Source organism: Nuphar pumila, chromosome 13 (assembly GCF_984573655.1).
Source record: "Nuphar pumila chromosome 13, dmNupPumi1.hap1.1, whole genome shotgun sequence".
NCBI classification, from domain to species: domain Eukaryota; kingdom Viridiplantae; phylum Streptophyta; class Magnoliopsida; order Nymphaeales; family Nymphaeaceae; genus Nuphar; species Nuphar pumila.
Genome location: NC_143261.1, coordinates 26505137 through 26577225, shown reverse-complemented (window position 1 = coordinate 26577225; position 72089 = coordinate 26505137). Strand labels below are relative to the sequence as shown.

Genomic DNA, 72089 nt, shown 5'->3' with positions numbered 1-72089 from the left:
GTCGGCGATCAGGATCGCCAACAGTGTTGCCCCTATTTGTAAAAGCTTGTAATTGTCCAGCAACGGAGGGTTGTCAGAACTGTTGCGATGTTCGTTGTAGGCCTGAGCTTGGTCAAGACTGATCAGGTGGGTTCAGTCTGGTCGTGCCAGACCAAGTCAAATGCAGAAAAAAATACAACAGACCGACTTGGTTTGGAAAGACCGAGTTGGGTCTGGATTACTTGATAGGCAGAGTTAATTTGGGCAGATCGAGTCAGATCTAGGTGATTGATAAGTCTCACTCGGTCTATGGATTGACCGAGTCAGGTGACACTTGACAGACCGACTCTGTCTGAACTAACTGAGTTAGATTTGTGTATTGCAATGGACCGATTTGGTCTAATAAGATTGAGTCAAGTCTAAATTAGTTTTTAGACCGACTCAAGTTCATAATTGTGGAATGACTCAGTCAAACCAAGTCAGATCTGATTAGACCAACTCAATCTAGACCGAGATAAGTATATCTAGCACGGGCGCTATGCTTATGCCAAACCATCACAAACAGGTTTCGATCAGACATATCGGATCCAAGATCTAATTAGAAATTTGGTTAAAAACCTAAGTGATCTATTTTGAAAATTAGTATGGATTTGAATCCAAAATTTAATATGAAGTTAACATGGTGTAAAGAAGTGGTGTAGAGACAACATAGACGTTGTTTTGATTGGTAAAAAAAGTAAAAAGATCATTTTACCCTCAAAATGCCTAATTATTAAACAAGACATAACATGATACATCAAAGTCGGATTCAGGTGACTTTTGGATCTTTGAATTTTACTTCTCGAGTAGGATTCATTAACAAGAGATATGATGATAAACTCTGAAAGAATGGAGCCAGAGTTTGACATTTAAGTTCAAGGGTATTTTGATAATTTTATAAAGATGAGAGTGTAAATAATGATATGAGATGCTTGTTGATTTCATATTAAAACTTTTGTGAGCATAAGGATATTTTTTAGAATTGGAATTTAAGTGTTCCAAGTAAGTAAACATTTACAATTTTCTCCTTAGTTCAATAAAATACATGTTATCTAGTTTATGCATCTTTCAATGTGATTCTGCATGCTTGAAGTATGCTAGTTTTATTTATTGTTAATAGAACATTGTTTAACATGCTTAGGGATCCATTAAGTTTAATGTTCAGTATGATGCTTAAATATGATACATATTTTTTGATTCATGGCATGAATATGAATGCATCATGACATTACTGCATGTAAAAGATTGATGTGTCATTTTGAGAATTGAGGGTAGAGTTCTAGAGTCTCGGGGTAGGATCTATCCTTAGAATGTCATACTTATGCCTTGAGAGGGGCATTATAAGTATCTTGAATTGATAAATCTATGGTGAGTTAGTATCCTTAAAGTTCTGACATGTGAACATGTATTAAAAAGTAGTTAGTAGATATACATTGTTGACTGTATAATGCACTGATTTTAAAATATGAATGTTGTATATAGGATAATCACTAAGAGCGTGACAAGAAACTCTACTAGGAGGCATGGTCTTAGGCATTGTTGAGGTGTGTACCTCGTATGTACCTTAAGAATATCTCATATATTCCTAGGTGACTCTTAGGGGTTTAAACATTGTCCACTAGACACATGTAGGATATAGCATAAACCACAAAACCTTGGGAGCAGATATAGCTCTTTGAGACACCTTGAGGGCAAATATAGCTCCTTAAGACACCTTGGGGACAAGTATAACTTTTTGAGACACCTTGGGGGCAGCTTTAGCTACCATGACTCTTTGGCTAGCTACCGATTGAGCTCTTGAGCTCCTGGCTTATAATCAGTGAGCAACTGCAACACCTGTGTCCGTAGTCTGGGCCAGTTTGGACTACGTTATTACGAGTGATTCATATGTTTGGCCAACACCGTAGACTTTGAGTTGTCGACATGGGTTGCTACGCCAAAGGAGTCTATGTTCGGAATAGTCAATTAGAGTAAAATATGTATTTGAGAATGATGTTAGAGATACAGAAAAAGAGAGTAAAAACTCATAAATAACATGTATGTATAATTAGCAAACTAAACTAAGACTAGGTGCTTAGAACTCACTACAGTTGTAATGATTGTGTCTATTTGTAAATAGAATCTTTCTGGGTTGTAGACTCACCCCCTCTTTTGATTGCAAATGTAGGTTTAGGAACTGCTGACACCCACAAGATTTAGTAGTTGACTTTGACTCTACCATGGTTGAAGTATGGTTTACTTTCACTCTTTTATTTATTCTGCTTATTTATTTAGATGGTTATGTTATTGTAAATAGATGTATGGACCTTCAATTATTAAATAAAAAAATCTACCATAGCTTTGAGGTTGTTTTGAGATTATTAGAGTAATTTTCTTTTGGGAACTAACGTCCATGAACTTGGGCTCGAGAAGCCCCAGATTGGGTCATTATATTCGTTGGTAGCGGTGATTGCGATTCTATTATCGAGAGTTCAGTATCTGTATCTGTCCATCAGGAGAAAGACTCGCCTATGGATGAAACCCTAATTCAGATCTTTTAGCAAAAGTGATGGTCATTTTGGTTCTGCGATAAAGATTTTTGTATTGATTTAGGACAACCAGAGGAAAATGATTGAGTTCAACAGGTCATTTGCGAGAGCAAAATGAAATCTAAGGGTCTGCACAAAACAAGTCTTTAAATCTCGAGGTAGTTCGTAAGAGACTAAGTCAGAGCTTCATGAAAATCTACTCTTTGCTTGTTGATGCTTTGTCTTTGTCCAGGAATCAGAATTTTGCATAATGACCAAGAGCCCTATTTCTTTTTTGTTTTTCAGTTGAAGGATTAGGTTCTTTCAAGTTGGTAGAGCTTCTCGTGGAAGGGACGTGGTTGGAGGCTCTGCCTGGAGTGTTTAGAACCCTATATGGAAAATCTGTGCAGGTTTACCGAGTGTGAGGTGGGTGGATTCGTCGTGATTTATCCACCGCTACGTTTGATCTTTAATGCCTTGAATTCAACCCCGTTTGACACGCTGAAGGTGGTGATCATCGGTCACGTGAACTCTTTTCTTATGTTTCTATCTTTAGAGTTATTTTGTTTTATTCGCATAGTTGTTGAGTTAAGTATGGATAGTTGAATTCCATATGATATTTTTATAATTAGGCTTTGTTATTATTCGGGGTAATCATAACAGAAGTGAAAAAAGATAATAAGAGAACTGAAGGATCTACATTAAGCCCTTTTCTTTTTGCTATAGTGTTAGATGAACTTACGAGATCAATTCAAGAAAATGTGTCATGGTGTATGTTGTTTGCTGATGATATTGTTTTGATTGATGAGTCTAGAGATGGGGTTAATGCTAAGTTAGAATTATGGAGACAGACTTTGAAAGCAAGAGGTTTTACGTTGAGTAAGAGTAAGACAGAATATATGGAATGTTGGTTTAGTAAGCAACGAAGTAGTGATGAGAGTGTAGTGAAGCTTGGTGAGCAAGAAATAGCGGTGGATGACTGTTTCAAATATTTGGGATCTATCATTCAAAAGAATAGAGAAATTGATGGAGATGTAAATCATAGGATTAAGGTTGGGTGGATGAAATAGAAAAGTGCAACTTGAGTGTTGTGTGATCGTAGAATGCCATTGCGGTTGAAGGAAAAGTTTTATAGGACGACAATTAGACTCGCTTTACTATATGGTACGGAATGTTGGGCTGCCAAGAGACATCATTTTCAAAAAATGAGTGTAACTGAGATGCGTATGCTTCGATGGATGTGTGGAAAGACACTAAAAGATAAGATTCAGAACAAGGAAATACGTAAGAAGGTAGGTGTTGCACCCATTGAAAATAAGATGAGTGAGAATCATTTATGATGGTTTGGGCATATTCGACGAAGGCCTAATGATGCTCCGGTTAGAAGGATGGAGAAATGGGAAAATATATTAGTTAAAAGAGGTCGGGGTAGGCCTAAGAAGACTTGGATGGAGATGATAAGAAAGGATATGAAGGCTTTGAACATTACCGAGGACATGACATTGGATAGAAATGATTGGAGGAGAAAGATTCATGTGGAGGACCCAACATGATTTTGTTTTTGGTTCATATCGCCGACCCCAATTGTTTGGGATGAAGGCGTTGTTGTTTTTGTTTGTTGTTGAAGACTCACGGTCGACTTTTTGCTTACCCTACATTTAAAGTCCTGTAATCAGAGGGTCGGGTATGCAACAAGTAGAGGCTTGTGTTTGGGACATTTTGTATGCCACTAGATTACATTAATTGGAAATATTTGAACTGGAGTGTGAACTATGCATTTTCGATACTCTTTTTGCAAATCCAACCCTGTAGAAGCATTCAACACTGTTCATTTGCTATTAATTGACTGTTGAATCATGTATTTTTGATGAAAAAATGTGATTTTTGGATGCTTGAATATTTATGAAATTTCTAAGCAATTTATTTTAAAGCCTTAAAAGACCCTTATTATGCATCTCAATTTGATAATCCAAGAGTCTGTTTCTATACAACCCATCTAGATCACATCCATACGGCAAAATTTAAGAAAAAAAACCCATGAAATTCTCGGTTCATACTCCTGCTCACATATTTTCAGTTAACATATTCGAGTGGCCCCACTTTTAACATTCAAATTTAGGAAAATAAATTTGAAAGCAATTGTAATTGTATTATGTGATGCAAGTTCCATATTAAAAGTGATAGAAGGGAAACATGCAAGAAAAACTATTACTTTTATTGAGAGTATTATCTTACACCTATTATTTATAGGTTATAACTTATCTAACACATAAAAAGAGAAAAGTCGTTATTCTACATATAACTCTTATCCAATACCACATATGTAGGTAGGTGGTTATCATCAAATGACTTGCGATAACTTTAGTGATAACCACTTAACGACTTGCAATAAAAGATAACTCATTATCAAGTTATCTGTGATAATTTTAGCGATAACCACCTAACGACTTGCGATAAATGATAACTCATTTTCGAGTTATCTAGAATAACTAATACACCACCTCAAGTTAGAGCATGTGGATCGAGCATGTCCAACTTGGTCTTCAAAAGAGATAGTTGTGCACTACCCAAGTTTTTTATTAAAATATCGTCACACTGTGAGTGGGTAGGAACAAACTGAGTACTGATGAGCCCACTTTGAATTTTTCCAGAATAAGGTGACAATCAACTTCGATGTGTTTGGTGCATTCATGGTAAACAGAGTTAGTAGCAATATGTAGAGCGGCTTGATTGTCACAAAATCGAGTCATGGGCTGAGGATGAGAGACCCCAAAGTCGGTCAATAAAGATTTGACCCAAATAAGCTCACGAGTGGCTAAGGCCATGGAATGATACTCGACCTCTGCAGAAGATCGAGACACAATGGACTGTTTCTTAAACTTTCATGTAATCAGACTCAGCCGAGCATAATACAATATCCAGAGATGGACCTGCGAGTTATTAGGCAAAAATCCCAATCTGAATCAAAATAGCCGAGAATAGTTAACAGGCTGGATGCATTCATTAAAATCCTTTAGTCCGGGGTGCCTTTGAGGTAGCGTACTATGCAGAGGGTTGCATCAATGTGAGAAGTGCATAGTTGTTTGGAGAATTGGCTTAAAAGGTGGACAACGTATGAGATGTCTGGTCGAGTGATTGTGAGATAAATTAATCAACCAATCAACCGACGAAACAAGCTCGGGTCTTCCAAAAGCAAACCATCCAAAAGCAACCAATCAACCGACGAATGTTACTCAATTGGAAAGGAGCATGGCTTCAAACCTAGATATCCCATGTCGTCAAAGATATCTAAAGTGTACTTGCATTGAAAGATAAAAACTCATTGTTTGGATCGAGCCACTTCAATGCCTAAAAAATATTTGAGAACGTTGAGATCTTTAAGGCAAAATCGCAGATAAAAATTTTGTTTAAGGGCACAGATCTGATCGAGATTATTGCCTGCAATGATGATGTCATCTATATACACCAAGATAAACAAGTGATAAGTGGTCTCTATTTTAGAGAATAAAGAATAGTCGGCCTTGGATTGAATGAAACCAATTTCCTTTAAATAAGAGGAGAACTTGGCAAACCAATTTTGTGAGGATTGTTTGAGACCATAAAGGCACTTGTGTAGACAACAAACTGGGTGCACCCCTTATCGAGAGAATCCAGGAGGAAGCTGCATGTAAACCTCATCATAGAGATCACCATGAAGGAAGGCATTGTTGACATCAATTTGAAAAAGATGCCAACGACAAATAGAAGCGATGGCAAGAAGGCAACGAATGGTGACCATCTTGACAACTAAAGCAAATGTCTCATTGTAATCGAGACCTTCGATTTGAGTGTATCCTTTTGCAACCAAGCATGCTTTATATCGTTCAATGAAACCATCAGACCGAAATTAAACTTTATAGACCCATTTGCAATCGACAAGATGCTTACCTTCAGGTAATTTCATCATCATCCAGGTGTGTTTTGCCTTAAGTGATTGGATTTCATCTGCCATGGCATCACGCCAATGCTGGTGTTTCATGGCTTGAGAAAATGTCTTTGGCTCAAAAGCTTGAGTGATGGCGGCTAAAAAGGTACTGTGAGAAGGAGAGAAATGTTGATATGTAAGGTAATGGTGATGAGGATGATGAGTGCTTAGAGCCACATCACATGAAGCGTCTGATTGAAGTACGGGGGCTGCAAAGTAACACTTGAAATCCTTGAGGTAAGAAGGTGGTTGGCGAGGATGAAAAGATCGACGAAGGGGAGGCAAGTTTTGGGTGTTATGGGTGTCGAGAGGAAGGGGTGGGTTGGATAGCGATGTGGGGGCAATTGGGATGGAGGACAAATGCTCAATGACATGAGGTTGTGGATATGATTCCTGGGATTCAAAAAATGGGTATGGGTATGACATTTTTGGCATCAATGGGAGGGGCCTTTTGATCTTGAAAAGGAAAAACATTTTCATAAAATTTAACATCTCTATTGACAAAAATCTTTTGAGATTCAAGATCATAAACTTTATAACCAACTTGACCATATGGATAACCTACAACGATGCATTGTTTGGCACATGTGTCAAATTTATGGGGTATGATTGATGTTAAAAGCATAACATAAACAACTAAATATGTGTAAATGAGCATAATTAGGTGTTTGGTTTTATAACATCTCATAAGGGGTTTTACTCATCAAGGGTTTTGAGGGAAGACAATTAATAAGGTATGTGGTAGTAAGAACACATTTCCCCCAAAACTTGAGTGATAAATTTGATTAAAATCGGAGAGCTCGAGCGATATTCAGCAAATCATGGTGCTTGTGTTCAACAACACTGTTTTGTTGGAGTGTTGTTGCGCAACTATACTGATGATTGATGTCATTTTTTTAAAGAAAAGTTTACATGTCATTTGAAAAGAATTTGATTCCATTATCAGATCTAATGCTTAAAACTTTGGTTTGAAATTGATTGTGAATTAATGTGATAAATTTTTTTATAATATTGAATGTCTCAAACTTATACTTCATGAGATATACCTATGTGCATCTACTGTAGTCAGGATGATGATATAGTTCCATGAGGAAATGATAACCTGGTTTGTTTAGCTTTATGTCAAACAAAACAAGGTTCATGAGAAATCTTGTCATTAACTTCATTAGAACTAATAGGAACTTGAAGATGTGAATTTGATAAATGTTCAAGTCAAAAATGCTAAATAGAAGGAGATGCAACATTCAAGGCATGGTTACCATCACCTTAAAGAATGTAATGGTTTCCTTGCAGCCTAGTTGTTCCTATCGTCATCTTCGAGTGTGGGTCATGAAAAACACAACGATCTTCTTTAAACACAACGTCACATTTCAAATCATAAATTAATTTACTAACAAAAATAAGATTGAATTTAAAATGAGGAACATAAAGAACATTATGTAAAGTGAGGGTCGAAGTCAATGTGATACTGCCAGTATGAGTAACAGGAGCGGATGTCCCATCAGGGATAATGATGGGTGGAAAGAAAATCAACATTGGGGAGAAAGTGTTGGATATGAATTTTGTGATATGATATGTGGCCCCTGAATCTATAATCCAACTCTGAGATGCAAATAGACAAATTGAAGGTTTGTGTATATTACTTGTAAGGTTGGCCATAGATGAAGTAATTTACTTAGATTGACAATGGTCATAATTTTATCATATTGTTCTTGGGTAAGTTTAGGAATAGGAAAAATCGAAGTTGGTTCTTGAGATTCGGTAGTGGAGGAACATACATTAGCTTGACTGATGAAGTGAGCAATAGAAGAACCTCTTGATCGGTTAGAAAAACCATGACGATAATAGCATTTTGCTTGATGTGTCCAAGATGCCCATAATGTTCTAGCCTATCTTTGATGTGTCGGCCTTGACAGGGATATTGCCTCGATCGATTGTCGCGGGGTTCATGAGATGGCATGAGGTGAAGGTCATGCTGTCGTTCTTCTTGGATGATCAATGAATATGCAATGAATATACTTGGTAAGGATGTCATGAGGAGTAACTGACTCTGTATGACACTAAAATTATCATTAAAGCCTATCAGAAATTGAATGAGCCTTTCATGTTGTTGGAGATCTTGAATGACCTTTATAGCCTCACACATCGATATATGTGGGCATTTTGTCCTACAATCTCTTTAGCTTGGTGAAGTACACGGTTATCAGAGATTGATCTTGCTTAAAATTAATTATCTTCTTTTAGATTTGATATATCCTGGAAGCGTTTGATTGAAAAAACCTTTCGCGGAGCTCTAGCCAAATCTCAGTTGCGGTTTGAGCATAAATGACACTGGCTGCTAGATCTTTGTGGATGAAATTGAGCAACCAGGATAGCACCATATTGTTACATCGCTCCCATATGACAATATTTGGTGATGATGGTTCAAGTTTTGTGATCAATCAACAGAACCTAATTTATTTTTTGTATTTAGTGTCATAACCATAACCCTACTTCATATCGAGTAGTTATCTCCAACGAGCTGTTGCGATACTAAAGATATCCCTGAATTATCCGAGTGATGAAGAAAAAAGGGATTAATCATCGATTCTTGGGTGTTCTAAGGTGAATCAGCACTGCTGCTGATGCTATCCGACACCATAAAAATGAAGACGCATGATGAAGAAAAGAAAAAAAAAAGAACGTGCGATGACCAAACTAGTTTGGCACGATGAATAACGCAAAATCAAGGTCCCTGCTCTGATACCATGATAAAAGAGGAACAGGCAGTAAAAATGATAACTTTTATTGAGAGTATTATCTTACACGTATCATTTCAAGGTTACAACTTATGTAACACAGAAAAAGGTGGAAAGTCGTTATTCTAGAGATAACTCTTAACCAAGACCACATATGTTGGCAGGTGGTTATCATCAAATGACTTGTTATAACTTTAGTGATAACCACCTAACAACTTGCGATAAACGATAACTCATTATCGAGTTATCTAGAATAACTAATAAAAAACAAATCTGTTTTTTTGTTTATCTACTCGCTCTTTCTACTCTGCTCTTATGCGTCCTGTACCTTTTTGCAGCATAACGTGTGCTCTCTGCTTAGTTCAGCTGCCTTAGCAATTTGGCTAATACACAATAATGCTCGTTATCTGTTGATCTACCAAGGCTGCCGTTGAGCCAGACTATATTGGTTTCGGGTCACGCTGAAGCCAATCAAACAATGCCTTGGGTAGGGTCGCATCATGTTGAGCTGAATTTAAGCAGGCTTCGGAGACCTACATCCTCAGCTATCCTCTGGCTTACTGGTTGGGCTGGAATGTGTTGTTTTACTGGCAATAGTGCCATTAAAAGTCTTAACAGACACTTTTAGACTTTTATTGGTGCTAAAATAGTGCCATTAAAAGTTTTTTGTACAAAAAGGATGCTGAGTGTTCATCACGCCATGCGATGGATGCTCAGCATGAGTGACCTCCTTTTGAGCACCTAACCAGTGAGCAGCTACGCATCACTCTCTATATACATGGGACAATATACAGTAGTTTCGTACCACCATAACATGGTGGTTCCAAACCCACACAGCTGGTGTTAATAATCCAGCATGGCCTTAAAACATACAGCGTTGATGCAAAAGAGTCCAACGTGATAAGCCACACGTAATAATTGAATCTTTTTGAAAACTAAGTTTGTTTCTGGGAAACAACAATGCATTAGCTTTTAGCACTAGGGATGCAAAATCGGATCCGAATTGGATCATGTGATAGCATATCCAAGGAGGTAGCATTGAAGCCGAATGTAGACTATATGTAGTAAAATTGAATCTGGTGAAAATAATTAAAATCAAGTCTACAGAGTGTAAAAAAAATGCAAGAAATTAGATTTTATCTAAATCCAAACCAAAAATAGTGATTTGAATCCAATCTGAATAAATTCAAATCTTACTTTGAATATCTGAATTTGGATCTGACATACAATTTTATCTAACCAATTTATCCTGTACTTAGCATTGGCTATCTGAATCTGAAAATGACGTCAAATTTCGATCTGACATACAATTATATCTAACCAATTTATCCTGTACTTAGAATGGTGGGTATGTGCCAAGAGGGGAGCAAACAGATTGGACATAATCAAATATTTGATCCGAATCAGACATAAAAATGGTGGGTATGTGGTAATTAAATAGGGGGAGCAAACAGATTGGACGTGAAGTGGAGTTCTCACCTTTAGGGGGCCTTTGACTCGAATGCCAATGCCCCTTGAGGACAGGCTGGGACAGCCTGTGATGTTTGCTAGATGACGGGGGCTCTGCTTGTCTGGTAGGAGCAACTAGTGCACGTCACCTTGTGTTGGGACGTTGCCCATTCAAAACTGAATGAATAGGTTTTATTGATTTTAATGCGGGTCACAAACAACTGAGGAGCTCTATAAATCATGACTGGTTTTGCCCTCTTTTATCCCTATTCGGACACATTGGAGCTATAGGAGCGCTTAACTTGAGATGGCCTAATTGGGTTCAAAGTTATAAGGTGTCTACCAACTGGTTCCAGAACTGATTGTCTAATATATGTTCACTTATGTATACATCCGAATGGTAAGCAACTTGTTTGCATCTCTAGTTGGATTGGGTCTGGATCTGGACTTTATGAGATTTGAACTCCAAACAAAAATTTTGATTGGTATTAAGGTTCTTATTTTATCTCTGGCTTCTGTTTCGAATTCTATACGCAATCATTTGCTAATTTGGGCTTTTGAGATCAATGAATAGCTAATGGGTTCGATTACAGGTTTACCACATCAGAGCAAAAGGATCTGTATTTATATGATCTGGGACCATATCCAATCCATTTGTAGTCTCCTTGTATGCCTTGCTCAGCATCTAAGCATGGTCGAAGAACCTTCATGCGTCTATTTAGGGTTGTTAATGGGTCAAATCTGCACAGCATCTGATGTTCCAGAACTGGTTTGACTCTGATGTGCTAGAACGAGTCTACGGAATCCGGTCTTAACGGACCTAACATAGGGAGAACCAGCCCCGTGTCTGAATATAAATAGTATAAACCACATTGGTTGAAGTTCCTCTGTTTCTTTAATATTTTATATTGGAAAACAGCTGATCATGATTTGAAATTTGGGTTCCGTATGAAATTTCATAAACCATGAGGGTGCATTTGAATCCATCGGATGATGATGATCTTGAGGTCTTATTAAGATCCGAAGATCTCAAATCCATGGATCTTTACACCGAACCCGCCTTGGAATATGTGGATTTCAGGCTATTTTGAGGATCTCATATTTAAGAAATGCCACATCAACGATCGGCCCCATGCCTTGATCTGCATTTGCGTGGATCTCCATAGAGATCGACGACATTCAAATGCAGTTCTACCTGACCATCGGATCATGTGAGACCAAACTCCAACACTAATCCGACCCATTTTATCATGCCCAAACTCGGGCCTTGTGGAACCAACTTCGGCTTTGAATTGGTCATACCCGTGCCATTGACAGGCCTAGGTTTTGGGGTGTCAATGAGCCGGATTTGACTTGCACCGGACCTGTACCAAAATCTATAGGGTTAGGGTTTGGTGATAAAGGAGGAGGTCCAATTGAAATTCTAGCTGTTTCGAAGGGTCTAATTAGTATATGGAGTAGGGTTTGGTTTGTGAAATTTCATATCAGACCTGGGGTCCAATTAAGACCTATGACTTTTCAAGATAAAAACTATTACTTTACCCTGTATGAACTGGTATACTTTTTAGAACCGGGGTATGCTTTTTCTTATGCCCGACCCAGGTCTGGATTCGGAACTCTCACCTCAAAACCAGATCGAGATTCAGACTCACCTGAGCTCGAACCAGATCCGACCCGTTGACACGCCTACCTAGGTGAGGAGCTGTTAATGTTTCGCACGCGCTAGAAAACGACGTCAGACCTGCTTCGCAGGCTTGAACCCTAGGTAGAGTCTACCGACGTTCCACTCGCTTGCAGATAGATCTTGGATCGAAGCCGGTTTCAAGAAGCAAGAAGGGCTCGTTTTCTTCCTCATCCCTCTCTCCTTGCTACCCTCTTGGCCGTGGAAACAATGGTGTATTTTGCTAAGCTGGAGGACTCCCCCATGTTCCGAGATCAGGTGGGTTTTGTGTTCCTTAGTTGCGTTTCTTTATGCTTTCTCTTTTCCCATTTCATTACAGGTATTGTATTGGTGGGTCTAATGATGATTCCTGCGATACCCATGTTTTCCCCCCTTCAACGAGGTTGTAGTTTCTTGTGTTTTCTGACTCCCCATTTCGTTATCGATGTTGTATTGATGACTAATGGCGATTCCTTCGATACCCATCTTTTCTCTTTACCAAACTTATGTTTTCTTGGTTTATTTAGTGGAACTTTGGATCTTCAATGAGGTCGTTCGGGTAATTTTGGGACACCAAAATTCTGGTTTTAGTGTATCTTTTATTTATTTTTTAACGGGTGACATTCAATTATGGATGTCCGTGGTGGTGGGTGGTTGTTTCGTGGTGAATGATAACGAGTTTGTGACTTTCCATATTCCTTTTTAGCCTCTCAACTTCTTTCCTCGGCGACAGCATAGCTGGTTTCATGTTTGAGTCATTCATGGCGCCTTTTTTGTTTTAATATTATTGTATTTTAGCTTGATATAGAAATCGTGATGATTAGTGATTGATTTGTGTTGAATAATGATGAATTCGTGATTACCCATTTCTCTTTTTTCTTGTTCTGACTGACCTATTTGGAAAAGTGGGTTCTGGTTACTGGAATCGATTACTTTGTGTTTAATTTTTGTTCCTTTTTGGGTCAAAATCAAGTGCTTTATTGTGTTATGGGTTCTTTAGTGTTTTTTATTTTATTTTGTTGGTTTGCTAAAATCACGTGTTATCTCGCAACTAGTTCTTACTTCTTTGGAAACATTTCCTTTTTTTGTGTTGTTGGTTGTCAGCGGTTGAAATTTTGCTCCTACTGATCAAATAAATGAAAGTTGGGCATCAAATCAATTTGATGACTGCTCTTCCTTTTCTCTGATTCGTCGTTTGGTTCGTTTGCGGTTTACACAGGCTTCTGGTGCCTTATGTTCATATCGTTAGATTGTTGGTAGTGTATGTAATATAACCTTGCATGGTTGCACTTAATAAAGTTCATGCAAGGGTAGTTTGGCACAGATGAATCTCTTTTATGTGAATTTAGAAGATGACATGGAAACCTTTCAGGTGTCGTCATCATCATCATCATCATCATTATTATGGAACTAAGGTGTTTGTAATATTTCTTGGATGATTTCTCCTAACTTTGAGGATTGGTAATAGTCAGGAACTTGTAAAGAGGCCCTCTTTTAATTGAACAAGATACCTTTGATGTATAGTATGACTTTTATCAAATTGTCCCTGTCTTAGATTCACTCAATTTTAAGAAGCTCAATCTGGATGAATATTATAATTTAGAAAAAACATGCCATGATGAAAAAAGAGAGGTATTGGGTGAGTCTAAAGGCAGTGCACCGCTAGGTAAGGATACATCGTGGTGGAACGAGGATGTCAAATTAGCTATTAAGGTTAAAAGAGAGTGTTATAGAAATCTAAGTAAAAGTCGTGATAATGAGAATTTGGAGAAGTATATAATAGCAAAGAAGGAAGCTAAAAAAGTAGTTCGGAACGCAAGGGATAAGGTATATAAGGAGGTTTATGACAAGTTGGATACCAAAGAGGGTGAGAAGGATATTTATAGGATTGCAAAAATGAGAGATAGGAAATCGAGGGATCTGGGTATGGTTAGATGTATCAAAGATGAAACGCAAAGGGTTTTAGTCAAAGATGAGGAGATTAAGGAGAGATGGAAAGATTATTTTGATAAGCTATTTAATGAAAGTCATGCTCAGGATCTTGGAGACTTTTCCATTCCTTTTCATGAGATGAATCGTGACTTCATGCGCAAGATTCAAAAGAAAGAAATTGCAGAGGCTTTGAAGAAAATGAAATCAAGAAGGGTAGTTGGCCCAGATGGTATACCTATCGAGGCTTGGAAATGCTTGGGAGAGAAAGGTTTAGAATGGTTGACAAATCTTTTTAACAAGATTTGGCGGACAAATAAGATGCCTAATGAGTGGAGGAAGAGTACTTTGGTGCCTCTATATAAGAATAAGGGTGATATACAAGATTGCACAAACTATCGTGGTATAAAACTCATGAGTCATACTATGAAACTTTGGGAGAGGGTGATTGAGTCTAGGTTGATGAAGGTTGTCATGATATCGGAGAATCAATTTGGTTTTATGCCTGGAAGATCTACTATGGAAGCTATACATCTTCTTAGACAACTTATCGAGAGAAATAGAGAGAGGAATAAAATTTTGCATATGGTTTTTATTGATTTAGAGAAGGCATACGATCGAGTACCTAGGGACGTTCTCTGGTGGACAATGATGAAGAAAGGTGTTTCTCTCAAGTACATTAAAATAATTAAAGATATGTATGAAGGAGTAGTAACCAATGTCCGCACTTGTGGAGGGGTGACAACCAATTTTCCTATAACGGTTGGGTTACATCAAGGATCTGCTTTAAGCCCTTTCCTATTTGCTATAGTGATGGATGAGCTTACGAGATCAATTCAAGAAAATGTGTCGTGGTGTATGTTGTTTGCTGATGATATTGTTTTGATTGATGAGTCTAGAGCTGAGGTTAATGCTAAGTTAGAATTATGGAGACAGACATTGGAAGCAAGAGGTTTTAAGTTGAGTAAGAGTAAGACAGAATACATGGAATGTCGGTTTAGTAACCAACGAAGTAATGATGAGAGTGTAGTGAAGCTTGGTGAGCAAGAAATACCGGTGGATGATTGTTTCAAATATTTGGGATCTATCATTCAAAAGTATGGAGAAATTGATGGTGATGTAAATCATAGGATAAAGGTTGGCTGGATGAAATGGAAGAGTGCAACTGGAGTGTTGTGCGATTGTAGAATGCCATTGCGGTTGAAGGAAAAGTTTTATAGGACGACTATTAGGCCCGCTTTACTATATGGTACGGAATGTTGGGCTGCCAAGAGACATTATATTCAAAAAATGAGTGTAGCCGAGATGCGTATGCTGAGATGGATGTGTGGAAATACAATAAAAGATAAGATTCAGAACGAGGAGATACGTAAGAAGGTAGGCGTTGCACCCATTGAAAATAAGATGAGAGAGAATCGTTTACGGTGGTTTGGACATATTTGACGAAAGCCTAATGATGCTCCAGTTAGAAGGATGGAGAAATGGGAAAATATATTAGTTAAAAGAGGTCGGGGTAGGCCTAGGAAGACATGGATGGAGGTGATAGGAAAGTATATGAATGCTTTGAACTTCACCGAGGACATGGCATTGGATAGAAATGAATGGAGGAGAAGGATTCATGTGGAAGACCCAGAATGATTTTCTTTGTTGGTTCATATCGCCGACCTCAATTGTTTTGGGATGAAGGCGTAGTTGTTGTTGTTTTGTTTGTTGTATGCCATGATGAAAAAAAAAGAAGACAAAAAAGGAGATTATATTTAAAAAATAAAAGAGGGTTTCATTATTTTATATATTTTTACATTGCTTCAACATTTCGACCATCCAATCTAACAGACTTGCATTTTTTTAGAAATCTAAGTTGATATGTTTTTAATTTAATATATTTTCGTTTAGATTCTTTGCTTCGGTTGAGGGATGTAAACTATGCTAGTGATCATCTATCCTAAACCTAAATGAGGACAAAAGATTATATGTTTTCTTGAACAAAAACAAGCAACCTTATAGATAAAGTTTGACTTATATAAATACTTTGCTAGATATAATAACATAAGATCTTATTCTTTAATGTGAACCAATCTTTATCTCTTTAAGAGAAAAAAAGTGAACCCTCCTTTAGAAAGGTGTTTTTATCTGGTTATCATTTAGTTTATAGCTGCACAATTATCCAAGTTTTCTGAAAAGAATTCATAAATCTGTGCTATCTGTAGAGAAATATGTCTGAGAAAGACCAATTAATCCTCTACATGTAGGTTTCTCTTTATAAATACAGGCAACAAACCAGCATTTAGTGTTGGCAACCCTAGCCTTCTTGATGCAGTGGAACAACCGGCGTCGCGTGCATGGTCTTGGCAAACAAGAACACGACCCACACGGTCGTGCGCTACTCAGCGATGAGAAGGACAACCACTACTTGACGCAGTGGTGAAAACTGCAACCTTCACGCACGGGCGTTGACGTGAAGCCTGCTGGTGTAGTGAGGATGCCAATGTTAATGGAATGACGTAGGCTGTATCCTCCCAATGCACAACTGTGCAACACGATAATCCAATGGCAGCGTGAAGACATGAAAGCTCAGATCAATGTATTCAAGCCACAATGCATTAAAAGATTGGTAACGTTTACAAACTGAAAGTACTAACAATGAAAAAAACAAAGACTGACAGAGATTAAACAGACTGGTTGAAAAAGAATAAAGAAATAAACAAAACAGTAATAACGCGCGGCTGAAGCAAAAGTGGCAGTCAAACTTTTCAGAACTCCAGTGCAAAGAATCTAATATAATTAAACTACTGACAGGAAGAAGACAAAGAGGAAAAAAAATGCTGAAAGGGAAAAAACAAGGTGAAACCAGCGGCTGGAAAGAAAGAAAATAAAGACAAAAAATGAAAGTGCTGTAACTACTAGCAAACACTGGCAAACAGACAGATAACATCAATGCAGCTAGCCAAAAGGTTGGTGTAGGCTGAGCATGACAGAGAAATAAAAATAAAAAAACATAAGGAAGGTAAAAGCTATTGTAGGCAGAACGTGACAGGAAGAAAAATACTGTAAAAAAAAGAGGATTGTTGAAACTTCAAGGCTGCAATTGAACGAACAAAAGAAAAGAAAAGTTGTTGCGATTTTTCAATGTTCGTTCAATTGCAACCTTGAAGTTTCAACAATCTTTTTTTTTTTTACGGTGTTTTTCTTCCTGTCACGTTCTGCCTACAATAGCTTTTACCTTCCTTATGTTTTTTTATTCTTATTTCCCTGTCATGTTTAGCCTACAACAGCCTTTTGGCTAGCTGCATTGATGTTATTTGTCTGTTTGCCAGTGGTTACAACACTTTCATTTTTTGTCTTTATTTTCTTTCATTCCAGTCGCTGGTTTCACCTTGCTTTTCCCTTTCAGCATTTTTTTCCCTCTTTGTCTTCTTTTGTCAGTAGTTTAATTATATTAGATTCTTTGCATTGGAGTTCTGAAAAGTTTGGCTGCCACTTTTGCTTCAGCCGCACGTTATTACTGTTTTGTTTATTTCTTTATTCCTTTTCAATCAGTCTGTTTAATCTCTGTCAGTCTTTGTCTTTTTCATTGTTAGTACTCTCAGTTTATAAACATTACCAGTCTTTTAATGCATTGTGGCTCGAATACATTGATCTGAGCTTTCCTGTCTTCACGCTGCCATTGGATTATCGTGTTGCACGGTTTTGCATTGGGAGGATACAACCTACGTCATTCCATTAACAAGGCTATTGGCATCCTCACTACACCAGCAAGCTTCACGTCAACGCCCGTGCGTGAAGGTTGCAGTTTCCACCACTGCGTCAAGTGGTGGTTGTCTTTCTCATCGTTGAGTAGCGCACGATCGTGTGGGTCGTGTTCTCGTTTGCCAAGACCACGCACGCGACGCCGGTTGTTCCACTGCATCAAAATGGTATCAAAGCCCAGGTTTTCTTCCGTCGTCAGCGATATGGTTCAGGAGGCGAGGAGCGATCCGACGAATGGAAACGAGCAGGAGAATGCCGGCAGCGAGAGTCCAATGCTGCGTATGTTGGGAAGGATGACCAGAATGGAGGAAAATATGTCGAGGATGAGCAGAGAAATCGTGGGCATCTCAAAACGACTGGATGGGATGGAGGCCCGACTAGTCACCCTCGAAACATAGGGAGAGGGGCGTGCAACGTCAACCCAAAAGCAGGGGGCAGATCAGGGTTGCCAACCGATTCATGTTCAGCCTGTCCAAGACGAAGTTCCAACGTCGGCACTCCCTCCCTATTCCGAGTTGCCTCTTCTGCTCCAGGCGAACCAGAGGAACCACACAGGTATGCCTCCTCCCCTGGGTGTTTCCCTTTCTCTGCAGCAAGCCCTTACGGCTGCACCACCGGCCAGACCTACTCTGCAGGACCCCAACTTCACGCTTGGTCCTGCCGAAGGTCCAGGCCCGTGGCCGCGAGTTGCTGGGACAGTCCCATATGGTGGGTCGTGCCAGCAGGGTCCCAACATCGCGCTGGGCCTGGCTGTCGATAGAGGCGCGACGACACAACTCGGGAAGGCAAAAATTTTTTAGGATCCTGCGTATGGAAGCAAGAAGACAACAACCCGTGGGAACCCTATCGTTGCGGAAACGGGTCAGCCGATGCACCCTCAGCCTGCCCTTCTCACCACCACACCTTCAGTTCTCCCTCCCTATTCTAATCCGAGTCCTCCACTCCAGCCGAATCAAGGATCCATCGCAGATCATAGTGGGAAGCTTGAGTGCTTATCTGTGCTAGCAAGGATAGGACAACAATTTACCATTTGCTTTTGTGCTGAAAGTCCTGTTTCAGTGGATGGTCTACCTCTTTGGAAGTTTTAAGATAGAGTAGAAACCCTCCCAACCAAAGATCCTAGTCTTGCATTCATTGGCCAGAAGGTTGTCCAGGTGGAAGAGCCAGAGCCTCTTGTTTATCTCATTTTAATCTCTTCTGGGCCTGCATTTGTTGGTGAAATCTTCCGTCTCTGTGTTTGTGACTGCTAAAGGACATATGGTCTGCTCTGGGGAGCTGAAGATAAACCTTGTAGACACCAAAGGGGGCATACTTGCAACCAGAGACATTGAATCTCTCTTTAGAAAATCATGATGTGCAACTTCTTAGTGTTTCAACATCAACTGAAGAAAACAGTTCCCAACCAAATGCCAAAAATATCAGAAAAATTCAAGAGTCTTTTGGGTTGTTTTCTGTGTCATTCTTGAATGTGGGTGAATCATGGTCCTACAGGTTAGACATCAAGTGGCAGAGACCAAAATTGGTGATGCTGTATGTTTCACTGGGGTACTCCCCTAATAGCTGGGAAACATACAAAAGGAGCTCGCCTTCCCTCATGATCCTGTGCATGGAGACCATAAGACAACAAATCCACGAGCGAGAGCAGGAGAACCCTTGGAGACGGGCCCAGACTCAAGAGGGTCCAGACCCGAGTTCGTGGAAACGGGACCCGGGACAGGGGACCATCCTTTGGGTCCCCGGGAGCGGGACCATCAACAACTATTTCAACCATTCAGAGAACAACAACAACATTTTGCAACTGTTGCTGAATTGGCTACAACATTACTCTCAGTTCTCCTCTACTTGAGATGGTGCAAGAAGCGGCAGGTCTACCATGATAAAGATGTGTCCGATCTATATGCATACTGTGGTGACAATAAGTCGTCAGAGCTGACTTCTTCCCAACCGGGGGAGAATGATGCAGAGCACGTCCCAGATCTAGCAGGAAACATGAGTTGTCTCGGGTCCAGGACCGGACTCAAGACCCGGATCCAGATGAGGCCTTTACAGCCCCTCTAGGGTTTTGTGCGCAGGGGGGAAGATTGATATCTGCAGCCGTCTTTTGCATTCTGTTCTTTCCTCTACAACATTTGGTTTTTTTTCACATTGTTTTCGTTTAATTTTTACATTCAGCAACTCGCCATTCTTTCTTTCCTAGTTATTGTTATTGTATTTGTTTCTGTTAAAGTTCTGATTCATTGTTTCAAAGATCTCCATTGAGATAAAAGACAAAATAAAAAAAAGGTTCCTGCTATTGTATTTTGAGGGTTAGCGTCTGTGCCTTTTTTTTTCTTCCCCGCTCATAGCACGACGTGGGTTGAGCTTTCAGTTCAGCCCACAGCACTCGAGAAACTCGACGTCCCCCTGCATCACTTCTCCTCAACCATAAAGACTTGCATATTTACCAATAAAGTGAAGAAAAGGAAGAGAACAACATTAATGGAATAATAATACGGTATGTTGTTAAACATGGCATGGTTTGCAGTGGAGCTAGAATTGATGGGGACGGGTATTAGTGTTATTTCCAAAGGCAAACTCATTCATGGTATTTAGAACTTTTTGTATTTGATAGACTAATAATTCTCTGTTTCTTACATTGCAGGGTTGATTTTGTTTTTATTATTGAATCATTTACTATTGAATCCATTGACAATATGTGTTCTAAATGTTCTTGAAGAAATTTGCTGGATATTTACTCATGACGAACATTACATTCTTGCATGCATACATAATACTTATCTTTACTTATATTTATAGATGTGCTAGTCTGATTGCTCCTCCTAATGGAATGGTCAAAATCAAAGGAAGGTTAGGTAAAATTGAAGTTCTACTGTGGTGTATTTGGGTAATTCACTCAAACTTATGTTTGAAACTGATATATATATATATATATATATATATATATATATATATATATATATATATATATATATATATGGAAACCTACAAAATGGGAACAGTGCTAAATGAGACATGCTATTGGATTTCCTGTTTTTTTTTTTTAAATTTGACTGTACAGATGTGTTCTATATGCTTGTTTTTATAGGAGTCACTTCTTGGAGCATTTGATTCAGATGCATAGACAGGTTTTTTTAAGGTTTCAAAAATCAACAGCCTACAATTTTCATAAATTTTTGAGGCTTCAAATACCATTTTTTCATCCAAAAAACATGATCCAAGTGTCGATTTCTAGTAAATCAATCATGCTGAACACATCTATGGGGTCGGAATTTTGAAAAAAAAACTGGAAATCCAATAGCATGTTTCATTTAGCACCGTGCCCATTTTGTTGGTTTCTATTTCCTCATATATATATATATATAGGTATATATATATATATATATATAGGTATATATATATATTAAAAAATTGCATTTGAGAACTATAAACAAAAACAATGATTATGTCACTTTGAATTTCTCCGTTATAAATTTTTTTTTATAACTTTGGACATGGATGTTACTTTGGAAGTCGGGATTCCACACTTACTAGGCCGGTGACCTCCGATGCTCACTTTCCAAACAGAACCCTAATGGAACTTGAGAATGATATATGCATTTTGCCTATCGGAGGTCAAGGTAGTCATATAACATTGTTATATTTGCCCTCCTCACTCAACGATTCTTTGTGGGGTACAAAGAAATCTGAGAGAGAGAGAGAGAGAGAGAGAGAGAGGATGTGTTCTCATCGTGGATTTACCAATTACCACCAGCATCGACAGCTAGGGTCGTCCATCTACCCCACGAGGACAAGCACACGTGCGTTCGTGCTGTACGGTACCTACGGACAGCCCATATTTATCATTTCATTATGAACGCTTTTCCTACCAAATTCATACTTTTCATCAACATGCATCCCTTCTGTCCGCCACCATTCACAATCTCACTTATCCACACAATTTTTTTAGGCGGATCCCACCAGCTACTATTCAACGTACCACTGGGGTTGGGTTTGAACCTGTAACGTCCCACCACAACCCACCACAAGGAGACGTACACTGACAGCTGCTGCCAACCACGCGGAGCCCCGTTGGTACTTATCCACACACACACGTGCGGCTGAGCTCGAACTAACTTGTTTAGAAAAATATTTTGAAAATGATAGAATTTGAAATATAAGAAAACTTTCCCCTTGAATCAGTGAAAAAAAATTTTCCCCTTGATTCAAGTGCAATTTTTTTTTTGAAATTGCGCCGCACCCGTGTCGCACCCGCACCCATGTGACATAGGTTTCCAACCAATTCAATGCAAAAATTGTGCAGATGAAAGGAATGGTTTTGTTTGATATTTCTATTTTTTGCACTGATTCAAGGGGAAAGTTTTTATCAAAAGAACTAACTGCAGTTTATCTTATTAACAGAATGTCACTCTCTTCCTTAAAAAACATCTCCTATTGAAAAACTTTTCAAACATATCCCAGATTATTCTAGGTTAAAGGTTATTTCGTTTTTATTGATAAAAATGACAAACTCTCTCCTTATTCTATTCTTTGTGTTTTTCTAGGATATGCAAATTATAAAAAAGGTTACAGATGTTTTGACTTTAAAACTAAAAGGTTATGTGTCAAGGAATGCATCTTTTTTGGAAAAAGAAAGTTTTTTTGAAATTGAGAAAGCTAAGGAAATAAATGAGTTTTTTTTTGTTGAATTTAATTTCAAAGATTAATGAGTGTGATATTGATGAAAACTAAGAAGTTAAAATGATATGATTGTGAAAATCTCTATAAAAAAGGATTTTGTGTATAAACACAATACTAGAAACACAAAGTGTGCACAAAGGCATAAAAGGAGAACTCTCACAAGTGCACAAAGGCACGGATACAAATGCACAAAAGCATAAAAGGAGAACTCTCACAAGTGCACAAAGGCACGGATACAAATGCACAAACGTAAAAAAATATCAACTTCAATATGTTGGGTCCCAAAAGAGGGCTTTACAAAAGTGTAAGTTACAAGGGGGTAACACCCCATATTTATAATACAAGGAGAGAGGGAATGAGGGAGTGTTGGGCTCCCAACGGCTCTAAATAGAGCTGTTGGGAGTCCAACAGCTCTCTCTACTTTATGCTTTTTGACTTTGGTCAAAAAAGCATAAAGCCAAATAAGTCCAAAAACTAAACTAAAAAAGAAAAAGAAACCTAACCTAGTTAAATAAACTAACCTAATCCTAACTAAACTTAAAAGTAAACTAAAACTATGAGATTACATATTGAATTATGTTACATTATTTAACACCCCCCCTCAAACTTAGGGTGACATAACCGAAAGTTTGCCAAGAAGGAAGTTAAATCTTGGAGAGCATAACGCTTTGGTGAAGAAGTCTGCTAGTTGGTATTCTGATGTAACATATGGAAGGTCTATAGTTCTTCTTAAGTATTCTTCACGAACATAGTGGCAGTCCATCTCAATGTGCTTCGTGCTCTCATGGAATGTGTGATTTTTGGCAATATAAATTGCACTTTTATTATCACAACATAGTTTTGTGGGCCCTTGAACTTGAATATTCATATCTTCCAGCAAGTTGCGAATCCAAACAATCTCCATGGTAGTAGATGCCATGGCTCTATATTCGGCTTCTGTGGATGAAAGCGAGACCTTATGTTGTTTCTTGCATCTCCAAGAAATTAAAGATTCCCCTAAAAAAATACAAAAACCAGTGGTGGAGTGACTGTTATTTGGGTCACCTCCCCAATCAGAGTCAGTATAAGCAATTAAATTCAATTCAGAAGAAGAAGATAGAAATACCCCATTGTTTACTGTACCCTTTATATATCTGATGATGCGGAGAATGACATTCATATGAACTGAAGTAGGTGCATGTTGAAACTGACTAGCAACATGTACAACATGAGAAATATCAGGCCTCGTAATGCTGAGATACGTTAAAGATCCAACCAGTTGTCGGTAAGGTGTGAGATCTTTTAGGAGAATCCCATCATCAATCTTCATCTTTGAACCTACTATTTCAGGAGTTTCACAGACCTTGTCATCTGTGATTCCTGATCGGTCAAGAATCTCACAAGCAAGTTTAGTTTGAGACAAAAAATAGCCTCTGTGAGAATAGGCAACCTCAATTCCCAAAAAATATGTCAGAAATCCTAAGTCTGACATTTCAAATCTTGAAGTCAGGATAGATTTAATGCTCTTGATTCCTTTGACATCATCACCTGTTATTAACATATCATCAACATATAACAGTAATATAACAATTCCTGCATCAGATTTCTTAACAAACAATGCAGTGTCAGTATAGCATGAAGTAAAACCATTTTCAGTCATTACATTGTTAAACCTATCGTGCCAAGCCTTGGGAGCTTGTTTCAAGCCATAAAGAGCTTTACGAAGACGAAGAACTTTATTTTTAGGAATTTCCATACCTAACCATACGAGCTACTGGAGCAAATGTCTCTTCATAGTCAATCCCGTATTCTTGACTATACCCTTTAACTACAAGACGAGCTTTATACCTCTCAAGAGAACCATCACTCTTTGTTTTGACTTTGAACACCCATCGGCATCCTATAGTTTTCTTTCCACTGTGAAGCGTTTGAAATTCCCAAGTGTTGGCTTTCCTAAGCGCTTTGAGTTCATTCTCCATGGCTTCTCTCCATTCAATACATCGTTTGGCATCTTCAAAATTTTTTGGTTCAAAATATGAGTGAATGACACTTAAGCAAGCCCGATATTTAGGAGAGAAAGAATCAAAAGATACGAATCTAGAGGGAGTTCTTCTAGTTCTCTCGGTTCTTCTAGGGTTTGAATCATGTGAGGGGATAGATTCGCTAGGTTCACTATATTGCTCAATAGCACTTCTAAAGGGGAGTCTATCTCTATGAGTATAGGTGATAGGGTCTCTAGTTATATTTTCTTCTTAAGAGGTAGTAGGGTTAGAGTTATTGTTGATTTCAACCACTTCATTGTCACTGTTATATGTTGATTCATCATCACTAGAGATATCATCATCTTTAGATAAAAGATCAAAGAGAAAGGAATAGTCAACAATTTCTAAATGAGATTCATTCTTTTCAAAACCACTATTATTTTCTAAAAATGTTACATTCCTTGAGACATATAACTTATCATTTTTAGTATCATAACATCGAAACCCTTTTTGGGTTTCGGAGTAGCCAAGAAAAGCACAAGGAATGGCTTTAGGTGAGAGTTTATCATTCTTATCTGTAAGGACAAAGCACTTACAACCAAAAACTCTCAATCTATTATAATCGGGTTCTTTTTCATATAGAGTTTCGAAAGGAGAGATTTTATCTAAATTTTTGGATGGAAGACGATTAATAAGATAAACTGAAGCAAGAGCCGCTTCGGCCCAAATTTTTTTTGGAATACTTTGGGAAATAAGAAGGGTTCTAGTGGTTTCAATGATATGCCTATGCTTCCTTTCGGCTAACCCATTTTGTTGTGGGGTCTTAGGACACGATCTTTGATGGACAATACCATAGTCTTCAAGATATTTCTTAAATTCATTGGAAAGATATTCGCCTCCGGAATCAGTCCTAAAAATCTTTAAATTACTATTAAATTGATTCTTAATTATCATATGATATGATTTAAAACATGAAAACACTTCGTGCTTATGTTTAAGGAAATATATCCAACAATATCGAGAAAAATCATCTACAAAAATCACATAATAGGCAAAGCCTCCCTTGGATATGACGGGTGCCGGTCCCCAAACATCCGAATGAACAATTTCAAAAGGTTTTGTGGTAAACATAGATATTTGTTCAAAAGGCATACTTCTCATTTTTCCAAGAATACAATCATTACAAGAGAAAGTATTTTTACAAAGATTTTTAATAAAATGCAAATAGAATAACTTGGTGATGTTGGGATGACCAAGTCTTTTGTGCCAAACATTTATGTCTTTATGTTGGGCCACATTACAAAAAGGGGTTTTAGGGATTTGGAGAGAATTCACATAGTACAAGTCTCCCTTCCTAGAGCCTTCCCCAATCAACTTCCCGGACCGGTGATCCTGTATTAAACACTTATTAGATGAAAATTGAATGTCACATCCAAGGTCCGAGAGTTGAGAGACGGAAAGTAAGTTCAAATTCAATTTAGGTATAAATCTAATTTTGAGAATAAAAAAATTTTGAGTTTCAAAGTTTCCAATCCCCTTAATTTCAAGAGAAGTGCCATCCGCAGTTGAAACAAAAGATGGTGATAAACTTTTAAAATATTCAGAAAGAGAAGAGATGTTTGGAGACATATGAAAAGATGCACCCGAATCTAAAAGCCAAGAAGTTTTACCTGGAGGAGAAGGAGTGGATACGGCGGCATCGGAAATAGCTCCCTTAAGAAGAGGTTGAAGAGCTTCCATAATTTGATTTAGAGAGAGAGCTCCACTTGTAGATTCCTCTTTTTGTGATTGAGATGTGGTTGCCATTGCAAGTAGTTTCTTCCATTTAGGACAAACCGGTTTGATGTTACCGGGTTCCTTGCAAAAGTGGCACACAATTTTGCTATTGTCCCTTCTTCCACCTTGACCACCATTGTATCCTTGATTTTGGTTTTTAAAGTGAGGAGGTTTATATGTCCTCAAGTTGTTGCCAGGCCTAGACACGACATTAGCTCCATCACATTCATCTTGATTTGTGGGCATTGCAAGAACACTTGGATTTTGCTTGCTAATGCCCATACGAGTTTCCTCTCCACTTAACTTGGTAATAACATCTTCAATGAAAGGAGATGTGAAAGAAGATAGAAGAGAGGACCAAATTTGTTCAAATTCGGGTCGAAGACCATTTAGGAAGTTAAAGAAGTGATCTTCCTCTAATTACTTGTATCTAAGTTCAATAGCTTCGCCACTCCACTTGGGCTCAAGCATGGCAAGCTCATCCCAAATAGAGGATAATTCAGCAAAGTACTCACGAATAGACATCTCATTTTGTTGTAGGGTCAAGGCCCTCTTTTGAAGATAGTACTTGTGAGATAAGTCTCGTGAAGTATACATCTTTTCAAGATAATGCCAAGCTTCAGAGGCTTTCTTGAATTTGATGATATTGGCATTGATCTTGGTTTCAACGGATGGGAAGATCCAAGATAGGATCTTGAAGTTTCTCATTTCCCATTCCTCATGTTTCTTTGAATATTCTTCAAGAGCTTTTTGTCTTTCTTCTCCTTCAAGAATTTTGATTTCTCCTCTTTCAACCATCGTAATTTTTGGTTCGGGTTCCATTATGGAACCTTGAACATATCCCCAAAGCCCCTTTCCTTTAATATGAGCTTCCATATTTCCGGCCCATACATGATAATTGGAACCATTGAGCTTAAAGCCAAGAGAGAAATGAGAGTCTTTTTCACCCATTAGAGAGATAAGATGAAGGAGAAAAATACGTACCACAAAGAGATTTTAACTCTTGTTGTAGTAATATTCCAAAATATTTGATGAAGAGAAGTCTTCACGCCAATCTCGAAAAAATTGAAGGCACGCTTTTCGAGGCACTTAATATTGTGAAGAATCACAAGACTTTCCTTCTCAAGCAACCTTGCTCTGATACCATGTGAAAATCTCTATAAAAAAGAATTTTGTGTATAAACACAATACTAGAAACACAAAGTGTGCACAAAGGCATAAAAGGAGAACTCTCACAAGTGCACAAAGGCACGGATACAAATGCACAAAGGCATAAAAGGAGAACTCTCACAAGTGCACAAAGGCACGGATACAAATGCACAAACGTAAAAAAATATCAACTTCAATATGTTGGGTCCCAAAAGAGGGCTTTACAAAAGTGTAAGTTACAAGGGGGTAACACCCCATATTTATAATACAAGGAGAGAGGGAATGAGGGAGTGTTGGGCTCCCAACGGCTCTAAATAGAGCTGTTGGGAGTCCAACAGCTCTCTCTACTTTATGCTTTTTGACTTTGGTCAAAAAAGCATAAAGCCAAATAAGTCCAAAAACTAAACTAAAAAAGAAAAAGAAACCTAACCTAGTTAAATAAACTAACCTAATCCTAACTAAACTTAAAAGTAAACTAAAACTATGAGATTACATATTGAATTATGTTACATTATTTAACAATGATGAGTGAAAAATCATCCCATAATGATCAAGATTGTATTCAATATTCTAGCTGTGGTAATTTAGAACATCTATGTACTTTCGAAAAATATACCAGTAATGAAAAACAGGAAGAGATACAAACAAGGTCATCTAGAGTGTCAAAAATCTCTGAAAATTTTGTGTCCTAGGAGTATTTTTCACCTAAGTATCAAACTTACGTTGCATTAATACATTCTTACGTAGAACCTTCCAACTATACTGAAGTAAAGGAACGTTTTGAGTGAGTAGAAGCTATGAGTGAAATTAAATGCCTTAGAAAAGACAAGTACCTAGACTATTCACGACATTCCATCAAGAAATAAGCCTATAGGTTGTCGATGAATGTATAAAGTTAAAACCAAGAGTGACAGACCTCTTGAAAAGTATAAATCAGATTAGATGCCAAGGGATATTCCAAGGAGTATGGAATAGACTATGTGAAAACTCTTGCTCTAGTTACTAGATTGACCACAGTTAGGACCTTAGTATCTCTTGCCTCTGTAAAAAAATATTCTATATATTAAATGGATGTTAAAAATGTGTTTCTCAATGGAAGCTTGGATGAAGAAGTTTATATGGAACCGCTCCTTGGCATAGTTATTCCTAAAGGAAAAACTCTTCATTTAGATAAGGCCTTGTATGGTCTTAAACAAGCACCAAAGGCTTGGTATGACATGTTTAGTCAAGTTATGCTTGAATTTGGTTTTTAATCGTGTCTAACTGATACCGTTTTGTTTGTTAAGATTTCTGATGCAGTTTTTATCAAGGTTGTTAAATGCGATGAGGCGAAGCGAGGCGTTGAGCCTGCGCTTCGCCTCTGAGGCGTACGCCTCTCACAACTGGTATGGAAGTGAAGCGGTGGGAGGGGAGGCAGTAAGAGAAGGATCACGCGCCCAGCTGGTACGAAAGCGAGGGATATGCCGGTCTTCCGGTGGTCGGAGAAGACTGAGCAGCAGCTGCAGCACAGCAACTCCGGTGGTCGGTGGTCACAACTGGTCGGAGGTTGATGAGGGGCGCATCACAGCAACGCCTCAGTACCTTGAGCGTGCGCCTCGCCTCTGAGGCGTACGCTTCAGGTACTGAGGCGTATGCCTCTCACAACACTGTTTTTTATTATCCTTCTCCTCTACGTGGATGATATGATTATCACTGGAAGCGATAAACAATGAGTTAAAAACATTAAAAAGTTTCTCAAAACACATTTTAAAATAACTGATGTGGGTTTTTTTAAAAAAAAAATGGTATAAAAGTTGCTTATTCTTCTAGAAGTTATTTACTGACTCAATCTAAGTTGTATCTCAGATGAGAAGAAGGTCGACACTCCCGAAGTTGTTAATGTCAAAATGAAGATTGATGATGAAAAATCACTTGAAAATCTAACACCTTAAAGACATGCGCATACAGTTCACACAACAAGCCAATTTCAATATGCTTCTACCACTGTTCATATGGGAGCTGTTTTGTGCATTATTAGATATATTAAAATATAAGCATATACATATAAGCCCTTTTAAAAATCACAAATATCTGGAATACACATATAAGCATACACATACATCTATTCTATCATTTGTCTTTCTGAAGCATATACATTAAAAACTTATCTTAAGCCTACATCTGTTTGTTGAATTGCCCTTGTCTTTGAAAAGAACTAAAGTCTCTGATTTTGTATTTGCACTTTCTTGTTCCTAATGTTTGAAATTTAAGCAGTATTCCATAATCCCTTTGTAATAATTCATATAGAACATTGAGTAACAGGAAGATATTCCAGTTTTGAATTCTTTTTCATGGGCAGGATTAATATCATGATGGTTGTGAAAGGCAAATCTAGTTTTACTGACCATGCTTATTTGTCTTGTTGAATGTGCTCGTGTGGCTTTTTATGCTATTTATTACTCCCAAAAGGGCTATTGAATTGGATTTGGCTTGTGTTGGTTTTCATTTAAAGAACAAGAGGGAACAATAACATTGAGATTTCCTCCTGACTAGCTGAACCTAAAAACTGTACTTAGTGTTTCCCTTTTTCTGGGCGACAGGTCAATTTATTGGAGCAGAGTACAGAACAATTGAAAGATCGATGCCAAAAGTTTTACAAGGGATGCAAGAAATTTAAGTAAGTTATTTCAATGACTGTTTAATCTAGTCTATTTGTCTATTGCTAATTGTGACGTGTAGCCAATTGTGAACTCTTAAGTTGTAGAACATGAATTAGTGCCCCAATGATGTAGACTTAAGTCATTTACTGGAAGGTGATAAACATGCCTCCTTATTTACATTTAGTCAGCACAGTTTTTTTGAGGATGTTATCCGATCTTGGAGGGACAAGGTTGTGATATACTTGATGATTGATAAATTGGAGAAAGTAACATGCCAATATAAAGGTATAAACAATTTAAGCAGATGAAAATTTAATAAAGTGATGCTCAATGGAATGCATAAAAGCCGTGAGACATTGTCTTAGCAACCCTTTGCTGACATATGGTTTAAGCTCTTGGTTGATCATGGGACTAATTGGTACCCTTTATATCAGATATCCTGGTAATGTGATAGGTAACCCTTGCAAAGTTACTCATTATTGAGGGCATTTTATATTGTTGTAGATCTAGTGCAGCATGTCCATCATTCATAACAAGTCTAAATTTTTTCCCATCTCCTTTTCTCTTTTTCAAGTCAGGTTAGATTTCTACCATGTATGTAGTCAGTCTCACATATGTTTTTGTATCAACTTTGTTGGAGTTGTCTTCATAACTTCTGAGATCTATCTCTAAATTTAACATCCATCCAGAACACGAACACTTGTATTCCAAAAATTTGTTTTATCAAATAGCAGTCGACCATTGGCTGCCCTTGTCAAGTGAAAGTACTTGTTACACGACTGATATCAACATATTATTTTGAAATCAATTTTGTCAGACTTTAAAGTTGAAAGAAACGGCTGTACTTAGATGGCATTGTGAAAGGTAGGTACTTAGGAGGAGGATTCTCCAGAACTGAATCCGTGCAAATCAAAAACTACAAAAACTCTTTTTTTGTTTACCATATACAGATTTGAATTGTTTTACCAGAGCTGCTCATTTATCTAAACAGAATTATTAAGGGCTTAGGGAATTCAGGCTTCCACACTTTTCTAAAGATGCGGATAACTATGAGACACAGATTGCACCCACATAGTTGTGATTAAAACCCGAGTATGCATGTAGACGCACAAACACATTGTGGACACACTTGGATTGAATGATTGTGCTTCAGTTGCTTATCATCAATGGTATCTACCATTTCACTACAGAGTTGCTCTTGGGGAAGCATGTGGTGGAGATAATGCTTTTGCTGACACTTTGGAGTCATTTAGTGGTGGGCGTGATGATCTCATTAGTGTAGCTATTGGAGGTACTTTAAGCTTTTGACAAGCATGCATTTGTGTCTTTTACTTGATTGATTCCTTTCATATGATGGCCATTTGCAGGTATGTTTTGTCTCCAAAGTGCACAGAGGAGATTTGAAAATTGGGTGTGCACGAAGTTGCCTGTTGCCTCCTTTCGTTCAATGGCTAGGTGATAGTGTCATGTCATCTTAATTAAGGGGTCCCATTGTCCTTTCATGCCTACCTCCTCCCCAAATGCACATGTAGAAAAAAGGGAAGGGGCGGGATAGAAAGGATGTAGGATTTAGTGAAACCATGATTTTGTTCCCTAAGCTAAACCTTATGCTTCAGTTGTTAAATACTAATTTTGACGGGGAAGTGAATTAAGATTTCCTAGATATCGATCATGAAAATCATGTTGGTTGGTGGTTCTCTATTGGAGTATACCTTTTGGATGGATAATACAGTTATTAGGTTCTTCGCTTTTTACAGACTCATTTCAATTGTTAGTGAGGCCAACATGAAGATGTTGTGATTGATTGCTTTATTTGGAATCCTGATTAGGTAGGAAAGCTAAAACCAATGAGGATAACGTAGAAATCTTGTAATGTGAGTGCAGTAAAATGATTTTTGCTCCCATCTATGTCACATAAGTGTGGGTGCAGTATGGGGTACAACATGGTTATGAAGAGTATGACAGGATTTTGCTCTCATTTATGTCTCTATGAGCTGCATAAGACATCATCAACCATCAACTATCTCACAAGAACAATGCAAAATATTAAATATTTTGCAATTAAGAACATGCCACAAGACTCATACTTTCATATTACATAAACAAAAATATTATGGCAATAGTTGGACTCAATTTTCAATAGGTTTCACTCATTGTTTTTTGGATTATGTGTCTGTTTAACCGTCACTTGGTATGCTTCAAGGATGCTTTCAATCCATGATCAACTATCAAGAAATTTATATTGTTTAGTAGAAGCTTTCAGTTTATGTAGGACCAATTAACTAGACCTTTTTTCCTAGTGCCACATCACGTGAATGTTTCTAATTTTTCTCCTCATCCCTTTTCTGAACATTTTTGTTTTCTTTCTTAGGTCCTGTTATGTCAAAATACATTACCACATTTCGTGAACTTGGTAGCTACAAAGAGCTGCTTCGCTCTCAGGTAATCATCTTCTCCTAGTCTTGCATTATTTCACATTTGTGTTTCATTTCATCTATTTTTCTTTCTTTCTTTGTTTTCATACTCCAAAAGAAAACATTCATTTGGCACCCAGGTAAAATAAATTTTGAATTGCCTTGTCAGAACTATGAAATGAGGATTGAAAGCTGGATGAAACTGGGTGTGAAGGAGCAAAATAAACTCATGTTCATCAATACCCTGAAACAGTGGTTAAAAAGTTCATAGGCTGCTTCAGTGACCCTAATACAAATTACCTAAAAGTAGAGTTCACAGGGCGCATTCTGTTATAAACTCTGATGAGCTATAACGTTTGCAGCATTTACCAATAGATCTGGTTGAGAAAATAGAAGTCTAAACTCCTTTGTATAGGTGATGCATCACTAGGAGGAACATGAATCAATGTTATTGAAGACATGTCATAGTCATCCACATGTTTGGGTGCTTACAATAGAACAGGTCAATTATGTTTATCACCTCAACTTTTTCACTCAGGCATGTCACAGTTTGTTGTCTTGTAATTCTTGGAGCTCCTAGCTTTCCTTTTTGAACATTGGATTTTTTTGGTTCTATACAAGCTTGACTCTGAGCCTAAGCTCAGAAGTACAAGCTTGAGATGAACCTGAGCTAAGATGATCTAAAATAGAGAAAAGAATATATTTTCACATAGAGATGAGAGTAATTACCTTAGGTCCATTTTAAGACATACATAATACATGCATGCATACATACATATATAGTGATGCAAACATGCTAAATGGATTTTTTGGGATTTTTTATTTTAAATTTTGTCCGTACAGATGTGATCTACACAGTTGATTTTATAAGGATAAGCTCTTGGAGCATTCGACTCCGACACATTGATGGGTTTTTATAAGGTTCGAAAAATCAATAGTCCAAAATCTTTGTAAATTTTCAAGGCTCCAAAAAAAAAAATATATATATATATATATATATATTTTCATCTAAAACACACGATCTGGGTATTGATTCCTAGTCAAACACATCTATGGGGTCAGAATTACAGAAAAATCACCAGAAAAGCCAAAAACCCATTTAGCATGTTTGCATCTCTCTCTCTCTCTATATATATATATATAGTCTCGTCCAGTGTTATTAAAAATGCACCTCAAGGCGCAAAAAGCACGCCTCGCCTCAAGGCGAGGGGCTTTATGCCTTGAGGCGCATGTACAAAGCGCAACAACCCCGAGGTGGGTGCCTCATATACGCCTTGAGGTGTACGCCTCGAGACGAGGCGCGTCTCAAGTCGAGGTGTATACGCCTTGATTTTTTTAGTCAAATGAGGGTCAAAGCCCTCATTTGACCAAAATTTAGGGTTTTTTACGCAGTTTTAACTAAGCTGCTAGTAAAAAGGACATTTACTACAAGGCAAGGGCAAATACAAGAGAGAAAGAAAAGAAAGAATTTATACAAGGCAAGGGCGACAACCCTAAACCTAAACAAATCGGGTCTGATCCATAAGACACCGGGTCTCAAACATAAGCCCCAAAAAAAAATTCTTCCAGGGGGCGCTGCCTCCCTAAGACCCCGCCAGGGGCAGGACCCGCGCCAAGGGGAGCCCCCTTTCTGCAAGGGCAAAAAACTCTGAATTAGGCTCCACAATTTATCAGTTGGACCTATGTTAAAATGAGTGGGTACAAACCTGAATCCAAGTAAGTAATGTAGGTATCTGATCAAGATTCATGTTTAACTGGATTTTTATAAGAAAAACTATATCCAGATTCGATAAAAATTACATAAACTAGACCCAGTCCATACCTGGCAAAATAATATTTTTAATTATTTTACATTGAAAATTTGAGAATCTTAACCGAAACTCCGGTCAAACCTAGTTTGGTATAAAATTTTATAAACCATACCTAACCCATATAATAATCGGACCTCATGGTTCCAACCTGAATAATTAATCAGAATCCCTTCTTTGCAACCAAACCCTAGCCCTATAAGATCCAATATGTGTCTATTGGGTCATACCCAATCCATTGACACCCTTAGTAGCAGGTTCACCAATTTGCAGTCTAATAGACACTTAAAGCAACCACGTTAATGAAGTCATTGAGATTAGTTGCTTCGTTTCACAGAAAATTAATATCACCGTGTCAGCTTGTTCAATGTATTCAATTTCGTAGGAGTAATAATCTCTTCTAGAATGTGACGTTAAACCCTTTTATTGGCAAAATCAAGTCATGCAATTACATGCAGTCACAACCCTATATATATGGAAATGAAAACATGCATTTTCTAATATATATATATATATATATTAACATTTGGTTGTTAATGCTAAAATACATTTTCTAATTATGACATGATATTGTTAATGCTAATATGCATTTCGTTGTTAATGTTAATTTTTTATTTAATGTGAATGCTCATGTTTTATTTCTTAGATACTTACATAGATCAAGTTGTTGCATTAATGTTATTTTTACATGTTAATCTCATATTTTTTCAGTATTTATTTGAGATTTTTTAATATTTTTATTTATTTATAATTTTAGATATTTTTTATAGTTTTTTTAAGTTAAAAAAAAACTTTGAGGCTTACGCTTTACGCCTCGAGGCTTATGCCTCGCCTTAAATTTTGGTGGAGCGCCTCGCTACGTTTCGATGCTTTTCACATCACTGGTCTCGTCCCTCTTGAGTCATATTCTTTTGTAACTTATGTCATCCCGTTCAATGTTGTTCCTAGACCCTGCTAGCCATTTGCTTGCTCAAACTGTTCTATTGGGTCATACCCAATCCATTGACACCCTTAGTAGCAGGTTCACCAATTTGCAGTCTAATAGACACTTAAAGCAACCACGTTAATGAAGTCATTGAGATTAGTTGCTTCGTACATTTTCTAATTATGACATGATATTGTTAATGCTAATATGCATTTCGTTGTTAATGTTAATTTTTTATTTAATGTGAATGCTCATGTTTTATTTCTTAGATACTTACATAGATCAAGTTGTTGCATTAATGTTATTTTTACATGTTAATCTCATATTTTTTCAGTATTTATTTGAGATTTTTTAATATTTTTATTTATTTATAATTTTAGATATTTTTTATAGTTTTTTTAAGTTAAAAAAAAACTTTGAGGCTTACGCTTTACGCCTCGAGGCTTATGCCTCGCCTTAAATTTTGGTGGAGCGCCTCGCTACGTTTCGATGCTTTTCACATCACTGGTCTCGTCCCTCTTGAGTCATATTCTTTTGTAACTTATGTCATCCCGTTCAATGTTGTTCCTAGACCCTGCTAGCCATTTGCTTGCTCAAACTGTACACATTCAAAAGAGGCGACAAAAGTTCAAAACAAGAGAGATCACCCGCATGTAACTAGTTCGTTCCCGCATGCAGAATATCATATGGAGGTCAATCATTTTCTTTTGGAATGGGTAAAGGGAAAGCACACAAGAGAGATCACTGGGCGTATTTTCGATCTATCGGGCCTTGGATTCTTATCTCATTCTGACCCTCCATCCATTGTTGTATGTTTCAATACTGTGTTACCAATTGCCCTTGGAATGACTTCCAACTTTTTGGAAACTTGTCGTTGTTCCAAGGCTGCTGTCTTTCCTCCCGTGTGTGTGTGTGTGTGTGTGTGTTAATTTTGCTGCTATTGAAGGCACAAAACTATTGAGCTTAAAATCATCGGTTCAAGCTTTACTGACTTAGTTTGACCACATAGATGTGTTCAGCATGGTTTGTTTGCTAAGAATCAAATATTGGATTACGTTATTTCAATCTTAAAATATGATTTTTGGAGTTATGAAATTTTAGTGCATTGTGACCCATTGTTTTTTGAAGCCCTTAAAAAAACTGCTTACATGTCGCAATCAAATAAGGTCCAGTCTACAAAAGAAATCTGAAAATTATTAAAAGAAGGTGATTTGTACTCAATAGTTTTGTGCCTTTAATAGCACTAGGTACAAATGGCTCTAGATCTCCATTGTGCAGGTTGAAATGATCCAACCAGACCTCATAGATGAATTCAGAATGTCCAAAATATTGGGGAACGGCTTTTGAATTGTGTTTTTTGACAAAAAAGCATGATTTTATGACCTGGAAAAGTATCACACATTGTAGGCTGTTTATTTTTGAAGCCTTAGAAAAGCCTACCTACATGTCTTAATCAGACAATCTAAGAGCCGATTCTCACTAAGAAAAACATGTAGATGGCATTTGCATGGTTAGTTTCATTGAAAACAACTAAAAAAAAAGAGGCATTTGTACCTACAAACAATTGTAGCAAAAATGGTCCCATATATATATGTATTAAAGTGGAAAATGAACTTCCGGCTTCTTATATATCAATCATGCCTAGCGACTGATTTATTTGCACATGGCTGTATGATATAAAGTTATAAACCCTATGAAGAATTCATTTTTATCTTTATGCGCATGCCCAAGCTGGGCTGAACCAAACAGCCCTTGTTGAAGCTAAAGCTTATTATGCATAACAAGTTCATTATGAGCAGAATAAGCTTTATTTTACAAGCTATAATGAGCCCATTCCCCAGCCAAACCAAGGAGTTGTGATCTGCTTGGTTCATTTGTCGGTCCTGGTAATATTTGCTAACTAGTGACGTGCATATTTGAATTGGCAAATGGAGTTTGAGCAAAGAAGTGAAAGTTGCATTTGGATTATTCGTTTAATCTCCAGTGTCTGTTCGGTGCTAAGGAAGAAAATTTTCTGATGGGCGTACAGTATGTTCATAGTCAAATAAGCATGGATGGGTCTTAGAAGGAGCAGGCAGGTTGTCAGAACCAGCTGAGATTTAAGTATTCTTGTAACCAGAGTGTAATGACTTAGGTTAGGCCCTGATTGGATCTGTTTTTATTTGTTGTTTAGAAAAATAAATTAAAGCACATTTTGTAAAGAAAATATTTGCCTTCATTTTTAATTAAATTAATGTTTGGATCACCAATTAGTTAAACCAAAATGACAAACAAAAAGAGATTAATAGTGAGTGGTGGTGACAGAGATTGTAATGGTGGTGGCAGTAGTGGTGGTGATGATGGAGGATACAATACTGATGGTGGTGAAGAAGTGGTAGTGGTGGTGAGGGTGTTGGTGAAGAAGAGTGATGGTGATGCTGGCAGCAGGTGGTGGTGGTGAGGTGGTGAGGTGGTGATAGTGGTGATTATGATGGTGGTGGTGGAAAATTGGTGGTGATGGTGGTCATAGTGGTAGAATGGAAGAAAATAAGTAGTAGTGGAAAAAAAAGTTGGGTCCCCCTTGTTTTTAAAAAAGGTGTGATATCTCATTAAATTTATAAAAACGTTAAAAAAAAGAAAAACAAAAGAACCAAACACCAAAACTTGCTACTTAAAATAAGTATAAATATCAAGGAGCTGTTTATAAACTCATTCACAGGTGGTTAGTGATGCAAAATTTTGGGTCCAGTTCTAATATCTTCAACTATTAGGGTAATTGACTATTTCACAAATAAATGATGTTCTTGAAATATGATGCTTGCCGTACAATGGGTTTCACATTGCTTTGAATGTTGTACTTACTGCTCAGGAAAAAAATGATCCACATGACTGGCATTGCATGATCAAATCTGATACCTCATCTTTAATACACAAATATAAAGTGCAATGTTGGTTAAGTAATTACTAATGGAAATCATATCTGTATTTTATGTTTTGACTGCTTGCTTTACTAATTTCTGTAGCTGTGAAGAATTAGGCTTCTTTTGGTTATTTATGCATATTAGGGTGATTTGCAGTTATATAGATGCATGTAGAATGGAAATTTCTTCTTCTGTTTTTTTTTTTATTTCACGAATATTGCTATAAAACCTTTTAGTATTATTCTAAGAGGAGGATTCAAGATGCATGTGCTGTTGTTTATAGGTGGAGTATATGTTAAATAATCGCTTATCGCAGTTCATGAACGGTGATCTTCAAGATGTGAAGGTAGTCTGACTCTATCTTCCTTTTTATATTTGATCAATTCTAAAAATGTTTAAGACATAGGCTTTAAAACCATAATATTTTCTGATATGCGTAATCATGGATGTCATTAGCCCAGTAAAGCTGTGTTTCTTAGGCTATATGACTATGCCAGTTCATTCCTTCAAAAAGGGGAAAAAATAAAGACTGCCCAGTTCAAAGAATTTTTGGATATACCTTGTCATACTCCGATTTTGGGATTAAAGTTAAACCAAGTAAGAAATACCCAAAGTGACCATAAGTCTTAGTTGGGAGCTTCAAAGGTCATGGTGAAGCAGGAAAAAAAGCACCGCGAGATGATTCCTTTGGTTAAATAGATTTTGCAATCTTCAGTCTTAAATTTGATAGATCAATGCAGTGAAATCTGTACTAAAAAGTGATGCCCACTCTATGGGCTCTGAAAGGACGATTATCAGAACTAGGTGATAAAGCAATAACATTGTACCATGAACTTTTACACATTTCCCTTTTTCTCTCATTTTTTTTTCTTAGTTTTAGGCTTTTAGCTTGAAGTTGGAGTTCATGGAGGTTTTTGTTTAGGTTAGATGCTTTGTTTTCCATGCTTCTGTTGTATTCTGATCAGAGTTTGAAATACTTAAATGGGTCACTTTTCCCTAAGCAGTAAGCAATATACTTCTTCAGGAGGATAAGTGCTGACATCAATGTGTGATCTAGTGAAGCTGGTGGCTTAACGCATCTGGGTTTACAAGTTCTATTTTGATGGGTATAATGAGTATAACTTGGGACAAGCTGTCAGCTTCAGGTTTTATGGTTTACCTCTATTTCTAGTGGATGATGGAAAATGTGGTTTGTCGTTTGCTTGTAAAAGATGTATTGAACATGGTACCAAGAAAATGTTAATCTTTGTATGATGATCCTTGGATATGAATAAAGGAATCCTTGTGTTAGGTGTTTTTGTTTATCTTTGAGCTTAGATTCTTTTTTTTGCTAATCTTATTCCTCTATGTTGGTATAAGCTAATACAATAAATATATGTGCTTCCAATTTATCCAACAAAGAAATAAGACTTCTTGAGAAGAGGAAATATGCTTAATATCATTTGATTGAATAGTTGCCTCATCTCCTTGTTGTTTGAGGAAACCCTCTATTTAAATTGGTGTTTTTTCCATGAAAAGCAAACATAACGAATCAACTGTTCGGCCAAGATAATAGTTGTCCTGAATTCAAATTGATTATGTTTCTACTCCCTGGAAGGAACACTAAATTGAAGCTCCTTCTGCATCTCCATCACTTGGATAGATAGATAATAATGATAGAGTTTTTGGTTTTTCCATGTTGTAAAATGTGAACAATGAAAAGAGATAAGTACCTTGGTCACATAAATCATGGTTAAATCTCTCTATTTATTAGGATGCCTCAGTTGCAACTTATAAATGTGTCACTCGCTCTTTAGAAAACTACTTACATACCCTAGGTGGTGGTAATTAATGCAAGAAATCACATGGTATTTTTAAATTTGTTAGGGGCAAAAGATGTGGTGAACTTATTAGCGTCCACATATGGCCATGGAAGTTAACAAGAAAGTTAATGATATATATGGGAAAATATTGGCTACCTCCAACTGTACCATCTTCTCTGGTAGAAAATATTTGTTTTTTCTCTTTATCTTTGGATACATCAAGCACTATGAATATATTCTACATTTTTTAGTTAGTCAAAATCATATTTTGAATTGTCTGATGGTGTTGTGTAAGTAGGTTTTTTAAGAGGTTCAAACAAAGCTAATGGCACACAAGGCACAAAACTTTCATGATTGAAAAAAACATGGTTTTGAATAGAAACCACTTGATCCAAAGTCTGGTTTCTAAGAAGAAAACTGTGGTGAACACATCAATGCAGTTAGATTGATCATATAAAGTTTGCATCTCAGTTTTTGCTAGAGAGTATGTTACTTTCTAGCAAAAATACAAAACATTCTATTGAAGTCTCGTGAGAGTGTCTATTTGTTGGATCATGAAAAATACTAATGTGTTTGACTGAATTTTATGACAGATGCTAAAATCACTTGTAAAGTCATTTTGTTGTTAAGTAAATATATGATGCTAGGTTTAACATGTTTTATTATTTATTTATTTAAATATTTTATCGTAATCAAGGATACAGGGGTTTCTTTTTTTTCATTGTTCTTTGCTAAAATATCCTTTTCTTCCATGGCTTACTGTAGGAATCTCGTCGCCGCTTTGACAAAGCTACAATTGCTTATGATCAGGTATTGCTCTCCTATTGTTATGATCTATAGTTCTTGTTAATAACTTGGTAGAGATCATAGCGAAAAGTTTAAAACTGCAATGAACCAATTGTCAAATTCTTGTGAGAAATTCAAATTTTTATATTTATTTTTCTTTCAGCAAAAGTAAAACATTGGATCTTCAAAAACTATACATAAATAAAAAAAATAGGATGATGAGAAAATGTACAAAACCTGCTTTTCCAATTTTTTTTGCCAATAACAGCATAAGGATTATGATAAAATATCAATGTTTTATTTTAAGTGAAAGTTCAGGAAATTTTGAAAATATTGCAATATTTTGTGGTATTTTCAACAATATCATGACATTTGTCACTATGCTCGAATATGCTTTGTGTACTTTTGTAGTTGTGGTATTTGATTTCCTAAAGGTATCCAGACCTTGCAGTGCTATTTGATGAATCAGATCCTTATGCAGTTTCATTGCTAATTATTATCTCGTAATTGGTTGTTGCATTTGCATTCCTTTTTCTTCTTTCTTTCTGCAATTCATGGCATGTTTATGTAGGTTTACAAAGCTGAAACACCAAATGTTGCTCTATATTAGTCAATTTTTATGGCTCTTTTTAATCAAAGAAAAGAAAAGTTTTAGCTTCATAAATTTTCAGCTTTTCTTCCACTCCAGTTAAACATATTTTAAATATTCTCATTTTTGTGCCTCTTTTTAATCAAAGAAAAAAAATAGGAATTTTTAGCTTCATAAAATTTCATCCTTCTTTCACTCCAGTTATAGTGTTATACTCTGAATGCTCTATATTAGTACAGGAGAGTGCACTTGGCTATGTCTCTATTCATTTCCTCCTTGGCCTTCTTGCTCTTAGTGTATATAGTGTGGTACTTTGCAATAAGATATAAAAGAAAATCTGTCATTTTGTGCGCTCTTTCAGTTTTTTTCTATATGTAAGATGTGTCTATTAAACTATTCTACTACTCATTTCCTTGTATTTTGCAGTTCATGCCTTCATGTCTCTAGAAGAATAGCATCTAAATAGTTGTATAACTATGCCTGGTGAATGAGACTTATTGACTCTTCCAGTCTATTATTTGCCATGTATTTGAACATGTATCTCCATATCAGGATTTTTCATGTTGGCTTCTCAATTTGTTGTTGTTGCCTGGTGGAAGAGTTGGTTCACAGATATAATGTGAAGAGAAGCAGGTTTGGCCGTTAGGCTTCTTAAGGTCTCGGCAATGGTTTATCCTTGGTTTGGTGGAACCAAACCTTTTTATTTTGATTTGAAAACCAGAACTAATGAATTATGCTTCTAGGTTGCGAGTTTTCTTGAATGGCTCTTTGTTAGCGAAGAAAAAAATTGAGTTTCAAGAAGCTCATTAGTTTTTAATATCTTGTATCAGTTATGGAGAAGTGCATTCTGCTGATTTATCATGTGCTTTGTTGATATGTTGTACTGTTATGTATGTCTGTTAACAAATGTCTGTTGCTGATGCATGTCAATTTTTTAGTGCAGAAAATTAATGAATCCTATTGTTCCAATGTTTCTGGAGTTTGTGACAATACCTACTTCAGCCTTGTTTATTTTCTGCTATGCTTTGACTTTTGAATTGTTTCTCAAAATAATTGTATTGGATTTGTAGATCTACTGTGGGCAATAATTTTCTTTGCCAACTTTCTGGGTAGCCACTCTTGGTATAAGAGGTTTTTAGTTTTCCTTGTGTTAATATAAGTGCTTGTCTTAGGCACGTGAGAAGTTCATGTCTTTAAAGAAGTCTACCCGACCTGATATTGTTGAAGAACTGGAAGAGGTAAAATTGTTGTTTTACATAGCGATAGTTGTTCTCGGGATAGGACTGTTTTGGCTTAATGTTATGGCCCATTTTGCATGCAGGACCTCCATAATTCGAGGTCTGCATTTGAGAGGTGTCGTTTTAATCTAGTACGTTCACATATTTAACTTCCTTTTACTTGCTGGGCATGCCTTGCTTAGTCACTTTATTTAAATTACACTTTGCTCATTATGTATCAGATAAGTGCCATTGCAAATATTGAATCAAAAAAAAAGTTTGAGTTTCTTGAATCACTTAGCGCAATGATGGATGCTCATCTACGATATTTCAAACAGGTTATACTTTTGCTTGTCATTTAATCATTCTCCCATACCTTCGGCCTTTTTGAAGGATTCCTTTATTTTTTTTTTGCCTGATATGTTGCTATTTTGCATTTATAGGGATATGAGTTGCTACACCAAATGGAACCATTCATTCACCAGGTTAAAACAGATGCTTGATTGTAACTCAAATTGCAGACAACTAGTTTTGTTCCATATAACCTTATGTATTTGTCTTTTCTATACATTTCTTGGTTTCTGGCACAAGGTTTTGACTTATGCACAGCAGTCAAAAGATATGGCCCTTGCTGAGCAAGATGAACTTGCAAAGAGGATTCAGGAGTTCAGAACCCAGACAGAGTTAGAAAACTTGCGAACAGATATAAAGCCCTCAACAAGTGGTGATGGTATTCAGGTTGTTGGTTCAAATTCTTACAAGACAATAGAGGCACTGATGCAAGCAACTGCACATGGTAAGGTAATGTCTAGAAAATCTATGTTTGTTCATCCTTCCTCTTCTTGAGTTTTGATGATTGGTTTTCATCTAGAACTTGAACAATTGAGTTTCCCAGATTGTTTCCTCATGTTCTCTGCTTGTTGCTTCTTTTCTGTTTGTCTAAGTGAAGTAGGTTGGTTTCCTCTTGATGCTTATCATAGAGAACTATTTCTTTCCAGGTTCAGATAATCAAGCAAGGTTATCTTCTGAAGCGATCTTCAAATTTGAGAGGTGATTGGAAGAGAAGATTTTTCGTACTTGACAGCCACGGGACACTAAATTATTACAGAGCACAGTCAAGTAAACCTTTGGTAACAGTCTTTGCACTGGCTGCACATAATCACATTGTGCCTTTTAATTTAAATGAAACCAAGGCTTGGCGTGGTCATATCATTACTGTCACAATAAGTGCAGTTTATAATGAAGCGCACTTCATGTTAGAAGTCTAGATTTGAATTTTCAACAATCCCAAGACAGTTCTCTCAGTACCTTCTGATGTGGTAACTAGACTGTTTTGTTGTCCTGTCTCAAGATGAGATGCTGTAAACCTTTGATAATTACTACATTACAAATTATTTTCAGGCAGTTATGCCAACAAATTGTTCTGCAGTCAAAATTTGCTGAGAACTATAGAATTCAAGAAAGATGCACAAGATTAACATGGAATCTTGGGCTTAGATATTGTAGACAGGAGAGAGATCAGGGGGTTCTCTCTCTCTCACGTGTATATGTGCGTGTGTGTGTGTGCATGGCGTATTGAAATAGGTAGACAGGCAGACTGACTTATATATACATATATATATGAGAAGGTGGATTGTCCTACCCCATTTCTCGTTAGGTCTCATTAGGACCTTCCGGAAATTGTACTTTCAAGTATTTTTTGCTCCATCCGAACCGTTAGATGTATTTATCATTGCTGATTTACTAAGAAATGAGTTTTTTTTCAAACTGATTTGATGTAAAAATGTAAATATTTTATTATCAAATTTTAGTATAATATCAACCATTGATTTTCTTACCTCTTTAAAATACACATTGGAGCATAAAAATTCTTAATCATATTGAGTAAACAATGATAACCACATCTAGCGGTACATATCGACCAAAAAAACTTGAAAGTGCAATTTTCAAAAGGTCCTAACAGGACCTAACTAAAAAAAGGTAGGACCATCCCCCTTCTCTCTCTCTCTCTCTCTCTATATATATATATATATATATATATATATATATATATATATATATATATATATATATAAAGTGGTAGCTGCCTACCACTTTTCTAGCCTACCATGAGCGAATGGTGTTTCTGGATTGTTTTTTGCAAATCTGACCTGCAAATGTGTTCAACATGGTTGATTTGCTAGGAAGGGACACTTGGATGTTTTTCGACAAAAGAACATGATTTTTTAAGCCTTGAATATTTATGAAAATCTTACACCATTAAATTTTAAACCTTATAAAACCTACTTGTGTGTCAGAATCGGGTGATTCAAGATTCGATTCTTATAAAATCAAGCATGTAGAAAAACATTTTTATGGTCAGAACAATGTTGTGAAAGCCGTTGAGGCGTAGTGAGGCGCTCCGCCAAAAACCAAAGTGAGGCGTAAAGTGTAAGTCTCAATTTTTTTTAAACTTTAGAAAAACTTTAAAAAAAGGCTAACATAAAAAAAAAGACTAACATAAAAAAAAAAGAATGCAAAAAAAAAACTAGAACCAAAAGACGGAGAGAGATTACCTGTCGAGAGAGGGAGAGAACATTCTTCATCTTCTTACTCCTTGTGTTAGCAGAAATTTATAAAAAATGTGTCTAACATTAAAAAAAATGACTAACATAAAAAAAATGCAAAAAAAAAGAACCAAAAGAGAGAGAGAGAGAGAGAGAGAGAGAGAGAGAGAGAGAGAGAGAGAGAGAGAGAGAGAGAGAGAGAACCTTCTTCTTCTTCCTTTCGGCAGAGAGAGAGGGAGAGATAGAGATAGAGAGGAAGAGCAAGAGAGAAAGAGGGAAAGAGGGGAGAGGCCCAATCAATTTGACTGAGGCATGCCTCATGCTGAGGCACACCTGGCCATGATGTGTGCGCCTCATAGCCCCCGAGGTGTGCATTGTCATGAGGCATGCGCCTTGGGGTTTTACGCAATAATCATGTGCCTCATGGTGCAAAGTGCCTAGCCATAAGGTGAGGCATGCCTTTTGCATCTTGAGGCGTGGTTTTTAATAACATTGAGTCAGATCTAAGAAAAACGTGAAAAATTCCCTTCAAAAGCTGATGGGCTGGCGGTAGGTCAAAAAAGTGGTAGGCAGACCTACTCTCTCTCACTTCCCATATATACATATGGAAAGTGAGAGAGAGAGGGCCAACCTTAAATGTTAAAAACTTAAAATTAATGAACTTGAAGGTACCTTATATATTACATTATTACATGTACATGCCTATGTACTTGCCTTATATTTTTTAATATAGAGTTTCTTTATTTATGTATATTAGTTTAGAAATTCTTTTTGAAATCTATTTGCATATATGGAATGTGCAATACCAATAACTTTTCACTTGTATAGATGTACATATAAGATCGTATCAATTTTTGCATAGAATTTTTACCATGAAAACAAGTCTAATATTGAACTTGTCTGTCATGAATTGTATTTTGCATTGTCCCATCCAATTTGGGGTGTGAATTGGCTTTTGATGCACTGGGGCATGAGTGGGGTGCAGGCGGTTGATTACAAGATCAGTGCATGCTAGATGCATGGTACCAGATTTCAGATGCCACAAGTTTTGTATTGAAAGTAAATAGTGAACAACACAAATTATGACTACAATATGCTACATTATTTTACTTGATGATGATGTAACAAGTAGGACCTGGAATATGCCCATAAGTGAGGTCCAGGAGTCTCCAGTTGCTGGAGGAGGTTGTATTGGATGTGCAAGGAATCAAACATGTTTTAATGCTGCTATTGTCAAAGTACAGGAAGCCTGCTTGCCACCAAAAAATCTTTCTGAAAGGAGATGATGGCATGTAGGTGCAAGCCAAAATGTTCTATTATCAACACAATGTGCTTCAAGAAAGCTATCAAATGATGCCTAGTCATAGTGTGGTCCATAGAGGATATGGAATAACAATAATCTGTTAGGAGATCAACATTAATCATTTTTTGCTTGGTCATCTTTATCATCATTATTTTTTTAACAAGAAAATAGTGTTCTTTAGGGCAACCCTTTTGAAGTTTATGGATGGTTTAACACTTGGCTGTCTACCACTATGGTTTGACATTGCAAAATTGTGGGTACAGCTCTATGTTGCAACCTTTGCTACATTTCAAGTGCTTTTAAGAGCAAGAACTATGAAACCCTAAATCAAGTGCTATATGATGCATTTTGGAGAAATTCTGAGTAATTTAATGCATTCATGGACAAATATGCCATGCATGGAAATTAGACCGTGTTCTGAAAATGGCCAGACCAAAGAACAACCTTCTAGCTCTTTGGTTTGAAACCTCCATGTGGCTAGGGAAGTTAAACAGAAGCTCAGTTGCAAAAGTAGGATGTTTAGGATGCTAATGCCATGTGAGATCATTGTGTCTGATCAAAGCCTCAACGGTTAGGTATTGCAAGTGGATGTCAGAATGGAATAGTGCAGCTGGAGAATGTTGCAAACTGGTGCCAGTATTGGACAAGAAAAGACTATGAAATGCCAAGGGGTCTTTTGGCAATGAATCAGTCAAAATGCCTTATATGTTGATCCATGCCATTCTAAAAAGTGCTCCTAGCTTACATGATTGGTGAAATCTAAAGTATCATAATTGTATTAGAAGTTCACAAATAAAGTTTAATGGTGTGGATGTTGCATATAAATACACATTTAGGCTGGTAGAAGGCTGTTCAATGTTTTTTTGGGTTCTTTATGTCATGTTTCAGGAATTTTTTATAAAAGGCAGGCACTCAGTGTTTGGATGCTTTATTATTCCCTGTTTTCTCTTAAGCAAGGTTTATGGTGGATAATTTTAGTTATTACCTTACTATACTGATTCTTAGAAGTTTGCAAATAAAGTTTAGCAGTGTGGATGTTGCATATATATACACAGTTAGGCTGATAGAGGGTTCATCAGAATTTCTAATTCTTTAGGTCGTGTTCAGTCACTTGGTATAAAAGGCAGGCACTTTATGTTTGGATGCTTTATTGTTCTATGTTTTTTCGTTAAACAAAGTCTCTGCTGGATAATTTTGAGTCATTACTTTCATTTTTATTTTTTCAGGGACATCTATCTCAACAATCAACTGGTACATTTGACAGTAGCATGTTTGGTAGATTCGAATCCTCTCGCTCCAAGGCATTGAAATGAAACAAGATGTGCACAATCACAATGCCTACAAAGGGCTACACAAGTGCACAATATGGTTTCTAATGGGCCGATTACATTCTCATAAAAGAGAGACAAAAGCACAAACTTCACAAGAACACAATGTAAAAATAAATGATTTTATAATCACAGCAAATATGCTTGGAAAAGCATACATACAATGCATTAAGGAGCTCTGAGTATAGAGCTTTACATAGAAGAAATAAAGGAGGAAAAGGGAGGCCATCCAGCTAGCTGTTGGACTGCCTCCAACGGTCATATTTATGACCATTTGGAGCAGCCCAATAGCTAGTTGGACTATCCCAACAGTCAAGTTGACTTTAGTCAACAAAAAACTGAAAATAAAAAGACTGAAAAATAAAAGATAAAAGGACTATACGGTCCTTGTTGGATTGTATTTATTACATGATATAAATGACCAAATTCCCCCTTATATATATGCATTGTATTTTAACATTCTCCCTCAAACTTATGGTGAGATCACCGAAAGTTTGTTAAGACGAAAAAAAATCGTGGTAGAGGAAAAGCTTTGGTGAAGTCCGCAATCTAAAATTCAGACTGAACATATGGCAAAGTAATCATTCCCTTCAAGTATTCTTCTCAAACATAGTGACAATCCATGTTAATATACTTTGTTCGTTCATGAAATGTGTGATTACTGGCTATATATGACACTTTTGTTATTACATCATAACTTTGAGGGTTCTGAAACATCAACACGTATATATCAAAATAAGGATCTCATTAATACGACCTCGGTTGTTGTTGTAATCATCTCCCTATATTCTGCTTTGGTGAAAGATTTTATGTTGTTTTTTGCATCTCCGAGAAATGAGGGAATCACCTACAAACACAAAAACCTGTAGTTAAGTGTCAGTTATTGGGATCTCTTCTCCAATCAGAATCAATATAAACAGTAAGATTTAAAGATGATAAAGAGGATAAGAATAACCCTTTAGATATAGTCTTCTTGATGTATCAAACTATTTTTAACACGACACTCATGTGCACTGACGTAGGCGCATGCTGAAACTGACTTGCAGTATGTATTGCATGTGCAATATCTGGTTTAGTAATAGACAAGTACATTAGTGATCCAATAAGACGCCTATAAGGAGTTGAATCATCTAATAAAACTTCATTTTTAGCTCTCATTTTAGCATTAATCAATTCAGGAGTGTTAATATATTATGTTTGTGATTCCTAAACGCACAACGATATCAACTGCAAACTTTATTTGAGACAAAATGTATCCTCTTGGCGAATATGCTACTTCAATACCTAAAAAGTCTAAAAAACCAAGGTTAGTCATATCAAAATATTTCTTAAGCATAATTTTAATTTCCTCAATTTTCTTCTGATCATTTTCAGTAATCTTATAAAAAGAGCAGTGTCAGTATAACATAGTTCTACGGAACCGATCGTACCATGTTTTAGGGGCTTGTTTAAGCTCATACGAAGCCTTCTGAAGACGAAGAACCATACCGTTTTCAATAATCAGACCAGGGGGATGATCCATGCAACTTTTTTTATTTAAATTTTCATTTAAGAAAGCATTTTTAACATCTGTCTGATAAATAGGCCAATTTCTAATATATGTCATTGCAATTAAAGTCCTAACTGTGGTCGTACGAGTTATTGGAGCAAATGTTTCTTCATAATCTATATAATTTTTCTGAGAATACCCTTTTACAACTAACATTGCTTTGCATCTTTATAGGGAATCATCACACTTTGTTTTGATCTTAAATACCCATCTACATCCTATTGTCTTCTTTTCCTTAGGAAGATGTTGAACTTCCCAAGTATGGGTCTTATGTAATGCATCAAATTCTATTTTCATTGCTTCTACCCATTCTTTTATGTATTTGGTTTCTTTATAGTTAGATGACTCATGATGTGAGTGAATCGCTAAAAGACATGCCCTACAGTTTGGGGAAAAAGATTCATATGAGATTAAACCTACTTGGGAGCTGTAGGTATTCATTCTGATCTTCTAACACTAGGTTCCTCTATATTTAGTGGTTGACTATATTTTTCAAAGCACATGGATGCTTCCCATTATCACATATAAAGTACTATATAAGGTTATAAGTCGATTCTCTTTCTTCACTTTGTTCATTATTTGGCTCAATATTATCACTAACTTCATTATCATCATTTTCATTGTTGGACTTAGGGAATCAGTTGAACTACAAAGTATACTCAGATTCTTCCTTAGGTTTTTCAAGATCAAATATATATTTTTTTCAAGAAGTGTTGCATTTCTAGATATCTAAAGTTTAGCATTTTTTGAATCATCGATAGTCTTTTTGGTTCTCGGCATATCCAAGAAAAACACATTTAATAGCTTTAGGAGAGAGTTTGTTGTATTTTTCAAGTATTTGCATCTAAAAAACCCTTAATCTTTTCAAATTGGAGATTTATTTTCTACAATTTGAGAAGACATTTTATTGATCAAATAAACAACGGTGAGAGCGGCTTTGGCCCAAAACTTCTTTGAAACTTCCTTTGATGTAAGTAAAGTCTTAGTAGTTTCAATTATATGATGATGTTTTCTTTCGAAAATTTCATTTTGTTGAGGGGTCTTAGGACAAGATTTTTTATTTAAAATATATTAGGTTTTTAGATTAGATTGAAATTCATTTGAAAGAATCTCCCCTGAGTCAGAGCTGAAAATTTTAATATTTGTTTTAAATTAATTTTTAACAAGATTATGAACATTTTTAAAATATGAAAAAAAATTGGATTTGAACCTAAGTTGATCCAAGTATGTTTACTAAGATCATCTATGTATGTAATATAGTATGAACAACCACCGTTTGACATGACAGGAGCGAGACCCATACATCCGAATACACCAATTCAAAATTTTTATTAGTCAAACAAGTTCTAAATTTAGAAGGCAACATTTACATTTTTCCATGTATACAATCTTCACGTACAAATTCCTTTTCGTTACAATTTTTTTCAAAAAGCAGAACGAGGGATAGTTTGGATATACTTGGATGTCCTAATCGTTTACACCAAAGATCCAAATCAATTTCTTGGATATGATTAAAAAATAGTCTTTAGGTAGACATAAAAAGTCCATATAGTGAAGGTCTCCTTTTCTTTTCTATGGCCTTGCCCGATCAACTTCCCTAACTAGGATTCCCTGACTGGAGATCCTGCATCCAACAAGCCATGAGAATAATACTTTGCACCCATAATCGAAAACAAGTTTAAATCAAGTTTTGGAATAACCATAACATTTGGAACAAAGAACTTGTTTGAATCACTTATACTTTTATTAAGATTTTTTATACTTTTAACTTTTAAAGAAGTACTATCAGAGTTTGACACATGAAAAATACGAATTAGTGCAATCGGATAGTAAAGACTCATTATGTGTCATATAAAAAGAGGTCGTCGAATCCAAAATCTAAAAAAACTTACAAGAAAAGAGGAAAAAACCGCGACACCGAATGTAGGAGTGACTTTTAGTATTTATGAAACGACATCTGCATCACGAGAGCATTTCAAGTCTAGTGGAGACTCCATTGTAATTTTTTCTCAAAGTGAGGAGGTTTATAGGTTTTGACATAGTTTTCAGGTCTTGATACGGCAAAAACCTCATCACTAGACTTGTGCATTTCAAGTCTAGTTTCTTCTTGACATATTTGAGCAAGGGCCTCACTTATAGGAGTAGAAGTTTTGTGAAGTAAAATGGTCTGAACTTGCTCAAATTCCAGTATAACACCGTATAGGAAAGAGAAAAAATTCATGAACCATAAGAGTATTTGAGTATTGTTTGCCTTTCAATCCTTCATTTTTTCTTGATATTCTTGCAAAACTTTCTCTTTTTCTTCTTCGGAAAAAACTTTGATTTGATCTCCTTTTCTTGTTAGCTTTAGTTGGGGTTCATTAGTGGTTTTACTAACAAAACTCCAAAGGTTTTTCCCTTTATATAATTTTTTCATGGTGGTAGCCCACATCAAGTAGTTGCTTTCGATGAGCTTGTAGTTGATGACGAAGGTGGATTCTTTTTCATCCATGCTAACAATCACGGTGAAGGGATTGGCTTGAATTTGAAGAGCGAGGCTTGAAGATGACCACCACCTCAAAGAGACCACACTTAAGATGATTTTTAACACTATACCATGAAATGAAACAAGATGTGCACAATCACAATGCCAACAAAGGGCTACACAAGTGTACAAACACAATATGGTCTTTAATGGACCGATTACAATCTCATAAAAGATATGCAAAAGCATAAACTTCACAAGAACACAATATAAAAATAAATGACTTTATAATCACAGCAAATATGCTTGGAAAAACATACATACAATGCATTAATGAGCTCTATTTTTAGAGCTTTACATAGAGGAAATAAAGGAGGAAAGGGGATGCAAAGGGAGACAGTCCAGCTAGCTGTTGGACTCTACCAACAGTCAAGTTGACTTTAGTCAATAAAAAACTAAAAGACTGAAAAATAAAAGATAAAAGGACTATACAGTCCCTGTTGGACTGTATTTATTATGACATAAAATGACCAAAATACCCATGATATATATATATATATATATATATATATATATATATATATATATATATATATTGTATTTTAAAAAGCATCTCCAACTGATGAGAACCTTGGCTGTCATGCAGTGGATCTTCGCACTTCAACCATAAAGATAGATGCAGAGCAGACAGATTTACGATTTTGCTTCAGATTAATTTCTCCATTAAAAACATATACTTTGCAGGTATTCAAATTTCTTATTTGCATATATAGTTTTTCTTATCTTTTATAAAATTAGTCTCCAGTCATCCTTTTAGTGTACTTAGACATTAGCTCTATGGTGCCTTACATGGAAAATCAAGTCAAGAAAGTTGGTGAACCAATGGCATGGACTGATGTACAAATGGATGTTGTGGTTTGCAGGCGGAAAATGCAGCAGAGAGAATGGATTGGGTTGATAAGATCACTGGAGTTATAGCATCTCTTCTAAATGCTCCATTACCAGTGGAGGTTGGCTCCTAAACAACTCTTTCTCCATCTTTATTTGAATAGGTTCTTATTATATGAAACTTCATTAGTTTTTTTGTGTGTATATAACTGCCTACTAACAGAAGTTCAGATGAATTACTAGCAGCATGGTCCTGGAAAGCTGGGTATGAAGACTAACAGCTCTGTTGATATGCATGGTTCTGATTCTTCAATGCTAGACAGTCACCTTCACAGTGCAGGCTCAGAGGATGGCATCACACTTCAAGATCACAATGGGGTAGCCAAGATTCTTAGAAAAAATCCTGGAAATAATGTGTGTGCAGAGTGCAGCACTCCTGAACCAGATTGGGCATCATTGAATCTTGGGGTTCTTCTGTGCATTGAATGTTCTGGTGTTCACCGGAATCTTGGGGTTCATATTTCAAAGGTATGATTCATTTCCAATTTCTTCACTTTGTTTAGCATTTTCTCCTTTCACGCTAGACATCTTTGTCTGACTGATAGTTTATAGTTAACACAAAAAAGGGGAAAACTTTTTGAGCACGTGTAAATTCTCTCTCTCTCTCTCTCCATGCACAAATACGCATGTGCATTTGCACACACACAGACACATGTATATCATATGCATCAAGATTGGTCAGAGAATTATTTCTGTAAATCTCAGGAAATTAATGAAAATATAAGAATTGGTGCAGAAGGGAAAGCAATAGTTCTTAGTACTTCTGCAAAAATGTTAATATAAGGTAGAACAGTTTTAAAATATAAAAAGACCAGGCATATAGAAAATAAGATTTTTTTTTTCAGAATATCGTTAGAATGTTACAATAATATCACTAGATACTTTGAATAAGATTGTGATATCTTTACAATGCTGTTATTTTAAAATTCTGTTGGCATCACCTTCACAGTGCAGGCTCAGAGGATGAAATGTTTCCTGGCCACCTGTGAAGTTCAATATGAAAATGACTGGCTTTTGTTAAATCAAGAAGTGTGAGCATTTAACACTAACTGTTCTCAATATTTGAAGAACCTTTTCAAAAGGTAAAACTAAAAGTGGTCCTATGCACTCTAAGTACATGAAACCTGATATTGTATAATTGAGCATTATCTATGTTACAGGGATTCGGCTAGCAGTGTGCCGCACCCGCGTCGACGCGACTCGACGCGGGTGCGGCATCCGGTGCGTTGACCGCACCTAGGGTCATTTCGGTCCATTTTTTGGATTTAAAAAAAACAAAAAATTTTGCCCTATGAAATGGGCTGCAGACCCCTAAAAGAGGAAACCATAAACCCTAAGAACGACAGGAAAAAGAAAAAAGATAGCGACAATGGAAAAGAAAAAGGAAGGAAAGAGAACTAGGGTTAATCTAGAGATCTGATCGATCGAACGAGCGAGGGATCCACCTCAAAGCTGGCCGCAGTCGGCGACGACGACGGGCTTGGAGGTTCCGGCCGGAGGAGGACCCGACCTTCTCGATGGCGCGGACGACCTCCATTCCCTCGACGATCTGACCGAACACGACATGTTTTCCGTCGAGCCACTCTGTCTTCGTGGTGCAGATGAAGAACTACGATCCGTTGGTGCCGGGGCCGGCGTTGGCCATGGAGAGGATGCCCGGGCCGGTGTGCTTCTTGATGAAGTTCTCATCAGCGAACTTCGTGCCGTAGATTGACTCACCGCCGGTGCCGTTTTCGGCGGTGAAGTCACCGCCCTTGCACATGAAGTTGGGGATCACGCGGTGGAAGGTGGATCCCTTGTAGTGGAGGGGCTTATCAGAGCGGCCAATGCCCTTCTTGCTGGTGCAGAGCGCGCGGAAGTTCTCGACCGTCCGCGGGGTCACGTCGGTGAAGAGCTCCATCATGATCCGGCCGGCGGGGGCTCCGTCGATGCTCATGTCGAAGAACACGCGGGGGTTTCCGGCCATCTTTGTTGAGACGTGTTTCAGCTTTCCGGCGACGCTGCGATCTCATGGATACGGCTCAGACGGAACCACACCATGGTTTATGTAGGGGTGTGCTGGTGTTATTATGTTGCTTTTGTTCATTCTTGGCTGCCGATTTTGTCCACGTGGCATAATCTGGAATTGCTTAGGGTTTTCGTACCTAGGGTTTTGGGTAACCCTGGTCAGTGCCTTAGCGGGTTGGCTTAACTAGGGTTTTAGAGTTGACCTGAGTACGACACTCTTAAACACTGGTTAGGTTCGTGGGAAGAAGGAATATTCGATAAAAGCGATAAAGATTCCTTACCAAGTTACTTTTTCTCCTTTGTTTTTACATCAATTAAAAACTTTTTTTTAATTGCATTTTTATAATTTCGATTTTTCCCTTTCATCTCTCCTTATACACAAAGGATGTGGTTTCCTCTTCCCATGATAAGTCTTTTTTTTCTTCTAAAAACCAATCTCTTTACTACCAAAGAAGGGATTCTCTTTAATAATTGTTCACGTTAGTGCATCAGACGGCAATGTTCAACTAATCGGTGGTAAGGAGTTTTTTTATTTTATTTATAACCCCAAGAAACGACACTCGGCATGAAGACCTGATTGCACTGGCTCAACCTGTCATACTTACGGTCATGGTGTCCTGTTGGCAGCATAAAACTTTGAGGCTAGGACCCCCTTATATATATTTACATTTTTGCCCCTGCTGCACTCCCCGCACCCAAGGTTTTTGAAAGTGCCGCACCCCCGCAACCGCACCCGCACCCATGTGACATAGAGCATTATCCTTTTTTTTCCTGAAATGATTGGTGTAAACTCTGAGAAAGAAAGAAGATGCGGAGGATGAAGGCGGAGAAGTTGCAGCAAAGTCCAAAACCCTTAAAGGGCTTAGGGTGTGTGGTACCCTTGGATATTGGATCTCTCCTCAGATATGAGATCCAAGTGTTAGAACTTGAGTTTGCACCAAACCTGATCTTCAACAGAGAAAAGGGAGAGAAGAAAAAGGTAGAAGAAGAAGAATATGCAGAGTCGTTGGGGCTGCACAGGTTCACAATTTTTCTTAATATTTTTGTGACCTGATCTAATAAATTTATGTATTTGGTTACAAGGTGATTCAGTTATGGACATATGATTGTCCTATAACAAAATACAATATTACAGTCGTGCCCTAGTAAGCACGTCAATACGCAATCCCAGTTTGGGTCTGGATCAGACCCAAACTGGTCCAGCACTACACGACACTTAATACCCTCCTCAAGTTGTGCATGGTCTTGAACCATGGACAACTTGTTCTTCAAGAACCAAAATCTGTTTTTCGTCAAACCCTTTGTAAATAAATCTACCACCTGGTCTTTCGTAGGAATGAAATGAGGCTCAATCTCTTTGTCTTCAATCTTCTGTCGAATGAAATACTAATCTATCTCAATATGTTTTGTCTTAGTGTGGAAAATAAGATTAAAAGATATTTTAATGGCACTTTGATTATCACACAATAAGATAGATTTCGAGATTTGTTCCTCCAATTCATTCAACAAATGTCTTGTCCAAGTAGCTTTAGCAGTTGCAGCAGTCATTGATCGATATTTAGCCTCAGTACTTGATCTAGCTACTACCTTTTGTTTTCTACTACTCCAGGATACTGGGTTTTCCCCAAGAAAGATGCAATATTCGGAAATCGACCTCCTTTTATCAAGATCTTCTGCCCAGTCCGCATCACTGTAGACCGTGACATCATGCATGCCTCCTCTTTTCCAACTTTTCTTATATACCAACCCATCTCCAACGGTACCTTTTAAATACCTCAACACTCACTTGACTGCATCCATGTGCCCTGTTCGCGGCTCTTGCATGAATTGCGACACTTGATTGACAAAATAAACAATGTCAGGGCGAGTAAAGGTAAGATATTGAAACATACCGACTACACTTCGATATCTTGTAGGATCTGGGTACAAATCTCCATCTTGTGAACTGAGCTTTTGATGTAAGACACTCGGTGTAGACAAAGGCTTGCAATCTTGCATACCAATTTTCTTAAATAAATCTAGTGTGTATTTATGTTGTGTCAATGTCAGGTAACCATCCTTCCTGTGTACCTCGACGCCAAGGAAATAACGCAAATCTCCCAAATCTTTCATCTTAAACCTTTGACTTAATAGTCTTTTTGTTTCTTCAATGTGATTCATCGAGTTCTCTGTAACAATAATATCATCAACGTATATTAACAACATGGTGGTTATGCCCTTACCCTTGAATATAAACAATGAGTGGTCTAAGAGAGATCTACAAAACCCATGTTTCTGTATTTCGAAGGAGAAACTTTCAAACTACGAGCGTGAGGCTTGCTTCAAACCATATATGGCTCTTTTTAGTCTGCATACATGTGTGCTTGGGTCTGCCTCAGCATATCCTGGAGGTTGTTCCATGTAAACTTCTTCCTTAAGTCTCCATGAAGAAATGCATTTTTGACATCTAACTGACTTAATGTCCATTCATGTTTGACAGCTAAAGACAACATAATTTTTATGGTCCCCATTTTGACCACGGGACTAAAAGTCTCATCATATTCCTGTGTAAACCCCTTGGCAACAAGCCTTGCTTTGTATCGTTCTATAGTACCATCGGGTTTGTACTTAATTTTATAAACCCACTTGGAATCAACAACATTTTTGTTATGAGGTCTGGCAACAATTTTCCATGTTTGACATTCATGAAGCGCTTCCACTTCTTCATTCATGGCCTCAATCCATTTGTTTGATTTCACAGCATGATGAAACCCTACGGGTTCATCATGCTTATCAACCTGAGACAGAAAGAGTTGAAGATCCGTAGAAAAATTATTGTAACTGACCCACCTGTCAATAGAATGTCTGATTCTATTCGAACTCCTCAGGTTTCCAACAGGCACATAAGTATCTAATCCAATTTGAGGAACAGGAGGAGCACCTTTTTCTCTTCGCACATACACATACCCTTTAAATTTGTCAATAGGACGAGATTGTGGGTTTGCTCCTTCTTCAGCGTATGAAGCTCCACCGACCTGATCACCGGATTGAGGTAAGCATACTTGGCCTGAATCAATGTCATTTTGGTCAGCCGAATGTGTTTCTTAAGTACACTGAGGTGAGCAATCCCCATAAGCACCTGCAAATAATTCTGCACTCATCCACGGATGATAACCCTCTTCTCTGGGGATCCTTTGACAGGTATTAAACGATACATCTTCAAGATTATTCTCATCAAACACAACATTCCTGGAAATCTTAACACGCTTAGTGATAGGGTCATAACACCGATAACCTTTATAATCATCGGCATATCCTACGAATCTACACTTGGAAGCCTTTGGTTGGAATTTATTCCTGAGAGAATCATCAATATGAACATAGCAAATACATCCAAACACACGCATAACATCATAATCAGGTTGAATGCCGAAAAAAGAAAATAATGGTGAACTATTTTGCAAAAATGTCATAGGCAGACGATTTATAATATAGACTGTTGAATGGAATGCTTCTGTCCACAGACTAATGGGAAGATTACTATCATGCATCATGCTCATGGCCGTTTTAACAATATGCCTATGCTTTCTCTCAGCAATCCCATTTTGTTGTGGCGTATGTGGACAAGACACTACGCTTTATTCCATTACTCTGGAGAAATCAGTAAAATCCTTCGATGTATACTCACCACCTCCATCACAATGAAAATGCATAATATTGGTAGAGAAATAGTTTCGAATAAAGGCGTGAAAGTTGCGAAGTATGAAAAAAGTTTCAGACTTATGCTTCATAAAGAATATTCAAGTATAACGAGAATAGTTGTCAATAAAGATGGGATAATATCTGCTGCCAGAAGAAGAACATATAGGCGCAGGACTCCAAACATGTGAATAAACAATTTCAAAGGATCTTGAAGCTCTTTTATTTATACAATCAAAAGGAAGTACATGACTCTTACGTATCTAATAACTGGAGCACTTTTTATTACTGTCCTCAAGAGTTAAACATGATTTAGGAATTAATTTGCTTGATACAAGTTTCTCAAGAAAAGAATAACTGCAATGACCAAGACGATCATGCCAAAGACTTGGCTTATTACATTTAGAAAGACTAAAAACAGATTCAGGACCTGGCTTAGATAACTCAGACTGAAAGGACTTAGACTTCAATAAGGGCTTCAAGACAGAACTGGTACGCGCAAATGAATTTTCCTTGAAGATGTACATATTTTCTTTTCGCTCCCCTTCAGCGAATGTCTCCCTCATTTGAAGATCCTTGACATACACAGAAGAGGGAGTGAATTCAACATAAGAATGTGTATCATCAACAAGTTTGCACACACAAATAATGTTCTTTTTTATGTTAGGAGCATGAATAACATTTGACAAATTGAGAGATGATTTTGACAAAGGAATGATTGCATCACCAATGTGAGAAATGTGATGGTGAGATCCATCTCCAGTAACAATACTATTTTTATCAAAGTAAGGAACCGAGCTCGAGAGCTTACCGACATCCCCGTAACATGGGTCGCTGCTCTTGAATCAACATACCATAATCCTTGATCATTCTGTTTCAAGTGCAACCCGGACAATGCTGCCAACAAAAGTTGTTTCACCTCCCCCATCAGACTTGGTAACCTTATCTTCCTTCTTGCTCTCAGTGTTTTGCAATTTGCCTTTATTTTGAGGATTAAACCAGCAATTTGCCTTAATATGCCATTTTTTATTATACAGGTAACATGTTGGGACAACTCTTTGATTTTGGTTCTTCGCATTGGAGTTGAACGGTATATTGGGTATGGGAAGCAAACCTGGACCTGCAAATCTACCACAACCTCTTCCTCCTCTGAAGCTATTTCCTCCACGACCACGACCGAAGGAGAACCCAATAGCTAAAATATCTTGGGAATCAGATTGAGCACCAGAATCTTCAGCAATGCCTTTCAACGACATTTCGTATTGTAGAAGTTTTGCTCAGAGGTCCTCAAATGTGGGAAGCATGGGCAAGCACAACAATGATGTTACCAATACATGATAATCTGGGCCCAAACCATTCAATGTCTGTTGCACTTTATCCTTGTCCAGCACTTCGCATCCAATAATGACTAGTTGATCTGTAATAGTCTTCATCTTATTCAAATAATCCATGATAGATAGACCGCCTTTCTTGAGAAGCTGGAATTCACGCTTGAGAAACAAAACTCTTGCTTTAGATATCTAAGAGTATGCCTGTGTCAACCTGTTCCACAATTCCATCGTTGTGCAGTCGTCGGGGATAGCAACTTGTACTTCTTGAGACATGGTAGATGTGATGTAGGCAATTAATGCCTGATTTTTTCTCATCCAAGAGACATAATCCGAGTTGCGAACAAGCTTGGTAGATGCAACCCCTTGTGCGTCTGTTTCCTCCTTTGCAATGAACTCTGGTGGTGCTGAAATTGATCCATCCAGATGACCAAAGAGATCTTGGCTCCTGATAAAAGGAACTAGATTTGTCTCTTCCAAGTTAGGAAATCAGAATTATTTAATTTTTCAGAAACAAGTTGGCTAAGGAAGTTTGATGACAAATCAGACTGGGTTGAAGAAGAATCCATGATTATGAGACACGTGAATATAAGGTAGAAAATACTTTTAGAGGAGATCAATGGAATGACTAATCAAACTTCAAGATAATGTGACTGTTTAAGTTCAGTCTAGAAGAGAACTGATTATAACAAAATTCGGATCTGCTGCTTCTTTTTTTTTTTTTTACAGATATCAGATCACGTAAATATTCAAGATATCAATTCGATATTCATGAATCAAGCTACCTGATCATGCCGTGTTTGATTAGCATTAATAGGCTATTTTTTTTTTGCCGTGTTCAATTAGCATGAATCAAGATCACGATGAATCGTGTTTTCAGATTAATCAGCGATTAGTTTTGAAATGAGGGAATAGGACAACATATTCTAAGAAAAGGACATCACAAGTTTTGTTTGGAACATAGTATCGATTCAAGAAGATGGGTCACGATGAGGATTTAAAAGGAAAACAGAATTCACGAGTTTCAAGATGGGTCACGATTAGGGTTTCAAAATGAAAATGCAATAGATAGCAGGCCTTTAAAGGGAAAACACGTGTTTCAGATGAAAACACTAAAGCAGTTTTAAGAAGGGATGGGGACGAGAAAAAGAGATCATCCTTTTTGGAAGAAAACACGATAGCATAGATTGCGGAAGAGAGGAAAAATAAAAAACAGAGAGAAGAATATCTTCCTGACCGAAATCAGATATTCTCTATGGTCATACCTTTTGGAAGCAATACCGAGCCCTAGATCCAACCTTGCTTTGATACCATGTTAGAACTTGAGTTTGCACCAAACCCGATCTTCGACGGAGGAAAGAGAGAGAAGAAAAAAGTAGAAGAAGAATAATACGCAGAGTCGTTGGGGATGCACAGATTCACGATTTTTCGTAATGTTTTCGTGACCTGATTATTGATATTTATGTATTAGGTTACAAGGTAATTCAGTTCTGGACATGATTGTCCTACAACAAAATACAATATTACAGCCGTGCCCCAGTAAGCATGTCAATACGCAATTCCAGTTTGGGTCTAGATCAGACCCAAACTGGTCCAGCACTACACGACACTTAATACCAAGGACCTCAAGTCTGACCCTCCTCAGATCTGAGGCCCATGGTTTTCAAACACATCCTTGGGGTTGGACGTCCCACTATGATTATTGATATTTATTAATCCACCTGCAGATTAGATGAGTTCCCCTGATTAGTTATGTAACTGCAGGGGACTGATATGTGCAATGCACAAATATCTGTTCAAACAATGCCACACACATCCTTCCTGACAGGACCACATCTCATGTCATGGTCCATGGCCTTGATGGTTCCATGCTCAATAGGATCCAGCCCAACATTCCAACAATTGGTTATTCTTGGTTGCCACTGTTGTCATGATCATCATCATTAGCTAGTGGTACTGCAGTATAGTATAATGGCAGGGATCAAAATGTTTTGGTCTTCACTTTCATTGTCCTGACCATGCTTGACATAATGTGCTTGTAATAAAACACAATAAATGTGTGTACAATATAAGTGCAACACAGTAATAAGGATGTGTACAAAGACAAGGCCACTAAGGCTGAACACAAAAGGTCTAAGGGCTAAAACAAGAGCACATAGGCATAAACAAGCACAGCTACTAGAGGGGCTAGAAGGCATAAAAAATATAATTTTTATTAAAGAGAAATGCTTAGGAAAAGCACACACAAAATATGGGAGAGACCCCATATATATATATATATATATATATATATATATATATATATATATATATATATATATATATATATATATATATAGAGAGAGAGAGAGAGAGAGAGAGAGAGAGAGAGAGAGAGAGAGAGAAGGCTAGACTCAACTAGCCGTTATCCCAATGGCTAGAAATCCAAAGACCAAAATGCCCCTAGAGGGCATTACCTATTACATAAAATAAAAAATAAAGAAAAGTAAAAAATACATATAATGATATAAATCATAAAATACAACCTATGAACATACAAGGAAACAAAAAATAAGTAAATAAATACATTTAACAGTGCTATGTGTTTCATCCAGAAATGCCAGATATTTGAGCTAACAATTTTTGGTGTCAGATGTTATTTGAGTCTTGCTTGTGGGAACCTAGATCTCATAGAGAACACACTTGTTGGGCTGTCATTTATGTCATTTTATCTTGAATTCGTTATTGTTTTAAGTACATATTGTTTTTACTACAAATGCATGGACAGGTCTTTGCCTTCTCCACCTTGATGATTATAATCTTTTGCATTTATTGTGCATGTCACATTATCTAGCGTCCCATGTCTATTGCAGGTCAGATCTCTAACACTGGATGTGAAAGTTTGGGAACCCGTTGTCATTGATTTGTTCCATCACCTGGGTAACACATTTTGTAACTCTGTGTGGGAGGATCTTCTTCAGATTGATGATGAGAGGTATGTCCAACCAAGCTAAGATGTGATAAATGTCAAAGATAGACGTACCTTTTCCACTGAGACATCATGTCATGTTTTGTAACACATCCATTTTAATGGAATGGCTTCTTGCAGGAAAGATGAATCAGACATAAATCTGCCACTTGTCAGCAAACCTGATCCCAAGGACCCTTTCCTCAGTAAGGAGAAGTATATCCAATCCAAGGTACATATACAATTTTTTCTTTAGGTTAACTCACAGGAGGCTACTTGAGCATTTATAGTAGTGGGTAAAGATGAAAAGAAGAATTCCTAATAATGGCTTTGTAATTCTTACATAATCTGAGCTATTAAAGCATTTCACAAAATATAAGAAATTCACATACAGATATATAGTCTCTGATGAGGCAGTGAAGAGAAATATAAAAAATAAGATTCTTTTACAAATTTTTTTTTGAGATAGGTCATTAAAAAATGAAAATTATGGTATTTTCTGGGGAAAATTCCATTTAGGTGCCAACCTTTTGCTCTTAATTCCAAATATGTGTTATATATATATATATATATATATATATATATATATATATATGTTAATGTAAACTGAAATACCCCTCATTTCACACATGTAATAGGTATCAGCCTTGTAGAGGCTGTTTTATCTTTCTTTTTTTAGCTTTTTATACTTAATTGTAATATAGCTGTTGGGGCAGCCCAACTAGTCGTTGGGCTGCTCCCAACGGTCATAAATATGACCGTTCGTGGCTAGCCCAATGGCTAGTTAGGCTCCCCCTATTCTCTCCCCTTTGTATTATAAATAAGGGTTTCCCCCTTTGTATTTGTCAATGCTTTCTTAAGCATTTGTTAATCCAATTCTATATTTTTTACCTTTTGTGTTGGCTTTTTGTGGATATTATGTGCATATGTTGTGCTATTGAGTTTATTCTCGTTTTGTGATTGTATTATCCCTTGGTGGATTAGTGTTTGTGCACTTCTTCTCTATTCTTGTTGAACCTTATTAGGTTCTTTATTGTATTTTCCAAGGTTGTAAGTATCGTAACTCGTATCGGTCTGGTCCAAAATAAGATATGTTTCATATTGTATCTTATCTTATTGTATCATAAAAATCATAAATTTTTAAAAACATACAAAATTTTAAAAAAAATCAGAAAAACAGCAAAAAATTTAAAAAATCACAACACACAAAGCAATGATGAAATGCACAAAATGCAACCATAAAATCATATATGAAACATTTATATCTCTAATCTCTATGATTTGCATAAGACATCATCAAACTGTTAGAAATGGTATCCCACCTTCAACACAAGAGAAAGAGAAGCACAGAGGGAGAGATATATCGATGGCTGCAGAAAACCCACTTAATTTGGGTTTGCTGTATTCTCTATTAGATATACACACGTACACTTTTATTAGGGTACAAAAACACCCTTTACACAAAGTATGGAATTTACAACATGCCATTAATGAGCATGTGTTTAAATACAACTAAAACAGATTGGGTTTGGATCCTGAGATCCAGACCCAGTCGTGATAATCTTTTCACCCTCTCTTAAGTTGTACATGGTTTTGAACCATGAACAACTTGCCTTTTAACATCCAAAATCTGTCCTTGATAAGTCCTTTTTGTAAACAAGTCAGCAACTTGATCAACAGTTCGAACGTATTCTGGTTCAATTTCCTTCTTTTCGACCTTCTGTCTTACAAAATGCTGATCAATTTTAATATGTTTGGCACGACTGTGGTAGATGGGATTGAATGACATGTTGATAATACTTTAATTGTCACACAAGAGAATGCTTTTAGAAATCAATTCTCCTACTTCTGCCAATAGGTGTCTGATCCATGTCACTTCGGCTGTAGCAGTTGCCATTGATCTGTATTCAGTTTCTGTGCTCGACCTGGCAATGGCCTTTTGTTTTCTACTGCTCTAGGAGACAAGATTTAGGTCAATGAAAACACAATATCCTGAGACTGATCTACGCTCATCTGGATCTCCTGCCCAATCTACATCTGTGTAAGTAAGAAGTTCATGCATGTGATGGTCATACATATTCTTTCTGTACATAAGACCATCGCCAATAGTTCTTTTCAAATATCGAAGAATGCGTTTAACAGCTTCCATATGTCCAATATGTGGTTCATGCATGAACTGAGATACCTGATTGACCGAATAGACAATGTCAGGTCGAGTGAAGGTAAGATACTGAAACATTTCGACTACCCTACGGTATCCTGTAGGGTCCTCGTACAAATCTCCATCTTGGGAACTTAGTTTTTGATGAAGTACACTGGGTGTGCTTAGAGGCTTGCAATCTGTCATACCTGCCTTGCTAAGAACATCAACAGTATACTTATGTTGAATAAGTGTCATACCTTCAGGAGTCCTATCAACTTCTACTCCAAGAAAGTATCGCAGTTTACCAAGATCTTTCATCTTAAATCTATGGTTCAAAAGCTCTTTGACCTGTTCAATATGTTCATTAGAGTTACCGGTAATGATAATGCCATCAACATATATCAATAACAGGGTAACTATATCTTTGCATTTGAATATGAAAAGGGAATGGTCAAGAAGAGACCGACTAAAACCATATTTTTCTACTTCAAGAGAGAAACTATCAAACCAAGATCGAGATGCCTGTTTCAGACCATATATAACTCTCTTTAATTTGCACACATATTCTTTGGAGTTTCCTTCAGCATACCCAGTGGGTTTCTCCATATATACTTCTTCCTTCAGAGTTCCATGGAGAAAAACATTTTTTACTTCCAGTTGACTAAGAGTCCATTGGTGCTCAATAGCCAATGACAATATAATGCGGATGATACCCATTTTCACGACTGGACTGAAGGTCTCATCATAGTCTTGTTCTGGCTCCTGTGTGAAGCCTTTGACAACTAGTTGAGCCTTGTATCGCTCGATAGTACCATCCGGCTTATACTTTATCTTATACACCCACTTTGAACCAACCACATTTCGATTGTGTGGTCTGGGAACTGTATCCCAAGTGCCACACTCATGAAGAGACTCCATTTCTTCGTTCATAGATTCAATCCATCTTTTAGAATTTACTGCTTGATAAAACGTGGTGGGTTGATCTTCTTTGCCCAAGGCGGTTAAGAAAAGTTGAAAATCCATTGTGAAGTTCAGAGAATGGGATTGCTGAACGGAAGTAGAAGGTGAACACAATCTTCAAGGGACCTGTTGGTCTGATACCATGTTAGAAATGATATCCCACCTTCAACACGAGAAAGAGAAGCACAGAGGGAGAGAGATATCGATGGCTGCAGAAAACCCACTCAATTTGGGTTTGTTGTATTCTCTATTAGATATACACACATACACTTTTATTAGGGTACAAAAACACCCTTTACACAAAGTATGGAATTTACAAGATGCCATTAATGAGCATGTATTTAAATACAACTAAAACAGATTGGGTTTGGATCCTGAAATCCAAACCCAGTCGTGATAATCTTTTTACAAACATCAACTATCTCATAAGAACTATGCAAAATATTAAATATCTTGCAATTAAGAAGATGCCACAAGACTCATACTTTTATATTACATAAACAAAAATACTATGATTTTTAATTGGTTTTACTCATTACTTGAGTGCCCCATTTCCATGCCGGATCATCCGATGTCATCTTTGTTGGAGGAGTGTAGAGCCTAATTTTTACCTTAATATAAATCTCTAATTTTCGCGGATCCAACTTTGTGATAAGTTGGCGGGGGTTGTAGAGAGTCAGCGCCCTCTGAGGCAGATTTTTTTTGAAGAGCAGCTTTGTAATTTTACTCATATTAAAGATTTTTTATCTTAACCCATTTTCTTGAGTGAAAAAATGGTGAAAATGCATTTTTTTTACCTTAACCCAAAAAAGTCTCACGGCTCCTAGGGTGTGTGGGAAGCTCTCCAGTATATGAATGAGGGTTTCAACTTCCTCTTCAAGTTGCTTTGTTTCATGTTTAGATCTTGGATCAAGAAAAAGTGATAGGTGAATTCATAGTGGCCCTTCTTAGTGGTATCTTAAGTGCTTCTAGTTTAACATAAAGGGAACACTGTAGCAAAAAATCGGGAAGTGTTAAAAAACCTTGAAAAGAAAATTATCACTCATCTATTTGCAAAATTGACTTTCATAGTGGATAAGCAGCAAACTTTCTTAATGGATTGAGCCAAGATGGCTCGTATCCTTTAGGGGGTGGCCAGAAAAACTCTCAATGGAGCTTTAAAATCTTAGAGAAAACAGGTAAAGGAAATTTGTGATGGTGGGGGCTGGACTTTTGTTTATACTGTTTTTGAGGGTTTATTTTGTGTATATTTTCTTTTTTTTTACTCAGAAAGAGATCTGGAGTTTGCTGGAACTGTAAATATTGGGTGGGACCCTCAAATCTATTGTAGGAAACTGGTCTTTGGTGGTCTCCAGATCATTTTTGTGGTGCAGCATTTACTTCTGTGCTAAATTGCAAAAAGTTGCTAATGAACCTACACCTTTTCTTTTGGCTGTTTATCTTCATTCTACTTAGACCTGTTAAGTGTTTATTATTTAAAGTTTCAATGCCGAAGACCAAGTAATAAAGAATGCCTCTTTTACAGTACGTGGAGAAACTTCTGATAAAAAAGGACGACTTTGAAATGGGTTCACCTGCGCTTCTCATTTGGGATGCTGTTGAGGCTAATAACATACAAAAATTATACCGCCTCCTGGTTGCTTCGGAAGCAAGTCCCAATACTATCTATGATCAGGCTTATGAATATGACCCTTTTCACCCAGTGGATACCTCAGATTTAGATGACCTCAATGGTGAGAAAAAAAAGTGTGATCCAGCACTTTGCCCAAGACTGGCCAACTTGAATGGAGCACAAAATTGCTGGCAAGGTTGCTCCTTGATGCATTTGGCTTGTCATGGGAGTGAACTTGCAACAGCAGAACTGCTTCTACAATTTGGTGCAAATATAAATGCTCGTGATTTTCATGGAAGAACTCCTCTTCACCACTGCATTTCTATCAGAAATCATCAGTTTGCAAAGTATCTAATGAGAAGGTAAGAAAACTTTGATTGACTATCCTTGTTGACAGTTCCATTATTGTCTGCTTTTTGTGCAAACAAGATACAATTCAGGCTTTGAAATAAAATTTACCAATACCAAGCTTTTTGACAAAGTTCTTCACGGAAGTAAAATATGCTTCTTTAAATTGGCAAAAAAAAATCTGTGCAAAATCAAAGAAAATGCTGTGGACTTTGACGCCACCTAATTAATGCTATTTTGACTTGGTTTTTTTGAGCTTTGAGGATTCTTTGGGAATTTGCCAAAGAATACTTGCTAGCTTAATGTGGTGATGGTTGCTGAAAATAGCTGAAATTTTTTGTATGCCTTGTCACTACCAAGATTTATTCTCCAGAAGTTGCATCTTTTGCTAGTTCCGGAATTTCAGGCATGGCACCAACCATGCAACCTTCTATGAATCAGTATAATGATTATAAAATTTATTTTCTAGTTCATACTGATTATCATACATCTTTTTGTTGTGTATTATGCAGAGGGGCGCGCCCATCAATTAAAGATGCTGGGGGCCAATCTGCACTAGAAAGGACGATGGAGCTTGGAGCAATCACTGATGAAGAGCTTTTCATTCTTCTCACAAATGACTGAAAATGTTTTTACGTTTGCATTCAAAATGTCTTCATTGTAAGTATAGGTCCAGATCTTCATGCCTGATTACTTTTGTTGGAAATGTAAAAAGTACAGTCCTATACAGTAACTGAAATCTCATGAAGATGTCTTGTGTACATTACCACTATAAATTCACTGCAAGTTTACAAAATGTAACATGCCAACTCCTGAAAGCTAACTGTAAACGCTATTGTTTCATAAGTTGGCACATGCATGCGTAAATGTGACATGGTGTAGGAGGGACTTCAGTGCTTTTAGGAATGGTATCCGATACATTCCTATACAGCTCTGCTTTTGATTCAAGGAATTCGGTTCTTGTTTTCTTGGATCAAACTAATCTCCTATAGTATGATTCAGAATTTTGTCATTATGGGTGAGAGATAAATGGAAGAACTGGGATTGGGCTTGAAGAGGGAACCATGCATTGAGCTTCCAATTCCTCCTCTGATTTCTTGTTGTTAGAGCTTGCATGGATGACCTCTCGTCATCCATGTAAATAGATACTCTATATTCAGTTTCTTATTAAAAAATAACAATGTCAAATGCTTTGCTTTTCAACATGTAGTTTAGATGGCTGTTATGATTTAGTGTTTGCTTTTTTGTTTTGTTTTTCTTTGACAATTTTAGTGATCTTTGTTGCAGACAGGTGGTAACACAGGAAGATCTGAGCACCATGCTCTTGGTTTTTGCCACCATATCACAGGAACATCATTCAAGGAGAAGTAAACTGCTGATATTTACACAAGGCTGTGGAGGCATGCCAAGTTTCTGTTTGTAGGAGACTGCAAATTCCATGCTGACGGCAACGGATGACGGCTGATTAAACCATTCCCTTCATCAAGTGCTTGTTCTTGTCATTGGAGAAAGAAAAGACTGGTCGCAGGTTTTAGTCCTGCATTTGTCTGCTAAAGAAAAGGGGCAGATGAATGGCCATATTTAACTAAGGGCACATTTGGCGCCCGGTATTGTGGATGAACTTCTGTAGAAGTGAGGTTTGGGGATAACAGTTTAAAAGTTCATATGCAGGATACAATTGTTTGGAAACTGGATCTTGAAATGACTTTTAAACATTAATAGTGTGTTTGGCCTTCTAAAGCATTATTTTTGCAGTAAAGGATAAACTTACCTTGGCCATCTAAAATGGCCACAATTTTGGGTTGGGTATAGGTTAAACCCATTCAGTCCAACCTGAACCCAACTTGAGGTGGGTCGGATCGGGCTAACTTGAATCCAACTCGAGGTGGGTGTGGTCATGATCTTGGAAGGGTTTAAAATTGTGGCCACAATTTTGGGTTGGGTATAGGTTAAACCCATTCTCTTTGTGCTTAGAAGAGTTTACAATTTAGCAAAAGTTCATCTGCAGGATAAAGAAGTTTAAAAACTATATCTTGATAGGATTTTTAAACATTAATACTGTGTTTGGCTCATTAGTTAAGAAGGCCTTCTAAATCATTGTTTTTGTAGTAAAGAATCAACTTACCCTTAGGCCTTCTAAAATGGGCACAATTTTGGGTTGAGTATAGGTTAAACCCATCCAGCCCAACCTGAACCCAACTTGAGGTGGGTCGGGTCGGGCCAACCTGAACCCAACTGGAGGTAGGTATTCTTGGAGGGGTTTATCTCTTTGTGCTCTACTATCATGCTATAAGAGTTTACAATTCAGTATAAGCCATCCTGTTATAGAAATCTCTGGCGATCTTTTCAGCTTTACAAGATGGTCCTCGGGTTGAAGAAAGTTTAATTATACAGTTATGATCCTCCATGACAAAATGAGAAAAAGAAAAAGAAAATGAGAAAAGCAAGGATTCTCAGCAACTATGAAACATAATTCAATAATAAAGAGTTTTCCTTCTTTTTTTTAAGGTTGGTGATCGACATGTTAATGGTGGACTTAATTTTTTTTTTTAATTTTATAGCAGTTCATAATAAGATATGATATTAGAAGTGATCAATTAATACAAATGCAATCCTACAAGTTCAAATGCTGCAAGATGGGTATGGAAAAAATTCACATAAGGTTCTACCTCTAGATCGAGAATTTTTTTGTTACAGCTAGAGCATGTTACATTGCCCATGAATCAATTGATAAAAGCTAACATGCTAAACTTTGCAATGGAAAGAGAAAATTCAGATCAATAAAAGCAAGTCTCCAGTCTAAATGTCATTAGCATATTATTCCCACCTTTAGCAGGAAAGAGAAACCAACCTTGAAAAGTCCCTACAACCACATACATGAATTCAGTTAATGCATCCCAACCTTGAAAAACTAATATTCAAGATAAGCAGTTGTTTTGGTTAAGCAGAAAAGAGAAATCCTTAACTAAGAGAAACCAACCTTGAAAAGCTGCTATTCAAGATAAAGGAAGCATCTCAACAGCCACGAAATCAACTTTGCCACCTACCAATGATGATGTTCTTGAGCAATCTAATGTTGTCTATCAATCACAACCACCTAAATATCAACCTTTTCAACTCTTCCCTGAAGTGTCTAATGTTGAACATAACGGATCTAGGTTCAACTCATTTGGGTGACCCGGTTTAACATCATTAGTGGGCCACATTAGTGGATCACATAATGGGGAGATAGTGGGTGCATTCTCCATTATATAAGGGGGTTGGCTGCTATGAAGATGATGAGAGTTTTGTTGTAAACCTACCCAAATTCCACTTGCAGATTACGTTGTCGTGTTGTTTTGCCGTGATGTTGGCGACCATCTGGGCTGATTCATCTATGTCGGCGAGCGTCTGCAAAAATGCGACATCCGGAGCATAAAAAAACCCTTCTTTCTGCCCTAATCTCTTCGGTCGTGGGGCTGTGTTGGGGCGGCTGGTCTCACCGGAGATCCGGGAGGCCGGATGCTGGTCTCTGTCATCGGCGGTTTGTCGCGGACTATCGCCGGGGGAAGTTTTTGCCGAGTTGTCGATGTCTATCCGGTGACATGTGGATCCAAGGTGAAAAAAAACCCTTCTCTGCTCCTTCAGCCGTTGGGCTACCAATGGAGTGGCTGTCGCCAGTGCTTATGCAGGGGATGCGAGGTCGCCATCACTGGCGGCCAACCGGCTGGAGCACCAGTGCCTGCATCGGCACGTCATCATGGGGCGACGTGCACCTCCCTTGAGCGATGCGGGTCGTTGTTTGGATGGGTGACCTGCTAATCGGTTTCTGAGAAACCGAAAGCATTCGGTTTCTCATAAACACATTCATTTCTTTTAAGGGGGTGACCTGGGTTGGACCGGGTATTCCGACCCAATGGAGACTCGATCTGACCCATTTTTGGGTGGATCAGATCTATCCTGGTCCACCTTGGATTTGGTCCGCGATTTTGTCCTAGGACTGTACCTGACTCATAAGGCATCTAGGTTTGGGTCTAATCCTGTGGACTCAAACCCATTTAGTATCGGGTCCGAGTTTGGGTCAGAACCAGTGTTTTGGATCGAGCTTAGGATCAGATCCCCTAGAGAGACCCGAATCCATTTGGGGTCCGGGTCGGTGAACAGATCTGACCCGGTTGGATCAGAGTCCGACTCATTTGGTTTCGGGTCTGATCCGATCCGGTTGAACCGAGTCAAAATCCAAAACGTTTTGGATCGGGGTATGATCAGACCCATCAGGTGTTTGGTCTGGATC

General features: G+C 37.3%; 1 protein-coding gene and 1 pseudogene across 4 annotated transcripts; one reads left to right on the top strand and one right to left on the bottom strand.

Moving 5' to 3' along the window:
• The first annotated feature begins 12410 nt into the window (after window positions 1-12410).
• On the top strand, window positions 12411-69556 carry LOC149818164 (ADP-ribosylation factor GTPase-activating protein AGD4-like). Of its 4 annotated transcripts, none has more exons than XM_089985888.1 (21): window positions 12411-12615; window positions 30155-30231; window positions 31405-31505; window positions 32586-32656; window positions 38545-38607; window positions 40829-40873; window positions 42611-42676; window positions 42760-42807; window positions 42898-42993; window positions 43099-43140; window positions 43247-43456; window positions 43654-43785; window positions 47731-47755; window positions 52492-52589; window positions 52769-52855; window positions 52980-53261; window positions 62659-62780; window positions 62895-62985; window positions 67382-67830; window positions 68329-68476; window positions 69104-69556. In XM_089985888.1, exons 1-20 carry the CDS (start codon window positions 12568-12570, stop codon window positions 68438-68440), a joined length of 2265 nt encoding a protein of 754 aa, XP_089842014.1. In that variant the 5' UTR covers window positions 12411-12567; the 3' UTR covers window positions 68441-68476; window positions 69104-69556. The 4 variants fall into 4 exon arrangements, with proteins under 4 accessions (XP_089842014.1, XP_089842013.1, XP_089842012.1 ...); XM_089985887.1 differs by having other exon boundaries at window positions 47731-47779; window positions 69108-69556; XM_089985886.1 differs by having other exon boundaries at window positions 47731-47779.
• On the bottom strand, window positions 54240-54759 carry LOC149818165 (peptidyl-prolyl cis-trans isomerase 2-like; annotated as a pseudogene).
• Window positions 69557-72089: the final 2533 nt, after the last annotated feature.

What these genes read in the sequence shown, in the direction of transcription:
- LOC149818164 (XM_089985887.1), top strand. Translation starts at nt 12,568, where the DNA reads ATGGTGTATTTTGCTAAGCTGGAGGACTCCCCCATGTTCCGAGATCAG. An exon ending in GTGATCTTCAAGATGTGAAG is followed by an intron (nt 38,608 to 40,828) that starts GTAGTCTGACTC and finishes GGCTTACTGTAG; the next exon opens with GAATCTCGTCGCCGCTTTGA. An exon ending in ATGCTCCATTACCAGTGGAG is followed by an intron (nt 52,856 to 52,979) that starts GTTGGCTCCTAA and finishes AATTACTAGCAG; the next exon opens with CATGGTCCTGGAAAGCTGGG.